This window comes from Nicotiana tabacum, chromosome 12 (genome assembly GCF_000715075.1).
Source record: "Nicotiana tabacum cultivar K326 chromosome 12, ASM71507v2, whole genome shotgun sequence".
Lineage (NCBI taxonomy): Eukaryota > Viridiplantae > Streptophyta > Magnoliopsida > Solanales > Solanaceae > Nicotiana > Nicotiana tabacum.
The window spans coordinates 6,889,878-6,961,966 of record NC_134091.1 but is presented as its reverse complement, the minus strand read 5'-3'; the positions used below and the strand labels follow the sequence as shown (position 1 = coordinate 6,961,966).

Here is a 72,089-nt window from a genome sequence, read left to right as displayed (position 1 = left end):
GCTACAATTTTTAAAGTTGTAGTAACTGTTGGGACATATGTGCTTAGGAAAAGCCTACACGAGACAACTCAACGAAAAATCTATTTTAGAAGCTTATTAAAAAATTTGACACGCAAAGAGCATCTAAAATTATAAAACTTCATAATAGATAATTTCTTAATTGAGTTTTTCCTTATCAAGAGACATAGATACATTTGTATCTATAAAAAGAGGACAAACATTTTACACGCCTTGCGACAATTATGAAACAAAATTATAAAGAGTAGGAAGACAAAGGTTTAGTCACTAATTCATTAGTTGGAATGAATGCAAGGGACTTTGGCTGAATTTGTTAGAGTTTATAAATTCAAGTGTGAAATTTATTAAAATTCTTATAATCACATAGCTATTCCTAAATCAAGTGTCATGCATCGAGAATCTATTTCTATAAACAACTATGCTATGTTTAACAATATTTATTTATTAATTTAGTAAAAAATTCGCCATAGTTTCCACTGAGAATCCATCAACATACACCTGGTAGAAAAGATCATTCAACTCAATCCAACACTATTGAATATTAACTCATATTCAATTAGAGTAATTCACTAATATAATAAAGTAATACATAAATTCTTTAAAATAATAAAGAACTAAACACCGTCTCTCAAATAAATAAGTAAAATTTTAACATTACTTGAGGATAAAAAATATGCAAATAAGACTTTTAAATATTTTACAGTAATAAATCTTCATCATCAGTTTCAGGTTCTGATTCGATGTCTTCAATAATATCATCATCTAAGGTAACATTAGTGCTAATAATATCAAGATCATTTCTTCTCCAGTTCATAAAGTCTTCATCTTCATCAGATGTACCTGAGAACTCTTGAGCATTTTGTTGAAAAGTTTCTTCACTGAGAGCACCACCAGTAAAATAAGTAGAATGACCATTCAAGACAATGGACCAATTGGGATGAGGATTATCCTTGACATAAAAAAACTTGTTCTGCTTGAGATGCAAGAACAAATGGTTCATTTGTTGCTAGCTTTCGTTTAGTATTGACACTAACAAAGCCATGTTTATCTATCTTCACTCCTTTTCCAATGTGATCAACATCCAACCAATCACATTTAAATAAAACAATCCGTTTACCTTCAAGATATTGAAGTTCTACTATTTCGGTCAGAGTACTATAATAATTTATATTTTGGCCATTCATTATTCCTCGTACTAAAACACAACTATTTTGCTTCACCCTATTTCCTTCGAGTTGTTTAGTATGAAATCTAAAATCATTTATCTCATACCCTTTGAATCTTTGGACTCCATCAAAAGGACCTCTAGCCAAAGAATACAACTTGCAACTTACTTGTGAATTTCCTTTCATGCGCATTTGTATAATCTGTATAATAATAAATAAATAAAATAATGATGTTAAAGAAGTATTACAAATAAAATTAACAATGTAATGAAAACTTACTCGATGGAAAAACCAATCATCGAAGTTCATGTTCCTATTATTCTGCTCATACTCACTCTCGTACTCACTGTTTAAAATAACCATAATAACTGAGAAAAGGCTAACAAAATCAAGCAGAAATGTACAATGGCATAAAGAAACATACCGTAAAAATGGTTGAACTTCTTCACAATTTCCCAAAACATAAAGATGAGCTTGCTTTTGTTCAAGCTCTTCAAGATTTCTGGATGTATCTCCTAATAAAGGGCAACCCTTTGTTCAAAAAATGATAATCTACTGAATGACTCAACCTGATCACCTTCACAAATTTTGTCCACTGGATTATTCTCTTTCCCACTTCCATGTAAATACCTTGAACAAAATATCACACTTTCTTCAACAATATATCATTCTGCAATAGTATATAAACTAATCAATACATACTCAAAATGCTCCCGGATCATCCAAAATCTGATCTGAGTATACGCCCAAGTCCGAAATCATCATGCGAACCTATTGGAACCGTTAAATCTCGATTCCTAGGTCGTTTACTCAAAATATTGACCAAAGTCAAACTTAGCCTTTTTAGCTAACCTTAAGGAACTACTTGTTCCGATTTCAACCCGTACCCTTCCAAATCCCGAACTAACTATCCCTACAAGTCATAAAAAAATAAAATCACATAGGGGAGTCTTATTTAGGAGATCGGAGTTCTAGAAAGCAAAAAGACCGGTCTGATCCCTAAATGAGAGTTTTAGTTTTAGAAATTGGACCGTAGTCGAAGCAGTGTGAAGACGACCTCGGGATGGAATTTCGTTAGTTCCGTTAGCTCCGCTGGGTGATTTTGAGGATACCGAGAGATCCCCAGCATAGATATCGAGAATACTAAGAGATTCTCAGGATACTGAGAGATCCCCGGCACACATATTGAGGATACTAAGAGATCCTCAGGATACTGAGAGATCCCCCGTACACATATTGAGGATACTAAGAGATCCTCGGGATACTAAGAGATCCCCGGTTGTTATCTCTATGTTGAATTGTACTCTTTTCCGTGATTATTTTGTGTCTGTTATAGTTGTTGTTGTTCTTTCTATTCTGTGTTATTTCTTACTATTGCACTTAATTATGTTGTCTTATTCTACATTGTTATACCTTATATATTATTTAATCTCAGTAGGGCCCTGACTTTTCTCGTCACTACCCGACCGAGGTTAGGCTTGGCACTTACTGAGTACCGCTGTGGTGTACTCATGCCCTTTCTGTGCATGTTTTTCATGTGCATATCCAGGTACTTCGACTCAGTCCTATCACCCTTGAGGTGAGGCGTTTTCATAGAGACTTCGAGGTATATCTGCCGCGTCTGCAGACTGAAGAGTCCCTTTCTATTCGCAGTATTAATATAGCCCTTCTGTATTTTCATTTGATAGACATTCTAGAGTTAGAGCTTTTATGTATCTCTTAGCTTGTGATTCATGGGGTTCCGTATTTTGGGAGTGTTAGGTTGATATTTTGTATTGTTAAATGTCAGGTGGCATCTTAAACACTGTTTCTTTTTGTCATATCAGATCTTAATTATTTTCCTTTCGCAATTGTTTTCTTTCCCGCATTTGTTAGGTTTATCTAGTCGTAGATACTAGGTGTCATTACGATAGTTCACGAAGGGCAAACCGGGGTAGTGACACTTTCACAATAGACAAAATTATAATTTAAGTTACTTTCCTAATATTTAGGACTTTGAAATTAATTTAAATTTTACATATTAAACATTATCTTATTAATCTACAATTAACTATATTTGTGTCTTCTTGAATGAACTTGAGAATAACTTTTGATTTTTTTTTTTTTAGAAAATTCTTAAATCATCAAGGGTTGTGTGTTTTTACTAATGTCATGACCCAAAATCCATTAAAAGGTCATGATGGCGCCGGACATCACTGTCAGGCAAGTCAATACATACTCAAAACGCTCCTCGGTCATTCAAAATCCGATCCGAACATACGCCCAAGTCTGAAATCATCATACGAACATGCTGGAACCTTCAAATCCTGATTCCGAAGTTGTTTACTCAAAAATCCAATCTTAGTCAATTCTTCCAACTTAAGGTTTCCGAAATGAGAATTCTCTTTCCAAATCGACTCCTAACTTCCCGAAATTCAATTCCGCCCACGCATACGAGTCATAATACCTGAAATGAAGTTGCTCATGGCCTCAAACCGCAGATCGACACGCTAGAGCTCAAAACGACCGATCGGGTCGTTACAACTAAAACTAAAAAGAAAGCACGATCACTTTTAAAGTTGAATTGATAAAATTATAATTATATAGTTGGAAATGTCGTTCAATTTTTTTACCGTTTAAAAATTATAATTGTAACTATATTAAAAGTACGAAGGCCCTTAGTGATATGTCGTTCGCCTTTTTTACTCTTTAAAAATATATTTTACTAGGATAATATTGTAATTTAACTATTCTCCTAATATTTAAAAAATTTAAATTAACTAAAATTTTGGTTATAATATTTTTTCATATTTGAACTATACAAAACTACTTATATTTAAAACTTTCAAAATTTATTATAAATACACCACTTCGACTCTTCTAGATCTTTTTACCTAACTAATAATCGTGCTCTAACATTTACAAAAAAACTAATATTTAAGAATTTGGATTTAACTATAATTCCTTTAAAATGGTAAGAAGGAAATTGTCCCAACTTTTGCCGTGAGATATTTTTTCCTAAAACTTTGCTGCTCAACAAATCAAAAAAGAAAAAAGGAAATCTTTCAATAATTTCACCTTCCTTTTTGACAACCAAACGGTACCAAAGGATTCTCCAACAAAATTTTATTGTTAATTTAATTCCTTTGAAATATGTTCATTAAGCTTAGGTTTATTTTTGCCAAAATATCAGAATAAATTTTTAGAAAAACAAAGTATCCTAAAAATAAATAAAAAAAGGAAACTATATTTCCAAAAGGAACAAAATTGCCATCAAATAATAATTTGTTATACTTACAAAAATATTGAGCTTCTTTTTTGTGGTTATTGATTATTAGGAGGGAAACATGAATTCTCTTTTTGAAATACGTGAATTAACAAAAACAAAAGAATTCCCTCCATATTATTTCCCTCTAAATATTTTGTGCCTAAATTAAAGCCTCCTAATTCTATTAGAGAGTAATATGGTGTTCCTTTTCTATAGAAAGATTAGACTACAAAAAAACCTTAAAACACTAAAAGCACAAAAGAAAGCCAAAAAGTGAGGTGTAGATTTTTTATTACTTCTCTGAATCAACTTGTCATCATTAGAAGCAAAGGTTCTAATTTCTTTCTATATATCTGTTCCAATTTATGTATTATACATTTAAATTTCTGTTATTTTGTTTAATTCTGCAGACTTAGGCAAATTTTCTTGTTCTTAGATTATCGGCACATATCCCTTTTTTTACTTTTTGGTTCAACTTTGTTAAGAAATGGAATCCTGGTGATTTCTTTTTGTGCTATCTTAAATATATGAAATTTACCTCTTCTTCTTTGTTACTTTTGAAATTTTGGGGCTGTAAGTGTGTGTTGATTGGTCTATATTTGTTTCCTCATGTCTGTTTGATTTTTTATTTTAAAGCACTGTGAAGAATTTGTCCGAAAATTCTGAACTCTTAAAGTTCACTGTTAGATACCGTATACTAATTAAAAAGATCTGGTTATACAATGGGGGTACAATATTTATGAAAGTTCAAATGATATATAAACTCTATTACTATAGTATTTATCATGTTATAAGTATACAGTTTGAGGTTTTATTCAATTCTTAAAGTTGGCTACTAAGTACTTATAGAAAATATCATTTATATTTGTATTTATGATAATTTATTTTAGTGTCTTACAAATTCTTATTTGTAACCAAACATGGGTAGGAATGATTTTTGGAAAAAAAACTAATCGCTTGACTGATAATCGTGACTCGGAACCTGTTAAGTGTTCTAAGAAGCCGTCTATTGACGAAAACTTGCTCACGCAATCTGTAGAAGAACTTGTTTATCCGGGTAATTGTAATATGATTATTGTGCAATATTGAATTTGCTATTAAATCTTTTTTCTCATTATATAAATTTGTGTCTTTGTTTATTCATATTTAGCTAATTCATCTTCAATAATTTTCTTGAAAGCGCGGACATGATAAGAGAGAAAGAAATTAGCTATCACTATGGTGGCCATTTTGTATTCTCCCCTTCTAGAAAATATGTAGGTGGTCATTTGAAGAAAACAAATATTGATGTTGTTTTTATATCTTTTTTTGACCTATTGGATGACTTAAAAGAGTATTGTAACTTCAATATTTGTGAGGGAGACAAGTTCTTTTATTTGAGAGGTGATAGAATTATTAGTGAGTATGATGGGCTAGTTGAATGTCATGACGATCAAGATATTAAAAACATGCTTGTTAGTTATAGAATGCATAAAGAAAGGCCTATTGAGATTTATACACTGCTGAAAAATGATATTTTTATGAGTACTTCTCTTGGAGAAGATAGTTCTAGGGGTAATGAGTCCGAAGAGATGACAAAATCAGTTGTAGGAGCATACGAATCAGCAAATTCAGTAGGTAATCACTATTTTTATTGATTTTAATTACTTCTATCGATATTTTTACTTGACGTTATTTATTTAACCTTCGTAGGTTCCAATGCTGTGAAAAGAAAAACTAGAGGTCCTACACGGTGTGTGAAAATAATTAACTTACAGGAGGGACAAAAATTACCGGTGGAATTTGATGAAGATCATCAAGCTATCGGTGAGAATGCAAGCAAATTAATTTAGTTTTTGGGACAAACAGTTAGAAGCCGAATTTGTTGCCCTTTAAAGGTAAATGGTTGGAAAGAGATTGAGCAAGATAAGATCGACCATATGTGGGAAATTGTCTTGGTAAGAAAAACTAACAAACTAATAATTTATAATATTTTATAATTTCTTATGGTTTAACAATTACTAGAATATATGATTATAAACTTTGATTGTATTTTTTTTATATGGGAAAAGTTTAATTTTGATGTGTCCGAGGGAAGAAAAAGCGCAATTCTTGGCAAAATGAGTGACCTCTATAGAGACTATAGGTACAAGTTGAAGAAGAAGTATTTTGATTCAAAAGCAAATTACCTACTTCGCTTACGAAACAAACCTAAACTTGTTGCCGCAGATGAATGGAAATATTTGGTCAATCTTTGGAGTGATGCCGACTTTCAGGTATTTAAATTGTAAATTAATTTGTTTCTGCCTTTTTATTATTATGTGTTTCATTGAGGATCTCAAGTTTATTTAAGAAAATTAATTATGGGCGTGTTTGAGATAACTAAAACTGTTTTACTCTGAATTATTATTTTTGTGATCCATGGTTTGGATTCCAAATAAAATTAAGCTCTCTTTTTATTACTAACATTTCCTTATATAAGAGCACGATATTTTTATTGTCTTTGTATTTCATATTCGATTTGCTAGTTTTTATGAGTCAATTCAAGGGCATATTAAGCTCTCTTTTATCACTGCCTTTTCTTTAGTAACTAATGTTCTTAATTTTTTTTTCAATTTTTATTTAGAAGAAGAGCATACAAAACAAGACAAATAGATCGAAACGTTCCTTGCCTCCATACATTGGGACCGAAAGTTATGCAAGACTTAGATACGAAATGGTATGAACGTTGTAATAATATTTTTAGAACAAATTTAGAAGAACTATATTCACATAGTTTATTCATTTAATGATAATGATTATTTTTTCGCAGGAGCAAAAAAATGGAAAAGCTCCTTCTCGTGTTGAAGTTTTTATGGAATCCCGCAAGAGAAAAAAAGGAAAACAAGTTGATGATTTTCAATAAGATGTTATTGTAATGTCAATGTGTTCTCTTTTCTTTTTATCTCCTTTTATATTACACATTTGTACTAATATTTGATTAATTTGCATTTTTTTGATTGTAGGACCAATTTTAACAATTTAAAAAGCAGCAAAAAGAAGGAGAAATTTCTTTAAATGATGATGATATCTTCGAAAAAGTACTCGGGGCCGAAAAAAATGGATATCTTCGTGCGTATGGCCCCGGAAAAAATATCAGTGAATATTTTGGTGGTAGACCAACAAAAGTACAACTTATAAAGCAACTAGAATTGACCAGAAACGAGGCAAATGAGCGTGTGGAAGAAGTTAAAAGGGAAGCTAAGGAACAAGTTGAAGAAATCAAGAAAGATATGAATAATCAACTAGTAGAGATGAATAAATAATGGGAAGAAAAATTTCAAATGATACTTGCAGTACCAGGTCTACAACAAAATGATATAGATCTAACGGTAAGTAACTTATTAGACTTTTATTACTATCTTTTTATATTAGTAATTTAGTATATGTGATTTCTTTTAGGTAATATTCATATTAAAAATAAAATTTAATTTTTTATATAAAAGATACTTCATTGTATCATTTAGTTATATGCTCTTTTTTTTCTATTGTTATTGCAGCCTGTGGAGGAATTATAAAAGCATCAAGGTCGACGGGCACGTGAATAATGTTTTTCCTCTTGTCAAAGCTTATTGATATGTTTCAAACGATGTTTTAATATTTAGAATGATATTGTTGAACCTTTGTTAAATTTTGTTTATTAATATATTGTGTTTATTACGTAATTGCAGATCTTATGCTACAGTTGCCTATGTGTTTCACTGTCAAAATTTGATTGTATTTCTAAATAGGCTTTATATGAATTATTATGACTAATAATGCTTGTGGCAATTTTTTAATTAGTAGCAATGAATTTTTAAATTTGTAACTAAACATATATATAATGCAACATATTAAAAATGTAGGTATATGTTTTTTTATTTTCATAGCAAAAATGAAGAAAATTTATTGCTACGATTTTATGTTTCATGGCAAAAGAGAATGGAATATTACCTATGAATTTTTCAATTTGTAGCTAAACATATACTCCTACAATAACCACGTATCAAGAACATGGCTATTCATTTTCACTTTTCGTAGCAAATGATGAAAATCATTTGCTATAGTTCTATATATTTCATGGTTAAAAGTATGGAATATTAGCTACAATATGAAAAGGTTTATGGCAAATACTTCAATTCATAGCTACGGAGTTTTTAAATTGTAGCTAAACATGAGTACTATTGCCACGAGACTAAGCTTTAGAAATAGCCACAAAATTTGAGTTTGCATAGCAAATAAATTAAATCTTTTGCTACAACACAACAATTCGTGGCTACAATATGAAGATAACTACAAATTTGTTCATCGTGGCAAAAGAATAAAATCACTTGCTATAAGTATATTTTTTGTAGCAAAAACCTTTTACCATCATCGCTACAACATAAAAAATTTCCATAGTAATAAGTATTAGTCCTTAGCCACAGATCATATAAAGCCTGTAGCTGAGTTTTAGCTACGCTACATTTTGCTATGAATGCTACGGAAAAAAATATTGTGGCTAAAGTGTTTTGCCATGAAAATTTTCATATTTAGCTACGATGCTTTTCATAGCTATAGATGTGTAATGTTGTAGTGTTTCTTCACGTACTACTCATACAATGCTATCCGTATATATGTCTTTTAATTTTTTTTCCAAATTCATTTTCGTCCTTTTTTCACTTGATCATAATGAAGTTATTATATATAAATATGTGCATGAAATACAATATCTAACATCGCATTCATCAGTTTAATTTAAACATCTAGTGCAGGTAAAGTTGTCGGTAAAGTTAGGTTGTTGCCATGTAACCAGGAGGTCACGGGTTCAAGACATGAAAACAGTCTCTTGCAGAACTATAGAGTAAGACTGCGTACTATAGACCCTTGTGGTCCAATCCTTTTCCGGACCCCGCGCATAACGAGAGCTTAGTGCACTGGACTACCCTTAGTGCGGGTAAATGTTGTTTTATACTTCAATACCACACAAGAGGGGGGATGATTTGTATGGTAAGCAATTTTTCGCTTAATCTAATTATGGAAGGACTTGGTTCTTCTAAGTGTTTCTTAACCTACTATTGCAGAAATAATAAATGCGGAAAGTAAAGAACACAAGTATTTAACGTGGAAAACACCTGACTCAAAAGGCGAAAAACCCGCGACCTACTTTCCAGTAGGATTTTCCCAAACTCTTCACTAAATCACTGAGCCAAAAACTGCATTTACAAAAATACTTTTGTAAACCTAGGACTAACTCTAATCTGGTTGTGGCAAACAGCCTCTAACCCTGCGACAACTTCAAGTTAACTCTAACTTGAAAACTCTGAGTACCTATTACAACTGCCTCTAGATAAAGCTGAAAGGTATAATATGAAAACACCTACTACAATTGAACTAGAATAAAAGACAGACACTTGGAACTGGTTCTTCTATCTGGTTCATGTAGCTTCAGGTTTGTACACTTGAATCACATACGAACTGCTTGCAAAATTGCCTTGCTATTTTGCTCTCAATTCACGTTTAACTTCTGCTTATGTGCGTACCTGTAAAATAAGAAATTCTGCCATATATAGAGTTAGTAGATGAAGAAATAATTAGAGTTCTAATACTACTCTTCCTTGGTGGAAGAGTTCTAATTAATCTCAACTATCAAATCCTTCCTTATCTTGGATAATATTCTCTTTGAGTAAGGAGTCCTAATCATTATTATTTATGCAATCTTTTCGATCAGGGAATATTCATTATGCCAGAATAATTTCTTCCCTGCATGTGCATCTCACGTGCCTTGAGTTTGTGTCTATGTCTACCAGTAATGGACCTAGATCATTTCTGAGTCCCTTTATCATTTTTCAAAACTATTCTTTTTCTTGGGCCAACAGTAAATTTTTAACAGACTATTTGACTACATGCAATCTCTCCATACGTCTGTTTCAAAACCATATGATTAGCTTCTGTTAGCACTGTTACAACTTGATCTAATTAATAAACTATAATGACTTCTCACCTAGAAAACTGATTAGGACTTAAGCGACAGGGGTGTAAAAGTGTCTAACCCTAAAGAATAATAATCCAACTTTCCCAATAAAAATCACGCTCGATACTTTTTGAACAACTACAACATGTTATTTACCCCCTTTTGATCACATGACTCACCCCAACTATATATAGTTACTTTATGAAATGATGAAAGTTCATTCGCCTTTAATTAAAAAATTTGGATTTTAATCCGAATTAGGCAGATTAATGGATTTCAAACACCGAATAATTATATATATATAGAAAAAATTAAGGCAACCTACCATGTTCCCAGGCTCAGAGAAAGCAATCATCTCTCTTGAAATAAATTTCTGGGTCTCTGGGGTTGTATTTATTTCCTTTTTTTCTTATGACCAAAAATAAAAAACAGAAATTTATTTCATACGGCTCTAGTCCGGCCATTTTGTCCTTGTGTACACCTTTTTCTGTCCTCTCTCTATCTCTTTAATTATCTGCCACTTTCATTTCCATTTATTTCGAACTAAATTATAAATATATGTACTACAATTACTATTACTCCAATTAACTTTTTTTGGAGAGTTGTATGATAGAGTAGGTATCTCATTGCCATGTGCACTAAATCCCTTGGAAATATTACTTGCCAACTAACGGTTATTTCTATTAATTATTTGGATGATAGAGTATCGTTCTCTACAGTATTATATTCACATATTTAGGTCGATTTGTATATCTCTTTGTGGAGGGTTTTCTCTATGTGTACACCAATTTAAGTGCAATTAGTTACGAACTTGAATGTTATGTCGCCTGTCTCATAAATCATAATTAAGGAGCTTAAACATCGGCTATACATTTATAAGTTATGTCTACATCATTGTGAACACCATTTTTTTTTTTCATTTTTATCTCTAAAAGAAAACATCCTAGTGCACAAAGCATTCGATATTCACACAGGTCAAGGGAAAGGCCGTACTTCAAAAGGTAGGATATAGACAGTCTACTCTGATGCAAGCATTAGTGGGTACTTCCACGATCGAACGTGTGACTTATAGGTTATGCGAAGACAATTTTATGGTTGTTCTCTAGCTCTTTTTTCTTTCTTCTCTTGCTCTTTTTTTTTTGGTTGCTAAATTTGCTAGCTCATACTTAGTTACTTAAAGTTCTAAGAGTAGTACTTTTTTTGTTTTTTTTTTTAATTTTCATTAGTAATATTTTGTCATTAACAATGTAAAGAAAGAAAGATTAGAAAAATAAATAGAAGTGGGCCAGGAAATGGCCTCTTTGTGGAAGGCAAGCCCATGTTCTGTGAAAGAAATTGGTTAGAGAATATGGGATATAAACATACAAGAAAATGAAAAAATAGGCCCCACTCTTCTCGCCGAAAGACAGTTAGCAGTTTAGCTCTTTGGCAATTTCCAGTTTCGAGTGAAATGACAAAGCTGCCACTGCTTAATGTTTTAGGCCTGCATTTGTGTTTATTAAGAGTTAGATACTTGCACTTGAATACATATTTGATTGTTAAGATGATATCTTTATATTAAAACACTAATATGGTGATGCTAAAACTATATGTTTGATTAAGGACGTTTGCTATCAATTGGCGGCAGTGGTGAATGAAGGAATTTTTTCAAGGGTGTTCAAATTTGAAAAAGTAAAAATAATTCTCCAACAAAGGATGTTCGATATATATTATACCTCTCAAACTAATATTTTAAGAAAGAATTACAAGAAAATACACATGAATTCACATCATAACAAAAAATGGCCCATGTTTTTAAGTTTTACCCGACCTAGCCCACATTGTACATATTTTGAAAGCACTAGCAAATTCAAAATCTGTGTTCTTACAACCATTGCTTCTAAAAGCTATGGAGTTAAATCTGCGCTCTCACAACCATTGATTTCATTCTCTCTTCTTCTCACATCTTCTACATATGCTTCAAGGGGCCGTGTATTTTCTGCTTCTCCTCTTGCGTCACCTGCTTACAATGTAAGAAAATTGAAGAGTAGAAGTCCACCATTGAAGACCATTGAAAGCTTTGCTTTCGAAAATGGATTTTTTTTGAATTTGCTAGTTGTCTGGATTGGGTGTTGTTCCAATTGATTGAAAATATCAAAAGGAGTTCAAGATTTAAATTTGAAGTGGTTTGGAGTAGATTTGAGCAATATTTGAGTTAAATTTCAGAAAAGACGCAAGGAAGAAGACGAAGTCATTTTTTTGTATAATCTTGTATAATAGTGTATATGAGCGTAGAAACACATCTTATACACTTTTATACACCTTTATACAAGCGTCTCTAGACGAACTTCTTCCACGATTTTCAGTTGCAGTTCTTGTTCAAAACCAGTCCAAATCTCCATTAAATGACTTCAAATTTTATATACAACCTTCTTATATTATTTCTAACAAGTCTAAATAGCACTCACTCCAAATTTCTCAGAAAATCAAATTCGAAATTTAAATCCACATATTTAAGCTTGTTAAAAATCTAATTTTCACCACCCAAACAAATTTGGTTTGTTGAACTAATATTTGAGTCACAGTTACTGATTCGAAAATTAATTTAAAAGCTTGAGGAATCTTTTTTAAAAATTAAATAGTAATTTTGAGAACCTATTGGAGTTGGATGTTGAATCTTAGCCTATTATTTGTGAGTTAGTTGGTTGTAAATTGAACTATCGGATATAAAATTGAGAAGTAGGGAGCCCACTTGTTCTAATGTGAATTTTTTTTTCTATATTTAACTATATACATAGTATGGTTTTTCGACGAAAGGTGACCAGATCTCTTAGGACAATGTAGCTTCACCCCTAAATGGTGGTTATCAGCGATGATTAGTTGTGAGGTGGTGGTTGTGGTGATTGCAGTTGGTGGAGGTGGTGGTTGTGCAACGAGATTTGGTGGTTATATGATGGTAACCAGTAGGAATGTTCATAAAAACCCGAAAAATCGAACCAAACCAACCCAAAAAATCAATACTTTTTTGGTTTGGTTTGGTTTTGATTTTAATCAAAAAATAACCGGAAAAAAAAAACCGACTATAAAAGTAGATATTCAAATTTATTATTACACCTATATATATGTATACTTTTATATAAAGTTTCTAAAATTTAATGCTTTGCTTTTACATTCTCGTTTGATTGGTAGTTTTCTTTTGCTAAATACAAGAATTTATTTCATGTAATAATAATCGATTTTTAATTTAGTACTTAAATTATTCATCACTATTTGATTCAATTATTATCAATATATCTTGGTAAATGATAGATTTCTCAAAGAGCAATTGATCTGATAGTGTTACATTGAAAATGTAGTCGCCGAAATATGTGTTTGGTAGTGTATGTCTCATATTTAAGAAAAAAACGAAAAACCGACAAAAACCAAATCGATAAAAAACCGACTTAATTGGTTTGGTTTGGTTCCAATGTCTGAAAAACCAACTTACTTGGTTTGGTTTCTTTTTAGGGAAAAACTGACCCAAACCGAACCATGAACACCCCTAGTAACCAGTTAGTGATGGTGGTTGATAATGATGGACATAACTAGTGCTTAATTGCGTGATGGCGACAGGGGCGGACCTAAACCATTAAATACGGGTTCCCGGGAACCCAGTAACTCTTGCGTAGGCCCTGTATTTGTATTAAGAAATTCACTAAATATTTGTAAATATCTAACTGTGAACCCAGTTATTATTGCATATTAATTTGAATTTACAGTAGGAACTCATAAACCTCAAATCCTGAATCCGCCTCTGGATGGCGACCAGGAGTGGTGATTATGCATGTACTTAATTAGTGGTGATTGGCGATGAAAATGGCTGCTGGTGGTGGTTGTGCATTGGAGATTAGTTAGTGGTTGTAGTTGTATGTTTTATATAATGGATAGATTAGTGGTAATAACCACCTCCATATGCATAAGATATAACCATTCAAACTTATTAAGTGTAAAATACTTGATTGTAAAGAAAATAATAAAGGTATTTAATTTATTTAAATTTGAATGATTTAGATTCAAACCTTCGTGGAAAGACGAAGGTTTTTTTTTTTTGATACACATGAAAGTCATGTTTTTTGCTAATGCCATGTTACTTTTGCCTACCTAGCTCTTTTAAAGACAACTTAACCATTTCTTCTTTAAAAGGATGTTTCTTTTAATCAGGTTTGTAGGGCACCTGTGCATGTGTTAAAGAAACTTTGGCTAGTATAAAAATGGTAAGGTAATGAAACCACATAGTAGATACTATGTTGCTTTTGTCGATGACATTTTCCTCTATCCCTCCAAGGAAATACTAAATGAAATCCCACGTTTACATCACATGGAGTTTTGGTAACATGTTTAATCAACATAAAGATTAACTAATAATGTTCTTCCAACACAAGAGAATTATAAGTTGTTTGATGTGTTTCAATTTTGCTAAAAAAGGGTAGCTTGGCACCGAACTCTTGAAATATCTTATAATAACCAAACTAAAAAAAAAAATATTCTTTTGGTGATGTAAATAGTTTTCTCTAAGTAGAGTTGCTTCACTGCACTAGGTTCTAGCACTATTCTTCATGTATCCTTGGGAAATTAGACCAGCTTGGAATTCAACATAGTTAATTAATTAATAGTGTGACAACCAACATGAACGTCACATTTCACTGTAACTATTAAGTTTTTTATTAAACTAATTTTTCATCTTATGTTATAGTACTATATACTACTATATGTTTTTCTATAAGAATATTATACTATAATAACCAAAAAAATATACGGACAAATGACGACATTATAGAAAGGTTAGAATCTATACCATCAGAATCGTTAAGAATAAGTAAGGCAGCAATTGGTAAGAAGTTTCATGGGATTATCACAATTGAAAAGCAACATGTGAAAAATACAAAAAATAGATAGCAAAAGTTTTTAAAAAAATGATAAAACAAAGAGACAAAGTAGTGAAGTGGAGAAAACTAATGATTCAAGAAAGGAGATAGAAAAGGAAGTAGGAAGTAGTAGTAAATAGGGCAATAGATCCAAAAACCAGCAAAGTCCTTGGAATACGGAGAACCAAAGGATTTCACGGACGTACTCCAACCTTATCATATACAAACTTTAATACTCTATAACAGCTATCATCATGTTGCAAAAATAAAAATGCAAAAAAAAAACAAAAAAAAACATTATGTTGCTACCTAATTAACAACTTTTTGGTACTCACAAATAGGTTGTCAAACGTGCCGGTAGAAAACGAGTAATGCAAAAACGGTTAAATTATTCGATCTCACTCATATTTAATACGGATAAAAAATAGGTTTACCGACGAATAATATGAATATTCATAGTGTCTATGACTTCTTGAATATGATTACTTTTGGGAGAATTTTCAATCTCTCAAACTTAGGAACTCCCGATTTGAGGTTTTACAAATGTAAAAGTTAAACTTATTAGTTATCCATTTTCTAAGTGGATATATGATTCTTATCCATATTTGACCCGTTTTTAAAATGTTCATTATCCAACTCATTTTTTAATGGATAATATGGATGGATAATATGGATGAATAACTGTTTTCTTTTAACCATTTTGTCACCACTACTCGGTTTGGTTGACGTAGTAATAATACAAAGTTATTTATATGATGAACAAAAATGTAGCGAGTTTTTACGATGAATAAAAATGTAGTGAGTTGTCATTCGATGAATAATAAATAATGTGGTGATGTTTATGTGGTAAATAAGAATGTGACGATAGTTATACAGTGAGGAATGCTATATTTTTTGTTTTCTAGTCTTCTGTTATTCTTGCCATGTATTGCAACAATACATGTATTAGCTAGTCTTATTTCACTTTTATCATGCATAGGAGTGGCAAATCGGCAGGTCGGGTCAGATATGGTTCGGGTTGAAAACGGGTAATAAAAAAGGATCAATTATTCGACCCGACCCATATTTAATACAGATAAAATACGGGTTAACCAGTGGATAATATGGGTTACCCATATTATCCAAGACTTCTTGTATATGATCACTTTTTGGAGAATTCTTAGTCTCTCTAACTTGAGGAACCCTAATTTGAGGCTTTACAAATGTAAAAATTAGATCCATTGGTTATCTATGGTTACTCATTGGTTATCCATTTTCTAAATGGATAATATTGTTCTTATCCATATTTGACCCGTTTTTATAAAATTCATTATCCAACCCATTTTTTAATGGATAATATGGGTGATTAACTGTTTTCTTTGAACCATTTTGCCACCCCTAATCATGCATAAAATAATACACAGACTATCACATAACTAATGTGGATATTAACATTGTAGGGCTTAAAGACCAACCAAGAGGTGCATTTATGAGTTACAATATATGCTGAATTTGATACAGAAATTATTTTTGTTAATGGTGTAAACCAAACAACAGTAGTCGGCAAAACAAAAGAATTTTGGATATGAGTCAACAAGCATTGCAACTCAAGAAAGTAAGAACGAGGAGCATGGTCTTGACAAACAAGGGCGGAGTAGGATTTAAAACTTATGGGTTCGAAACTCTAAATATTTTAAGTTATTGGGTTCTAAATTCGTAATTTATATTTATATAATAAATTTCTTAAGACAAATACATAATTTAGACCAAACTAAAGCTAATGAGTTCAGCCGAACACGTAGCTTCTACTCTCTTGCTGCCCCTGCCGACAGTGGCGGAGCTAAAGAAGTAAATGCGGGTTAGTACGAATTCAGTAGCTTTTGCTTAGATCTTGTATTTGTATTTAAAAGTTCATAAATATGTATCAACATTCAATTATGAACCTAGTAACTAAAACGAATTATGGATTTTATGACAAATTCAGAACCCATAAACTTCAAATCATGTGTTATAGTCTACTAAAATTGTAACAAATTCAGAACCCATAAACTTCAGAAAGCCAATAATACGGATCATATATAAATTTATGTGTTATAATCTACTAAAATTGTAACAAATAATAAATATGAGTCCATAACTTTAAAAATATAATCGGTTCAATATCAACAAGCTTAAGGATTGAACTCATAGAATTTAAATACTGGATCCGACTCTGCTCATCGACAAAAGGGTCCATGGCCAACTAGTGTTTCTGAATGCATAAATGTTTCTTGTTTTCTTCATATTAGTCACTGCATGTATAGGAACACAGCTAAATGTTCCTATCAAGGATCATGAAACAATATCAGCTACAAAAAACTTATTGCATGCATTAATATGGACTTATGGTGTCCACAATATTTTCATTTTATAAATGATTTCAATTTCTGCTGCTGGACTCTTTCTCTAGTTCTGACCCACGCATGAAAACTAAGTAAAACGTGAACAAATTCCTATACTCAATCCAATATATGATAACACTTATCTTGTAGTTGTATATATTTGGGATTACCTCCTCTTTGTATTATGCTTGTACAATTTTTTTCTAATGACTTGTGATTCCAATCCACAATAATTGAAATTTTTTTATTATATAAAATGAGCTGCATGGCGTCCACATTGACAACGGGCCAAGTTAACTTGTAAACAGTTATAAACGTAGGAAAAAACTCCTTTTTCATTCACTAACACTTATTATAACTTGTTATAATATGATGTTTAATGTATTTGATGTAAGCATAAACTTTAATTTATACCAGGATCTTGAACATGATAATCTTACATGTAATTGCCATAGAAAACATACCTGAAGCGGAATCCATTATCTTGAAGCGAAAGCATTAATTCAAAAACTGGTTTCTCGCCCCTTGCCCTAACTTTATGTTACCGTTGCCTTTAATGATGGAAGAAAGAAAGTAAAATCCGGTAACCCTAATGGGTGGGGAGAGGACCAATTTATAGAGGTTCTCACTTAATCCGGTACGTTCATCAAGTAACCGATCGGACGGATAAGATTTGCTCATTAATTAAATATTAATTATGGGTCTAATCTTATTGGGTCACATACACGTAAGAAAATAGTTTACATTTGAACCATGCAATTTACCCCTTTATGGCTAATGGTGTCCATCATTAGTTCTAAGTTCTAACAGTAAACTATTAATCCGAGTTTATTCTTGATTTATTTTGCTTGAAGCAATTATTAATTACCCAACAAAAACAGTTATTTCTACTAAGTATGCTACAATCAAACTTATCTATACTAGTCTCATTTGTTCTGGAATTTTTTTGTTATTATAGCAAAGTGTTGTTATAAAGAACACATATTATAACATAGCATAAAAATTGATTCCATAAACACTTGGCTTTTATAGTGAATGATTGTTATATAGCAATGCTTTTATACAAGGGCGGAGTCAGGATTTGAAGTTTATGGGCTCTGAACTGGCCACTAAACACATAGCTCATCTTAGTTACTGTGTTTGCAATTAGATATTATACTTATTTGATGAATTTTTTAATATAAATACAGAATTTAAACAAAAACTACTGGGTTTGGCCGAACCTATACTCAATACTCTATTTCCGTCTTTGTTGTTATACATAGGTCTGACTCTGTATACCATTAATTAGCAGTATCCCCCAACGTTTATAGTATTTTGGGCTGGACACTTAAAGGTAGCTTCTAAAGAACATTCGAAGTGACGTTTATGATGGTGGAACAGACCTATAAACTTGAAGCCCAACAAACATCTAAATTGTTGATGGGCCCTCGTGAGATCCAACGTCGAAAGGCTAATGGATCCCTCACTAGCAAATTTTTTCTTACAAAAATAGCCAGATGGATTTACTGTTTATTTTTTTAGCCGATATGCACAAAATATATATACTAATTATACATGATTATACATATTATATATATATATATAAGGGCTTTTGCTATTATTCGCTGGCTATTTTTAATTTAAGCGATTGAATAGACAACTATTTAGGTTAATATTTCAACCTATATGAAGGGCTCAAAATTGCTACACAATTCATTTGATCGTGGTTTTGACTTTTGACGTAAGTTTTTATTCTTGAATTGAACTTCAAATTTAGGTTTCAGTCTTCTTCCGAATAACAGAGGTACAAAAGCTATATATGCAGAAAAATGACATAGTAACTAATATAGAACATTCACTTGTAAAATGAATAATAAGTTATTTCATAAAACAACAAATCAACCAAATAACCTAGAAGAACATATGGAAAGATAGTTGAGCATTAAGTGATGTTTGGCTATAATTTCATATTTTTAATGCATTATTTACCTTACATTTTAGGGTTTTAATCTTAAACTATACTATATTTGTGCTTAATTGAGATTATTTTATGTGTAGGTACGTTGAAGACGAAACTGGGAGCAAAGTAGATATTTTATGCATATTTTATGCACTACAAGAATGACCCGTGATTATTTGATGATGAGAATAATTTTGATGTCATGATTGGCTTGTGATTATTTGATGATGGAGTGATGATTAATATTTGAAAAGCAAATTAAAGGAAGACAAAAAAAAAACAAGAAACAAGGCAAAAGAAGAGTTGAAAGAAGAAACGATAATGAGAAAGGGAGGAAAACAAAGTTAGGCAAAGAAACAATTCAAGACGGAAGCAACAGAATTGAAAAAGGAACAGCTCCAGGCTACGCGAGATTTATCGTTCGCTAGAAAGCATGCGACGCGAACTCTGTTGCTCGCTATTGAGCAGGCGGCGCAAGCTTTGTGGCTCGCTACAGAGCTGGCGAGGCAAGGCCTAAGACGAGGTGGAGCGCGCTACAGAGATTGCGAGGCACAGCCTATAGCGAGGATGTTCAGGGTTTTAAGACCTATTTTGTCTCCTATTTGGTTTTGGACTTGGTTATTTCGTATAGGTCTTTTCCTTACACGTACAAATAGTCATTAAACACCATTTTTAGAGGAGTTTTTGTGACCGGAGGCAAGAACATCACGTGGAACAATTTTTAGAGGAGAAAATCATCGAGTTCTTCATTCCTTTATCTTTTCTTTGTAATTTGTTTATGCAAAATACTTGAGAAATTGTTACTACAAACATGAGTGGCTAAGAACCCTAATATTCCGGGGTCATGGGTGCTACATGAATGTGCTATTTGAAGTTTAATTTGACGAGTTTGAGTTTATCATATTGAGTTGTTTATTTAATTCTGTTTTTAATTATTTTGTTGAGTAGCTAACAGTGAAATATTATCTATGAATCTAGAGTTGAACTCGAAAGTGGGAATTCTAGATTGCGTATAAAATTAAATAGAGCAAGTTCTTGAACCTGGGCATCCGGGAACGGATTCGCAATTAGGATAGACATATACCTAATTGTCTTGCTTGGTTGAAATACAGGAATTGTGAATGCATTCTTGTTAATATTAATTTCATAGACATATAGGTAAGTTAGCTTGAATAGGCAAGTAAGAACTCGACAGATTCTTATGAGTAATATCAACCATGTCAATCAACAATTCAAATAAATATATTAGTTATTTTAAGTCAAGAACGCAACATGATTGTTAGTTAACCTGTGACCTTGGAGTATCCTCTCCTCTTGATTGTTATCCGAAATTGCTTAAGTGTTGTGGTTGATTTCTAGTTATTTCATTGCTTGATAGTTTTAGGTAGTAAATTAGTCAAATATGTATTTTGTGAGAAATCTCTTGAATCGATAAGTTATTTGAGTTTGAATCAGTCAAAAGTTAATCATAAGTCTTCGTGGGAACTATTTACTCACTACTCACGTATACTTGCGTGAGTGAGTTTGGCAGCAACAAGTTTTTGGTGTCGTTGCCGGGATCTTAGAAATTAGCTACTTGACTGAGTTAAGCTTTTATTAGTTATTTGTTCAAGTTTTAATTTTCAATTTGCCTTGTTTATGTTAACGCAGGCTTTTCTCTTGAATGCGGAGGAGTAGAAGCGCAAACAACCTCCTTCCTCTTGATCCTGAAATTGAATGAACACTTCACAGAGTGAGGAAGGAAGTCGAAACTAGAACTAGAATAAAAAGAGAGTTAGACATCATAGTTCAACCGCAACCAATAGAAATGGTCGGTAATGAAGAGCGTGCAATGACAGAAGCCGCAAGGCCCAATCTTGCTAATATGACTCAGGCTATCATGAAGCCTGACATCACAGGGCATTTTGACCTCAAACAGTACATGGTAGAGCTGATTCAGTACACAGGGCAATATGTGGGTCTATCTCATAAAGACCTGCAGAGGCACATTCAGAATTTTCTGAAAATTACGGACACTTATAATTATCCGAATGTTTTCAAGGACTATGTCAGGTTGATACTATTTCCCTTTTCACTGCTGGGGGAAGCTAAGAAATGGTCGCAAAAGGAGCACGCGAACTCAATCCACACTTGGGATGATCTAGCAAGGAAATTCTTAATCAAGTTTTTCCCCATTAAGAAGACAAAGTCGCATAGGAGTCAGATTTTTGGGTTCTATCAACAGGATGGAGAGACACTTCGTCAAGCTTGGGAAATATACAAGAAGCTACTCAGAGACTGCCCGCATCATTGTCACACCGATGAGGTGTTGGGTCACACTAGGCATCAAAGATGAATCTTGATTTAGCTTGTGATGGTAGTTGCATGGTGAGGCCGTATAGTGAAATCCAACTCTTGCTAAATAACTTCACCGCTAATGATCACAATTGGCAAGGAGGTGGGGACTCACGAAGAACAATTAAACAGAAAGCAGTCGGGGTAATTGAGCTTGATGACTTCTCAGTCATACGAGCCGATATAACAAAATTGGCAAATTAGATGAATAGAATGACAATACAACAAACACAATAGATACAACATGTACAATAGATGTCTATTTGCTTCAAACTTCATGGCACAGTCATCTGAATGACATGTGCCCCACGAATCCTGAATCTATATACTATGTGGGGTAACAGAGCAGAGGTTCAATGAATCAGCATGCACAATATGGGAACACTTACAATCCAAATTGGATGAATCATCCTAATTTCTTATGAGGTGGAAACCAGCCGACTCAAAATCATTATAGGCCCCAAGAAAATATCAATCAACCTCAGAAGCCACCTCGACAAATAGAAGAGAGTACGAATGAATTGTTGAAAAGGTTATTGCTTGACAATCAACAACTCAAGACCGATTTCAGAAATCTTGAGAGGCAAATGGGGGAGTTAGCATCAAATCAAAATACTAGGCCCGCAGACGCTCTTCCTAGTGATACAGAGGAGAACCCTCAAGTTAATGTTACATTCAAAAACGGGAGGGAACTAGAGGGAGTGACAAAGAAGAGAAAGGACAAGCCTATACATGAGGGGGAGTTGATTACTAAAGCAACACATGAGTCAAAGAAAGATGATGCAAGTTCAAAGCCAGTGGAGGCTGCAAGGCCACCATCACCTTTCCCCCAAAGATTGCAAAAGAAAAATGACGATCACATGTTCAACAAATTTCTCTCTATGTTGAGCCAGGTTCAATTGAATATTCCATTGGTGGATATACTTCGTGAAATCCCAAAGTATGCTAAGTACATAAAAGATATAACGGCTCACAAGATGAGATTGACTGAATTCGAGACAGTTGCACTTACTGAGGATTTGCACTCCAAGGTTCCAAAACAAGCTTCCGCAAAAGCTTAAGGATCCTGGCAGTTTCACCATCCTTGTGCGAATTGGTAATATTGATGTGGGTCGTGCTCTTTGTAATTTGGGGGTGAGCATAAATCTGATGCCCTTGTCCTTGTTCAAGCAATTGGATCTGGGAGCTCCAAGACCAACCACTATGATGTTGCAGCTAACTGATAGGTCTATAGGATACCCTAAAGGAGTGATTGAAGATGTGTTGCTGCAAATTGGGAAATTCATCTTCCCTGCGGACTTCATTATCCTAGATTATGAGGCTGATGAACTGGTTCCAATCATATTAGGACAACCTCTCTTGGCTATTGGTGATGCAATTATTAAAGTGAAAGAGGAAAAATGATTATGAGGGTGGATAACGAGGAAACAGTCTTTAATGTCTACAAGGCAACCCAACTTCCCCGCCATTATGAGGAGCTCTCTATGATATCTGTTATGGAGGTGGATGAGAAACTTCTTGACATGAGTGTATATCTAGATGATTCTTTAGAGAAAACACTCATGTTGTTCGATATCTTGGAGATTGATGATGAGGTTGAGGAGATGATGCATATCCTTGATGCATCATGTGCTTACATATAGGGAACACCTCTTTGATCCCCTAAATAGGCCAAGTGGGCCTCCTCCAAAGCTGTCGATTGAACAAGCTCCAAAAATAGAGCTTAAACCCCTGCCCCCTCACCTTCAATATTCTTATTTGGTTGGTTCCGACACTTTACTTGTTATTGTTTCTTCTGACTTGTCTAAATTGTAGGAAGAAAAGTTGTTGAGAGTGCTACGTGAGCACAAGCGAGCAATTGGGTGGACGATATCTGACATTAAAGGCATTAGTCCAGCTTTCTGCATGCATAAAATCCTCATGGAGGACGGGCACAAGCCAAGTGTAGAGCAACAACGCCGTCTAAATCCAATTGTGAAAAAGGTGGTAAGAAAAGAAGTGATTAAGTGACTTGACGCAGGTATTATATTTCCAATCTTTGATAGCAAATGGGTAAGCCCTATCCAATGTGTGCCTAAGAAAGGGGGGATGATTGTAATGGTTAATGAAAATAATGACCTGATTCCCACAAGAACTATCACTGGGTGGAGAATTTGCATAGATTATAAAAAAATTAAACAATGCCACCCAAAAGACCACTTTTCCCTCCCCTTCATTGATCAAATGCTTGACAAATTAGTTGCACAGGAATACTATTGTTTCTTAGATGACTATTTGGGGTATAATTAGATTTCTATAGCCCTAAAGGACCAAGAGAAGATCACATTTACGTGTCCCTATGGCACGTATGCGTTCAAGAGAATGCCCTTTGGTCTCTGTAATGCACCTACGACTTTTTAAAGGTGTATGATGACTATTTTTACTTACATGGTTGAAAGATTTGTAGAGGTGTTCATGGATGATTTTTCTATGTTTGGATGTTCTTTTGATAATTGTTTAATGAACCTTGACAAAGTGCTTGCTAGGTGTGAAGAGACAACTTGGTGCTAAACTGGGAAAAGTGTCATTTCATGGTACGCGAAAGTATAGTCCTGGGACACAAGGTGTCCAAAAGTGGTTTGCAGGTGGACAAAGCAAAGGTGGAGGCAATTGAAAAATTGCCCCCACTGACATCCGTCCAAGGCATTCGCAACTTGTTGGGCCATGCAGGTTTTTGTCGTCGTTTCATTAAAGATTTTTCAAAAATTTCTTATCCTTTGTGCAGGCTTCTTGAGAAAGATACCTCATTCGAGTTAGATGATGTCTGTCTGAAAGCATTTGAGGAGCTGAAGGAAAGGTTGGTTACTGCACCAATTATCATTGCCCCGGATTAGGCGTAACACTTTGAGTTGATGTGCAATGCGAGTGACATAGATATCAAAGCTATTTTGGGGCAAAGGAGAAATAAAAACTTTCACTCCATTTATTATGCGAGCAAAGTTCTGAATCCAACCTAGATGAATTACACTGTTACTAAAAAAGAGTTGTTTGCAGTGGTGTGGGCGTTTGACAAGTTCAGATCCTATCTAGTGGGTACCAAAGTCATCGTCTACACAGATCATTCAGCTATCAGATACTTGTTTGAAAAGAAAGATGCCAAATCGAGGCTGATTCGTTGGGTCCTCCTCTTGTAAGAATTTGACTTAAAAACCCGAGATTGAAAAGGGACAGAGAATAAAGTGGTTGATCACTTGTCCAAATTAAAAAATCAGAACCATGTAGCTGAAGGAGGATCAATCAAAGAAAGATTTCCTGATGAGCAGTTATTAGCAATCACCTCGAGTGAAGCCCCGTGGTATGCAGATTATGTAAATTTTATTGCAAGTGGGTGATGCCACCAGAATTGACACTCGATAATAGAAGAAGATTTCTACATGATGTGGGGCTCTACATGTGGAATGAGCCATTCCTATATAAGCAGTGCGTAGATCAATTGGTACGAAGGTGTGTCCTTGAGGAGGAGATGAATGCAATATTGCATGACTGTCATGCTTCTCCACACGGAGGACACCATGGTGGGGACAGAACTGCCCAAAAAGTACTACAATCGGTTTTCTATTGGCCAAAATTGTTTAAGGATGCACACGCCTTTGTTAAAAAGTGTGATAGGTGCCAAAGAACCGGAACAATAACGAAGAAGCACGAGATGCCTTTGCAGAATATTCTGACAATGGAGCTCTTTGATGTTTAGGGGATTGATTTCATGGGACCGTTCCCATACTTTAATGGTCACAGATACATTTTGGTGGCAGTTTACTATGTGTTTAAGTGGGTGGAGGCCATTGCTCTTCCAACTAATGACGCAAAGGTAGTGGTAAACTTTGTAAAGAAGCACATCTTCACACGCTTTGGGAATCCAAGGGTGCTGATAAGTGACGGATGAACTCATTTTTGTAACAAATTATTGAATAATGTTCTTGAAAAGTATGGAGTTAAGCACAAGTTTTCCACTACCTATCACCCCCAAATGAGTGGTCAAGTGGAAGTTTCAAACATAGAGGTAAAGCAAATTCTGGAAAAAACAGTAAGAGGAAATAGAAAACACTGGGCCAGAAAGCTGGACGACGCATTATGGGCATATCAAACTACATACAAGACCCCCATATGTACTTCTCTATACAGGTTAGTTTATGGGAAGGTGTGCCACCTGCCCGTCGAGCTTGAACACAAAGCCTATTGGGCAATCAAAAAGATGAATATGGATATGGACTTAGCTGGTGAGAAGTGGTTGTTTCAACTCAGCGAACTTGATGAGTTTTGATTGCACGCATATGAAAATGCCAAATTGTATAAAGAAAAGACCAAGAGGTGGCATGACAAGCACATCCAACATCGTGAGTTTGAGTCAGGACAAGAAGTTCTCTTGTTTAATTCGAGGTTGAAGATTTTCCCCGGAAAGCTTAAGTCTCGATAGGCAGGTCCTTTTGTTGTGGTAAGTGTGAGGCCTCATGGAGCGGTGGAATTGCGTGATACGAGCTCAAGTGGTACCTTCTTAGTAAATGGGCAATGAGTAAAATATTATTGGGGTGGTGTGATGACTCGGCCAGTCGTCTCATGAGTTACCGCTCCATTTTTCCCATTTCTATATGCTCTGTTATCAGTGTTTTGTGGTATTGGGTTGGTCGAATCGAATCCGGAATGATTTTGGTAAGGTTTGAGACACTTAGTCTCTTTTAAGGAAACTTAAGTTGGAAAAGTCAAACAGATATTGACTTATGTGTTAGAGGGCTTGGATATGAGTTCTGATGGTTCGGTTAGCTTCGGGAGGTGATTTTTGACTTAGGAGCGTGATCAGAATGAATTTTGGAGGTTCGTAGTAGATTTAGGCTTGAATTGGCGAAGTTGATATTTTGGCAATTTTCGGTTGGTAGGCAAGATTTGATATGGGGGTCAGAATGGAATTCTGAGAGTTACAGTAGTTCCGTTGTGTCATTTGGGATGTGTCTGCAAAATTTCAGTTCATTCAAACGTGGTTTGGTTGGGTTTTTGATCAAAAGCGAAATTTGGAAGATCTTAGAAAAATTTGGCTTGAATCCAATGTGTTTTGGTTGATTTGATGTTATTTGAGGTGTTTTGAAGATTGGTACAAGTGCGAACAAGGTATTAGGGTATGTTTGTGCTTTTGGTTGAGGTCCCGGGGGGCCTCGGGGTGATTCCAGATGGTTAACGGAAAAGTTTGGACCTTATTGTTGCTGCTGAAGTTGCTGCTTATGGTATTTACACACCTGCGGATTGGGGACCGCAGGTGCATCGCCGCAGAAGCGGATAAAGGATCGCAAAAGCGGAAATGCCTGGAAAGGCAGTTACCACAGATGCGGTTAATGGACCGCACCTGTGGAGGCGCAGGTGCGGAAGATTGATCGCAGAAGTGGGTTTGGTCCATTAAGTGATTTTCGTAGAAGCGGAAGAGGAACCGCATATGCGGTACCGCAGAAGCGGGTATTGTGCTGCAGATGCAAAAATGACTAGGCAGAAGGTATAAATTGTAGCCTTCGCGAATTTTAGCTATTTTCACCATTTTTACCTCGGCTTTGGAGCTTTTTGGACGATTTGAGTGAGGGATTTCAAGGGAGCTTCATTGAGGTAAGGAATTTGGACTTGAAACTTGTTCCTATGCTATTATTTCACGGATTAGAGCTAGAAATTATGGAAATCAAGGGTGACAATTGGGGAGACTAAGGCTTGGGAACTTAGGCCTTTAATTGAGGATTTGGTGGACCATTTGAGGTCGGATTTCAGAACTTTTGATATGTATGAACTCGTGGGGAGATAAGGAATCTATTGATGAAAAAATTATTGAATTCCGAGATGCGGGCCCGGGGGGTCGCGTTTTGGTAATTTCGGGTTTCATGTCGTAGTTTGATTATTTTAGCTTGGGCTTCGTTCTCTTAGCATATTTTGACGTCTTCGTTCTGATTTTGGATAGATTCGATGCGAGTGGAGGCTGATTCGAGGGGCAAAGGCGTCGCGAGCTAGAGATTTGACCAGTTCGAGGTGAGTAATGATTGTAAATGATGTTCTAAGGGTTTGAAATCCCGGATTGCACATCGTAGTGCTATATTGAGGTGAGGCACATGCTTGATGACGAGCGTGGAGTCGTGCACTATTGGGGATTGTTATTTGGTCCATCTTGATTGATGATTTTACCGCATATTTGACTGAAATCTATTTGTTATCATCATTACGTGGGGTCGTGGCTTGATTGATATGAGGCTGAGGGCCTAGCAACGATGCCACGAGATGGCTTGATATTGCGCTTGGGTCGTAAGGGGCCCCTCAAGGAGTCTGTACACCCCAGTGAGCGCGGGTACCCATTGTGATATGAGATTGAGCCCGAGGGGCTAGTATTGTTCTATGTGATTGCCCGTGGGGCTGGTATTTTTGTAGTGTCTGTTTTTATTTTGTAGGATTTTAAGCATAGGGAGAAAGCCAAAAGAAGTGTGCTAAAGCGAGTTAGATGGTGAGAACTGAGTGTGAGGTGACCGCACAAAAGACCATGCCTAGGGGAAGTCTTAGTACCTCGTGAGTCGCTATTGCTTCGGCCTTTAGCCTTTCAGGGAGTTTCTTGTCCACCATCGTTATTGTTTTATTTTATTTGTGCATTAGGGACACTACACTCTTTTAAGTATGGGGTGAGAGAATTTCTCTAGATAATTAGTAGTAGTGTGTTTGAAAAATGTTAACTTCTTTTTTTTATTTTCGTAGTTGTCTAGTAATTTAGTAGTTATGAAAAACTTAGAAAAAAAGTAGAAAAAGTGGGCTTTTCCCGATGATGGATCTCCTAGATCGCTTTCTTGAGGGATTTAAGTCAAAAAAAAAGGACAAAAAAAATTTCTTTGTAGGTAGTATATTAACTCCCCCTTAGTTTTTCTTTATGCCGCGGTTCTTTTCTAAAGGTTTTGTTTGAACCGGGTATAGTTAGTTTTATTTTTTTATGAGTAGGAGACATTATGAGATGAATTGAATTGAAGCAATATCTTTTGACTTTGTTATGCCTTGAGAATTGTGAGTACTTTGATTGTGATACTTAGACTTAGTTTCTGACTCTTGTATAAGTACCTTAAATTGTATAATCTTAACTTTACTTATCTGCTTTGACTAGAGTGTCTTGATGAGTCTAATCCTGAGTGAGTTATGTGCCATGTGTATGAGTTTTGTGTGGTATTCTGTGCATTGCATTTGATATTTAGAACTTACCTTGTGTGTTTGTAAAGCAAAATAGCTATTTTATTCAGTCTTGGAAGTAATATAGGCATTTTTTTGTTGAGCCATATATATATATATATATATATATATTACCCGCTTAATTGTTATATATCGTAGTTAACCCCTTTGAGCATGTAATCTTGTTTCTTTGGCAACTGCGTTACAAGCCGTACCCATTTGTTTGAATTAACCATTTATATGAACCATTTAACCTCTTATGAGCACTTGAATTGTTATGAACTTTGTAAAAGTTAAAGTGTGGGGTGGTTGGTTTGGATTTTGAGTGGAACTAATGAAATAAGGAGAAAGGTGAACTGTTTTAAAAAAAAATAAGAGTCACTTGAATTGAAAAAGAAAGAAAAAATTGCTATGAAAAATATTCCTCGATAGTGGTGACTCTTGATGTAATTGTGCTTAAAGAAGTATGGAGTTAATATACATTGATGTAAATGTGGAGTTATAGGTTGACATTAGGGGTGTTCATAAAAATCCGAAAATCCGAACCAAACCGAAAACCAAACCAAACCAAACCGACCAAAAAAACCGATACTTTTTGGTTTGGTTTGGTTTTGGTTTTGAAATTTAAAAAACGATCAAATTTGGTTTGGTTTTGGTTCTAATTAAAAAAAACGAACCAAACCGAATATAGGAGTAGCTATTTTAAATTTATTATTATACCTATATATATGTATACTTTTATACAATGTTTTAAAATTTTTATAGTAAATATTAATCGTTTGCACTTTTAGTACAGTTCTTTACCTTTACATTCTAGTTTAATTTGTAGTTTTCTTTTGTTAAGTGTAAGAATCTATTTCATGTTAAAATAATATATTTTTAATTGAGTCCTTAAATTATTCATCACTATTTGATTCAATTATCATAAATATATCTTGGTAAATAATAGATTTCTCAAAGGACAATTGATTTGATAGTGTTACGTTGAAAATGTGGTCGCCGAAATGTGTGTTTGGTAGTGTATGTCTTATATTTAAGAAAAAACCGACAAATAACCGAAAAAATCGAAAAACCGACATAAACCGAATCGAGAAAAAATTGACTTAATTGGTTTGGTTTGGTTCTAATATTTGAAAAACCGACTTACTTGGTTTGGTTTCTTTTTAGGGAAAAATCGATCTAAACCGAACCATGAACACCTCTAGTTGACATAAGTATAAGGATTGAATGTTAAAGTATATGTATTAAAATGCTTAGAGAGGTGTAGTCACTCTTATATCCAAATATATCCTACCCGACCTGCAGCCTACATTACAACCAATTAAAGTCCTACTTGATCCTAGACTGAATGAACTCAATTAGTAGAGTAATACACTACGGGCAAGCCTATGGTGCATCTTTTGTAGCATATGAATGTTATTTATGAGAGTGAGTGAATTCTTTCTATCTTGAGTTCCTAATTGTTCTTCAAATTTTATTGTGTGAAACTACTCTCTTTTATAGTGTGAGGGCACTTGATTCATGAAGGAAAGGTAATGTCATTGACCTTTATGTTAGAGTAAGTGAGTGAGTTGTGAATAATGTGTGGTACTTGTGAGTCAAATCTTGAGACGAAAATGTTACACTCTTATGCTTAGTATATTTTAAAGACTCTTGGTGTGATGAGTTAGGAGACTTGTGTAAAAAGGCCGTGTCTATATAAAGTATAGTTTAATTGCTCAAGTACGAGCAACATTTAAGTGTGGGGTAGTGATGTTTGGCTATAATTTCATATTTTTAGTGCATTATTTACCTTACACTTTTGGGACTTTAATGCTAAACTATACTATATTTGTGCTTAATTGAGTTTATTTTATGTATAGGTACGTTGAAGACGAAACTGGGAGTAAAGTAGAGATTTTATGTGTATTTTATGCATTACAAGAATGATTGTGGTTATTTGATGATGAGAATAATTTTAATGTCACGATTGGCTCGTGATTATTTGTCATAATTATTTGATGATGGAGTGATGATTAATATTTGAAAAGCAAATTAAAGGAAGACAAAAAAAACAAGAAATAAGGCAAAAGAAGAGTTGAAAGAAGAACCGATAATGAGAAAGGGAGGAAAACAAAGTTAGGCAAAGAAACAATTCAAGACGGAAGCAACAGAATTGAAAGCGGAACAGCTCCAGGCTACGCGAGATTTATCGTTCGCTAGAAAGCATGCGACGCGAACTCTGTTGCTCGCTATTGAGCAGGCGGCGCAAGCTTTGTGGCTCGCTACAGAGCTGGCGAGGCAAGGCATGAGGCGAGGTGGAGCGCGCTATAGAGGTCGCGAGGCACAGCCTATAGCGAGGATGTTCAGGGTTTTAAGGCCTATTTTGTCTCCTATTTGGTTTTGGACTTGGTTATTTCGTATAGGTCTTTTCCTTACACGTACAAATAGTCATTAAACACCATTCTTAGAGGAGTTTTTGCGACCGGAGGCAAGAACATCACGTGAAACAACTTTTGAAGGAGAAAATCATCGAGTTCTTCGTTCCTTCATCTTTTCTTTGTAATTTGTTTATGCAAAATACTTGGGAAATTGTTACTACAAACATGAGTGGTTAAGAACCCTAATATTCTGGGGTTATGGGTGCTACATGAATGTGATGTTTGAAGTTTAATTTGATGAGTTTGAATTTATCATATTGGGTTGTTTATTTAATTCTGTTTAATTATTTTGATGAGTAGCTAACCGTGAAATACTATTTACGAATCTAGAGTTAAACTCGAAAGTGAGAATTCTAAATTGCGTATAGAATTAAATAGATCAAGTTCTTGAACCTAGGCATCAGGGAACGAATTCACAATTAGGATAGACATATACATAATTGTCTTGCTTGGTTGAAATACAGGAATTGTGAATGCATTCTTGTTAATCTTAATTCCATATACATATAGTTATTAAGTTAGCTTGAATAGGCGAGTAAGAACTCGACAGATTCTTATGAGTAATATCAACCCTGTCAATCAACAATCCAGATAAATCAATTAGTCATTTTAAGCCAAGAACGCAACATGATTGTTAGTTAACCTGTGACCCTGGAGTATCCTCTCCTCTTGATTGTTATCCGAAATTGCTTAAGTGTTGTGGTTGATTTCTAGTTATTTTATTGCTTGATAGTTTTAGGTAGTAAATTAGTCAATTATATATTTTGTGAGAAATCTCTTGAATCGATAAATTATTTGAGTTCGAATCAGTCTAAAGTTAATTATAAGTCTTCATAGGAACGATACTCTACTCACCACTCTATTACTTGACGGCCACGTACACTTGCGTAAGTGTGTTTGGCCGCAACATTAAGCCATATAAGAAACATACTATCTCTCATCCCAAAATTATGCAACCTTTTGCTTTTAGAAAAAAACTGCATAAGACTTTAGGAGTATATAAACCCATATTGAGTTTCGCTTGTAATTATTATAATTATCTTATATAAGAAGAGACAGTGAGGTGTCTGTCTCATGAGAGATGCATGCCTGGCATTCCATGTTAATTCTTGTAAAGAAAGAGCTTCTCATTTTAGCCGCAATTCTCAGAAAACATGAGCCCACTCAAATTTTCCTTTTTCTCAAGAGTATCATAGCCTAATCCAAAATTTTCACACACAACTCTTCAACTACATATGCAGCCTTTTACCAATGCATTATTATAGTTATGTTTTTTCCTTCAATTTTATCGTGGCTATTGGCTTTAAGAGCTTCTACCAAGTTTTTGACTTTGGTAGCAACGAGTGTTGCAATTTTGTTAGTATTAATTAATTTTTTTACTTGATTGATTAGTTATTATTATTCATGAATAACAAATTCACGAGATCCCATATTTATTATTTGTCAATAACAAATTCAAGAGACCACAATAATCTGACTATGTCAAAACACAATATCATTGTATTCTTCCAAATAATTCTCATTTAATACATGAACTGAAATTGATTTCTATCTATACCTCTTTAATTTTTAGCAGGAAAAAAGATGTTTAGCCAACTTAAAACAAACGATGTACCAAATAGTTGGGGTTCAACATAGATCTTAGTTAATATTGCGAAAGATAAGTTAATTGTATTCGAAGATTTTTAAAAATTTATAAAACAAAACTAACTTCTTTGAATTGCAGAGAAACTACCTTACCAGTAAAATTAATTTGATTGAAAAGGGATTGTATTCATATTTTCATATGAATGTATTCAAGTTGGTATAATCGAAGGGTATGTGACTGTATGTAAGTCGAACCCATTGTTTGGAAGGTGGATTTGTCCGGTGAATATAGAGTATAGCCTCTTCAATCAATAAATGCAACAGTAATATACAATCAGACCTCTCTAAAACAACATCATCATATAATAGTCATTCATTATAAGTTCTTCTCCAATAAAATTAATTTGATTGAAAATGGATTAGTGAGAATATTACATGTAAAACTGCGATTCCACAATGTTACTGTAAAACAACATATCGCAATTGAAGATAAAGGAATACAAAGGAAAAAATCTGACCGTCAACTTTAAAAATAATATTTACGGGTCCTACATAAATACATGCTATACAAACTACAAATGTAAAACAAAATTTTTGCAAGTCTTAAACGCTAATTTCTAAACCTCACATCCTAACTTGAAATTTTTTAATATTACATCATGATTTTAGACGTAAATCTTTATGAACTATATAAGACCAAATTCCAAAAACTATTTTTGGCACTATTTGTAAGTTAAATTGATTGGATAATCATACAAGTATTATGAATTTTTCTTAGGTCAAAAGTGGCCTTCAACATGCGCTTATATAATTATACATCACAAGTACGCTAATTTACTTTAGTTAAATGATAAACTAAAGCAAAAATATGTATTAATAAACTACATGTTGATAATAGTAATAATAATAGTGTACATTGAAACATGTTTCACATATTCATTGAATTGATACAAAAAACTTATGCCATAAATTTGTTAAAAATACAATCAAGGTGTTAAGGCCAAAGGATTTGAGCAGTTATGCTACCAGTTGCTATAGTTAGTTATCCTAAAGATATTGATCGCAGATGCACATTCAATATTAAGTTATTAACGAACATAAAGTATCCCCACACTCATTATCTTTCATTTTTTCCTTTTTGCAAATAGGTGCGCACTCAATGTAAATATATAATTTTGAAAAATTTCCAATCATGTAATACTCCTTTAGTTTCATTTTTATAACGATTTGATTAGACATGAGATTTAAACTTTCGACTTAACTTGTATATTTATGGAGTATTATAGAATATGGAAGAGACTATTATAAATTATGGCTGAAAAGCTTTTTTAATAGAATACATAACATAATCGTTTAAAATTCAGTATATATTAAGATATGGTATTCTTAAAGTTGTGAAAGTAATATAAGATAAAATAATATAAATTATTTTAATTAAAAATCTTTGAAAATAATATCATATAAATTGAACTGAATAAAGTAGTTTAATCGAAGGGTATGTGACTGTATGTAAGTCGAACCCATTGTTTGGGAGGTGGATTTGCCCGGTGAATATAGAGTATAGCCCCTTCAATCAATAAATGCAACAGTAATATACAATCACACCTCTTTAAAACAACATCATCATATAACAGTCATTCATTATAAGTTCTTCTCCAATAAATTAATTTGATTGAAAATGGATTGGTGAGAATATTAAATGTAAAACTGCGATGTGTCAAAGGAATTTGCATACAAATTAAGGGGGCAAAGTATGTATTAGACAAAATTATTTTACCTTCTAATCTATATTTAAGTTAAATAAAATGAGACAAAATACAAACTAAATATTAGCAACATTTATGAGTTTGTGATAAGGTTTGATTATATTATTGAGAGCTTTCATTCTTAATGTTGTGTATAGAGAATGATCGTTAATTAATAGGAATTCCATATATGCAACATATGAAAATATGAATAAATATTATTTGAAGTTTCGGTCAATTATCCGCTCGAATCTGAAGTAGTTCAATCTCTTTAATGCAACTTCAGAAATCAAATCTGAAGTTCATCTATCTTTCAAATGCAACTTCAGAAATTCAATTCTAAAGTAGTTTAATCTATTGAATGCAACTTCATATTTCGAATCTTAAAGTGAAACATAAACTTGTTTTTCGATTTTCAACAATCCAATACATGATTCAATGCCTAAATCTACCTTAAATGAGCTCAAATTTGAAATACATCTTTCAAAAGGAACAAATTTCAATCATCAAATTGTCGAAGCAACAATAAATTTAACAAATCCGTTTTGCAACTAAAAAAAAAGAAGAAGAAGCTAAGTATAAAGAAGAAAAAAATAACATTAAAGAAGAAAAGAAAAATGTATGTATCCGAAATTATCTAAAACTTGGGTATCAGTTAAACTTTTTCTAAAAAGTGGATATAAATTTAACGGGGGACGCAAAATTGAGCGCCACATAAAAAATTTGCCTTTGACTATGGTTATTGGGCCGGGGCATAGCCCGGGCTAACCGTAACTAGTCAAATATATAGAATGGAGTTTTGTGCATTGTTTTGGTCTGTATGTTTTATTTATGACTAGTCTTTATATTCATTTATTTGGACAAATAAAATTATGAAAAGTTTTGATACTATATTCCATTTGAATCGCTAGAAAATTTTCTTCTTTCGTTTAAACCAAGTGCAACTCGGCCAACAAATTACATAATCACACACCATAGCGGAACACAAAGCAATATCATGTACTTCTTAATATTACACTTATCAAATAATGAAAGAAAATGATGGAGCTTTAACACACTCACATACGTTAAACTCCTCAACTATCAACAAAAGGGCTTATATATATTCTTAACTTCTAGTCAAGTACGTTTCCATTTTAAGTAAGGAATACGAATGTATATCTATTGTACTAAAGCTGCACGAAAATATATTGGACTAGCAAACTATAAGACTCGTTTGGTACAAAGATATGAGATAATTAATTCCGAATTAAACTTGAGATTAGTTTATGTAACGTTTGATTGAGAATATACCTCTGGATCTATAACAAGCAATCACAGTCCGTAGCCGGAACAACCACGTACCGACCTACTGACTAGAGCTGGGCATATATCGGGTAAAACCGATAACCCGAACCGTTAATTATTTACTGGGTTATCGGTATCAGGTTATCGGGTTAATGATTCAATAACGGTTTAGAATTTTTTCACTATTGAGTTATCGGTTCGGGCCTCGGTTTGCCAATTTTGTTAATGAGTTAACCGATAATCCAATAAGAATTAATAAAATTATGACTTTACCCTTAAGTATATACATATGCTAGGGCTTCAGTCCATTCTCTCCTATTCTTTCTCAGTCGCACTCTTCAGTTGCTTCATCTTCAATCTTTATAGACCTTACTAGTTACTCCTAGCGTAAGTCTTTAGTATTATACATTAGGCTTTTAATTTCTATAACGAAATTAATCTTCAAATTGGTACTTTTGACTGTTAATGATTATTTATTTTTTTATTTTCGTTCCTTAATTTTGTGGGCTCACGTAGTGCAGCCTATACCTACTACCAATTTCTCTTCGCACTTATCAATTCTCAATCGACAATCTTCGTCAGTTTCAGGGATATTTTCGAACATTATTCTTTTGTATAGTGCTGAGCTTTGACAACAGGACAATATTTTCTTGCCTTTTAGGTGTTTTTCATTTCCGTGTTAGTATTGCCCATGCACAGATCAAGATTTTGCTTTATTGTTTCTTTTTTTAAGTTAGGCATTTGACAAACAATATCCAGTTTATCTTGGATTGTTAGTACTTTATGTTTGGACTTGTTAATTTTAAGGTGAAATGACTACTACTTTGTATTATTATTAATGTATTTGAACAACTGTTGTTGAAGAACTAATCCTATTCTAGTTGTGACCACGGGACATAACGCAGAAATTGGTAGTATACTATATGTGAATTCATCTCTTTTTTGCTTAACTCTAGTGAATTGTCTTCTCTTTTTTGTTTAACTCTAGATTGAGTTATCTTATCGGGTAAATCGATAACCGAATCGATAATGATCGATAACCGATTAACCGATAACCGATAACCGATATGCTAAACCGATAATATTGGACCCTCGCTTGTGTATAAGTACCAAACCCCCCCTCTTTCTCCTAATCTCTTATTTCCATAAAGAGTATTGTTGTCTTAATACCTCCATTCTGTGCCCTAAAAATCCATTTACTCTACTGGATCAGAAATCGGAGCCCGCCATCTTTATTCGCATATTCTTTTCCCTTAACGTCTCTCCTACTCCTATCTAGGGTTAGGGGTTTGGTTTCTAAAATTGCTCCTCCTTTCGTTCAGTTCTTGATTTTAGTTTCATTGAATATAGGACTTGTAATTGTGAAGTAAATTGAGGCGAATTTGAGATTCCCGTAGCGATGGGAGTTCCAGCATTTTACCGATGGTTAGCTGAGAAGTATCAAATGGTTATTGTGGATGTGATAGAAGAAGAGGCCGTTGTTATTGAAGGCGTGAAAATTCCAGTGGATACGAGTAAACCTAATCCGAACAAAATTGAATATGATAATCTGTACCTTGATATGAATGGTATCATCCATCCATGTTTTCACCCTGAAGACAGAGTACGTTTTTTTACTCTGATTTTGATTCAGTTATTTTTTCGTTAAATTCTGTAGCTAGTTTATTTGGGTTTAAAATTTCAGTACTAAAGTTGATAGTTTGCTTGTTATGCTTTCGAATTGTTTTTGAATTTTTGTACAATTGACCAGCAATGTACATTATGTATGGCTTGTTGTTTGTTCAATGTTAAATTTAAAAACAGGAAGAAATTTGGGAAATTTTGTTCCCAGGTGCACCCAAGGTTGTGGCCTAGCAGTCTATGAAGTGGGAGCAGAACCATGAGGACACTCAGGTTTGGATCCCAGCGGAGGCAAAAAACGCTACGCAATTTCTTCCCATCTGCATATGCTTGGTGGACAATTACCCAGAAACCACTTTCATAAAAAAAGCCAAAAAAATGTAGTTCCCGAGTGTAAGGAACAAGAAGGAAATTTTAAGCTTTTTGGTAGTTAATACGAAAATTTGCTTTTTTGTTATTTTTAACTTGGAGGCATGATGATGTCTGTCAACTTTTTCTGCTGTAATAAAATGCTAAAGAAGCGCCTCTTTAGCTGAGTCAAGAACTTTGGGACGAGCAATAATATGTCTGCCAAATCTATATATGCCTTTTAAATAAAATAAGCTGTTTATGTAGATATATTTTGTTGGTGGTGGAAAGTTGCATTGTTGGGAGTAGGTCGAGGCCACAGTAAAAATAGTCGCACTATGACGAACAAGATTTATATAGTGGACCCGAGATAATTTGGGATTGAGCCATATATTGATTGATTGTTTGAAAGGATCAATTTCATTTTACTTTAAAACATGCTTGTGTATTACTTTATAGAAAAAACATGCCCGCGTATTAATCTAGTAGATTCTATTTAAATTAAAAATGTCAAAATGGGGATTTCTCATTGCTTTGCTGCTATTTTCCTATCCATTTTATCATGGATCATATTAATTTTTGTAGCAAGAATGTATATAGAGAAAGAGTCTGGTGTTGCAAAAGGATGTGTACATTTTGGACTTCTTTTTTCCAGTCAGAGGCTAATAGAGTTGGCCAGTTTTTGTTCAAAAGAAACAAATGTTTTCATAGAAAATGAGTTTGGGCACACCTATCTTAGTTTTCTACTGCTTTAATGTTGCAGGTGAGGGCTTTTCTAGGGAGAAACCTATCTACTTTCACAATAGCTTTTAGATGTATAGAAATTGATAGAAGCTTTTCTTGTTGAACATGACTACGGCTTTTATTTTGTCAAAACTCTGTCTATATGTGTAATTATAGATTTCTGGACTGCCTGCATCAATTGGTTGGTTCCCCTTTGGATGCCATATTTGAACTACGGAATTCTAGATTTCATATTGTTCCTATTTTTCCTACAATTTATGTGGTGATACTAATATTGTCTCATTTTTGTCTTTTTGTTTTCTTGAGCCGAGGGTCTTCCGGAAACAGCCTCTCTACTCCTTCGGGGTAGAGGTAAGGTCTGCGTACACACTACCCTCCCCAGACCCCACTAGTGGGATTTTACTGGGTTGTTGTTGTTGTTTGTAATTTGTCCTAGTATCCATCTCTCTATCCTTTTTTAGTTGAAGGGGGAATATAAATAGAGCATGGGAAAGTTGTGCTCGTTTAGTGGCCAATTTTGAATCATATTGGATACTATTGGAGGATGCTGGCCTTTTGGTTTTTGTCTGTGTGATGACTGATGTGTATGCTATTTCCATCTCTTATGCATTGTCTTCTAGCTTACTATACTTTCTTATGCAGCCTTCTCCAACGACATTTGAGGAGGTCTTTCAGTGCATGTTTGACTACATAGACAGGCTTTTCTCTATGGTGCGTCCTCGAAAGCTGCTATATATGGCTATTGGTGGGTAATAAGGTCGAAATGCCTTTTAATGATAGTATGGATGATGTATTTAGGATAAAATGTATTTCAGAACAGGAAGTTGGATGATGGAAAAGAAAAATCTTTTCAAATTTTGTAAGTAGGAAATAAAGGAAAATGGTATTGCAAAAGGGATTTAACATGCATGTTAATTCACTCCTTAAAACCGATTTCCTACTTCTATGATCATTAACCCCTCTCTATTGGTTTGAATTATGTCTCATTTTCATTCATCATAAATTTATTTTATCAAATTATGTCTCATATTCATATCTTCAACATGTATATACGTGCACACATTTCCATTTCTGATATTTTGATATCCTTTACAGTTAATCGGCGTATTTAACATATTTATAAGTCGATTGTTCTATTTCAGTTCTAATTATTGATTGATATTTGTCGTAGATGGTGTTGCACCTAGGGCAAAAATGAATCAGCAGAGATCTAGACGTTTTAGAGCTGCAAAAGATGCAGCAGATGCGGTACATGCGCTATTGAATTTCTCTAGGGATATATTGTCAACTTCGAAATGTTTTAGGGTTCTATCTCATCGAATCTTTTTTAGGCAGCTGAGGAGGCAAAGCTGCGGGAGGAATTCGAGAGAGAGGGCAGGAAACTTCCCCCTAAACAAGAATCACAAGTTTTTGATTCAAATGTCATCACTCCTGGGACTCCATTCATGGGCACATTATCAATCGCTCTTCAGTACTACATTCATCTTAGACTAAACCATGATCCAGGATGGAAAAACGTTAAGGTATCCTTGATGCAAATCCTTTCTGTTTCTAGTTTTCATTGTCTTTTTGTTTTCTCTGAATACTCTTTTGTGTTTGCCCTGTCTATGATGTTGAACTTATTCCGTGCTTATTATTTCAACTACTGTTTGAAGGTTATACTTTCTGATGCAAATGTTCCTGGTGAAGGGGAGCATAAAATTATGTCCTATATTCGCCTTCAAAGAAATCTTCCTGGTTATGACCCAAATACACGCCATTGTCTTTATGGTTTGGTATGTCTTATACTTTGAATTACTTGCAATTTGCATTCAGAACACTTCTCTATGATTTCTTGAAGTTAATGTTAGACAACTTACATATCTGATTCTGGTTCCACATGACAGGATGCAGATCTAATCATGTTGGGTTTGGCTACTCATGAAGTTCACTTCTCGATACTCAGAGAGGTTTAAGTTCGACTTGTTTATGTTCTCTCGTTACACATGTGAACATTTTGGTTTTAAATGATTTTGAAAAGAAAACTGGAGTTTTTATGTTCACAAAGAACCCTATTTTTCTATAAGGGCTCACAAAGAACCCTCGCTTTCACTCATTGTTCTTAAAATTGTTGATATTGGTTCTGGTTCTTCTTCAGCATAACATTTTGTCATATTGTGTATCTCTTTTTAGAAGTCTTATGTTCTGTCTTTTACTTTGCCTCTTATTTTGACGAATCCTGCATCTCTACGTCAGGTTGTATTTACTCCAGGTCAGCAGGATAAGTGTTTCCTTTGTGGTCAAATGGGTCACTTAGCTGCAGATTGCGAAGGAAAGGCAAAACGAAAAGCAGGAGAATTTGATGAGAAAGGCGATGCTGAGGTCGTGGCAAAAAAACCTTTCCAGGTAACATTTGAGTTTTCTGTGTACGAAGCATAGATTTTTAAGATGTTATTCACAAGTAATATCTGGAATTCACTTTCCTAATCTTGTGCATCTGTTGCAGTTCCTCAACATATGGACTTTGCGGGAGTATTTAGAATATGATATGAGAATTCCGAATCCTCCATTTGAAATTGATCTCGAGCGGATCATTGATGACTTCATATTTATTTGTTTCTTTGTTGGCAATGATTTTCTCCCACATATGCCTACACTTGAGATCCGTGAGGTCTGTACTTTCTGGATTTGGTTTCCCTTGTTTTCTATATCATATAGCTGTGCCTTTGCCCCCGAACTGTACTTGTGAGTTGTGACTAGCTAAACAAAGAAGTAAAATAAAACCAAGTTTTATATTGTACACTTACCACGAATAAAGATTTGTATCATGCGGTGTTGTCTATCTCTTTTGTTGAGCCAATGATTTGTTACATTTTTAAAACTAAACTTAAGATTTAGATTCCAAGATTCCGAGTGCTAACTTTGATGGAAAGCTCAACTGGTGATATGTCAATAGGTAAGAGGTGGTCTGTGGTGAATACATTTTGGGGAAAAATGGTCACAGGAACTCCTCCATTATGCTTAGAGGGTGTTTGGCTAAGCTTATAACCTGGTCAAATTGGCTTATAAGCACCTTTTGACTTATTTACGCGTTTGGTAAACACCCAAAGTGCTTTTAAGCCAAGTGCTTATAAGCTAAAATCAGCCATAAGTCATAAGTTGGTCATCCTCAACGTATAGCTTTTCAGCTTATAAGCATTTTCAGTTTGACCATGACTTTTAGTAGTTTATCCTTGATAATATATTTTAATTCATAAAATATTTTTCCCAAAATAAATTTTCCAACTTTATCTTCATTCCATATTCATTTTTTATCTTTTTCTTTACAAAGAAATTTTTTAATTTAGATTCTTTTGTAAAGTTTTGAGGGTATTTTAGTCATTTTAACAATAAATAGTTTGTCTACACTTTTCTACCAAACACATCAACTGGTTATTGTCAATTTCAGCACGTCTATCCATAACACGTAAATGCTTATTTAAAAATTCAGTTTTTGCACTTAAAAATGCTTTTCACCACTTCAAACTTATCAACTATTTACAATAAGCTAATCCAAACTGGCTCTTAGTAGATCTTAATAGCCTACTGTTGCGATAATGATATGTTGATTGGCCTTGAAGGAGAAACTGTGAAAATGATAAAGAGGAATAGATGACATAACTGTTATTTATCATCACAAGTGTGGGTAACTGATTTATATGAAAGGAACACGTGTTAACCTTTTCAGTTAGATGAAAAGCTAGCTTAGGAGCATTTATGTATTAAATGGTGCTACATACCTCTAGAATAGGCAAAACATGGCGTTGTATAGTCGAAAGGGAACGAACAGCTGAAAGGTAAGAAAGATCAAAACAACTAATGATGATCTGGAGGTTTTAACTTGCCAGCTTGGAAAGATCTTTTCTCCCATGTTTTAGCTCATGGCTGGCTACTGATTAATCACTTCTCTTTCTGTTTCCCCTCTTCAGCTAGATAACATGAACTTATAAATTTTCTTGATGTTTTGGACAATCTGTTTGATGTTTGATGTATATTCTTACTGGAATGCAGTAATAAGGTCTCTACCCCCCTTAGAATCCTTAGAATCGTCTATTGGATTTTTTGGGAAGATTGTGCTATGATTTTCTTCATTTTTGTTTATATTCCTCCTGTTCAGGGTGCAATAAACTTGTTGCTGGCTGTTTATAAGAAGGAGTTTAAGTCTATGGGAGGGTATCTAACTGATGGTAGTCAGGTATATGGTTGTTTGCTAAAGGCTCATAGATCTAAATATTTCCTGGTTAAAATCCATATACCAAGTTATTCTTGGAACTTTTACTTATATCTGTGATTTGATTCATTTACTACTTTTCCAGCCAAATCTTAGCAGGGTGGAGCATTTTATTCAGGCTGTGGGATCGTATGAAGATAAGATATTCCAGAAAAGAGCTCGCTTACATCAGGTCTGTTCTTGTCTGATCATTCCTTGCATTTTCTTCTAAACTTAAAAAAAGAACCTACCTTCATTGCCTTTAGTTTATTGCAGAACATTTTCTTTTGATTTTGAACTTGAGTAGTATCTTAACATGAAAAGGTTAACTTGCTGCTCTGTCCTGTTTCCGTTCATCAATTAAGAAATTGATAACGAGAAGAGGACAAAAAAGAGGAAAGGAGAGTGGAATTCTTGGGACTCATGATCTGTGAAAAACCCTTGTAGCAGTGTTAGTGGCACTCATTTGTTTATCAAAATGTTGTTGTAAATTTAGTGGTGACTTTACTGCTAGCTTCAATACAGAGTTACCATTATTCAAAGTGTTATTCTACAATTAAACCTTTCTATTCTATTCTAGTGCAAAATCTTCTTTGAAATGATGCTTTCGATCATTTTTTGTTCTCAATGCTTTCGATCATTTTTTGTTCTATAGCTCTCTAAAGTATCCTTGCTTGGAGCTAGGGCTTTGCCCTTTTGATTGCTTGCTAGTCACATTATCTATTAAAATAGGTACTTTTGAGTGCCAGCCTCCTATTGCATGTAACTGGGACCTACAGTTCACTTTTATGTGGTTTTATTTCTTCCAGAGACAATCTGAGAGAATCAAGCGTGAAAAGGCCCAGTTAAAAAGAGGAGATGACTCCGCTCCTCAAGCTGAACCTGAATCTTTGGTTCCAGTTGCTCGGTTTGGTGGTTCACGGCTTGCTTCAGGTCCTTCGCCTTCTCCCTATCAACCGGGGGGAACTTCAAGACGTAACCAACTTCGGCATGGCACATCAAGTCTTTCCATCCTTGACATTCAGAGCGAGCACTCTGGGACTGTTGATGAAAAAGGATCTGTTGCTCGTGCCAAAAAAGTTGCACGTTTGAGTTCTGGGGCCACGATAGGAGCTGCAATTGTTGAAGCTGAGAATAGCCTTGAAATAGAAGTATGTTTTCCTTCTTAGGCAGGGGCATTTTCAATGTAATTCTTAGTCCAGCCATTCTTTAGGACTAACTAGTATCTGATGGACTTAGCTTTGTTTAGCTGTCCTATAGGAGTGTATAATGTTATACTGTTATTTAACCTTTTGTTCTTGATTTTCTGCATGTATTGCTTTCATTCCTTTGACATTTTTGAATATCATCTAACACAATTCTGTTGGTTGTGACATCAGGTATTAGAAAACAAAGAAGAGCTGAAAACAAAACTAAACAAGTTGATCCGCGAGAAGAATGACGTTTTTAATTCAGAGCATCCTGAGGAAGACAAGGTGCGAAAATAGCATATTTCCCATAAGCTTTTATGGACTTCAAGGTCAAATTGGTAGTAGCATAAGGGCTGGAAGTGATCCAAGAGTTTAGGAAAAGAAATTTTACTGAAAGCTGCTATTTGGTCACATTATAATATATATGGCTCTTGGAAAATGCTACTCCATGCATCATTTTCAAAATCCACTTACTATTTATGTAGTCAAACAACTGGAATTTTTGAGTTTTGGAGTTGATAATTTATGACATTTGTGATGTATTTCAAAACCAATTATTCTGATTTTATGAGAATGATGTTAATCATCATTCCATTCTTATACTGAATTTTTATAAGTAAACTTACATCAAGTTAATGCAGCATAGAGGGAATAGCAGGTTTAATTGCAAAGTCTCACTAGTCAAGGCTTTCTAGTCAAGTTTTACATGTCTATTCGTGAGATTTCCAGTCAAAGCCTATACCAATTGTCAAATTCTTAGCTATAATATACAAGTCAGAAAGTGATGCATTTGGCACATGTAGGGCCCGAAAAACCAAAACTAACCAAGCATCAGCATGAGCTTTTCAACTTTGTCTGGAAGTTGATCTGCAGAATAAGCCTTAGAATCAGTTTAGTGTAGAAAATCGTTAAAATGTCTGTGTTGGTGAATTAATATGGTAAATGCAAGGTATGCTTGATTCACTGTTAGACATCATGCAGTCCTTGTCAGAAAAACAAGGACGTACTTGTGTCTTTTGAAATTGTAATATGGCTATAAATCCCAAAAAAATGAAATTGTAATATGGCTATTACACACCCTTTTTGCTAAAAACACATATATGAGATAGTTACTTCTCTAAAAATGCAAGATATGCTGGAGTGATCTAGCTAAACCTATTTCCATAGGAATACATGATGGTTATCACTTTTGCCTTATTGTTAAATTTAAAAGCACTGCTGCGAAATGCTCTGAGAGTATGACTATTATCAACAATACATGAAAGTGGATGTGTTCCACCTAAGTACCTGAGTTTGTGATCACGGAATGCTTGGGAGGCATTTTAACGGTTATTAAAATTCAGCGCCCCAATGGGCTGTTTTTTTTTTCCTTTCTATTTTAATCTTTGGGAACTTATAATTCTTAATATTTATCAAAATGACAACAAGTCAAATGGTGCAATTTGATATTGTTGTCGTTTACAGATTTATATTGAACTGCAATCTGATTTGTATTTACAGATCAAACTGGGAGTGCCAGGGTGGAAGGAAAGGTATTATGAGGAAAAATTTTCTGCGAGGACACCTGAGGAAATGGAAGAAGTACGAAAGGACGTTGTAAGTTATCTAAAACTTGAGTAGCATCTTTACTGATGAAGGTAAAACGTTTGGATGGTTGGAACTTTAGAACTCGACATCTTCGATTTGATAATCTGGCGCATCTGAGTTAAACATGGTGCATATGTAGTTCAATTTACTTTTAGATATCAGAATATCCGATATTTTTGAGCTATTTTTCCACGTGAGAGGCGCACTCTGATGGCTTTTATAGTATCAGATGGGTCTCGAATAGATCAATGCCTTGTAGTTTCTAGATTCCCCGATGCTATATTTGGACTCAACCATGATAGGGGGCCTAAAATGACTGCACGCTTCAGCTCTTGAGGCTAAAATCCATGGATTGTTTTCCCGATGAGTTGTTGGCCGTCTTAGGCAATTGAGCAAGATTTAGTTTTGTTTATACATCTGCATCCATAAGAAAGTGATTTCAGTCTCATCTTAACTTGGTTTTTATCTTATTAGGTCCTGAAATACACAGAAGGGCTGTGCTGGGTTATGCACTATTATTATGAAGGTGTTTGTTCCTGGCAGTGGTAAATTCTACCTTTGTGATGCTGGAATTTTTTCGTGCGTGCATGTGGATCTATGATATCACATGAATGATGTGCTAACTAATATCAGTGTGCATAGGTCTTTGCATAATATGTTAAGTTCTGTCCACATTTGCTGGTCATATTTTCTTATAATTGATAATTTTATCTTTTACTTAACATGCTATATTTTGTGCTTCATGTTTCCATGGAGAATGTTTTTTCTTATTCTTCTTCTACTTTAAACACTGGAACGATCATTGTGCTAGAGATGAAAAATGATCTGGACATTGATAAGATCAAATGTGCTGTGCAAAACACTTGTTGTGTTCCCGGTTTCATTGCTTAAGTTTTTCCGCTGCAGGTTTTATCCTTATCATTATGCTCCTTTTGCTTCTGACCTCAAGGATCTTGGGGAGTTGAATATCACCTTTGAACTAGGTTCTCCATTCAAACCATTCAATCAGCTGTTAGGAGTTTTTCCTGCTGCCAGGTTTATACCTCACTTTTTGTGTTTCTCAAACTAGATGTCTTCCTTGAGGGTGCTGACTAGTTTTATATGCAGTGCACATGCTCTTCCTTTACAGTACAGGCAATTGATGACAGACCCAAACTCGCCCATTATTGATTTCTATCCTACTGGTAAGGCATTTTGTTTTTCATTTTGAAGTAACTGATTGTAAATCTGTTAAACTACTTAATTATATAGGATGACATGTATCTCATTTGCTGGTATAGTGTCTTGCTTAAATCTCTAATTGAAATCTCATACCTTAATGTTGTTGACAGATTTTGAGGTGGACATGAATGGGAAGCGCTTTTCATGGCAGGTACTTGTTAAATTAATTTTCTTAAGTACAGTATTCTCATATTTTTGTACTGACATCTTTCTTAATGTGAAGGGTATTGCCAAGCTACCTTTCATTGATGAAGCCCGGCTTCTTGCAGAGGTTGCAAAAGTCGAACATACCTTGACGGAGGAAGAAGCACGAAGAAATAGTGTGATGAATGATATGCTTTTTGTATCACTATCTCACCCTTTATCTCCATACATTTTTTCTCTTGATGATCGTTGTAAGCAGCTGACAGACTATGAACGTGTTGAAGTCAAGGAGCGCTTGGACCCAAAATCAAGGTTTGTTTTGCTACATGACCTGTGTAAATGAACTGCCTTTTAATTTGGACTTTGAAGGACATTAACTAAAGTTGAAAAGAAAATGTTACTGAAAATGAAAATTCAGAGCATTTCTTGTTGAAATTTGGCATCTCATTTTTCAATTTTCTGTGGAGGTGTATTGATATCCAAATTCTGCTCATCTTGTCCTGCTCATCCCATTACCTGGATTATCTACGAAATCCATCTGTTCCTTGCTACCGTGTTTAGAAAATTTGTGAATTTAGAATCTTAAATCATCTACCAGGATATTTGGAAACAATTGCTGCTTCCCCTCCTCATACACAGGAACATGTATTGAATAATTCCGTAAATTTACTCACCCTTTATGCTGTTGTTCAACTCTTTATCTGGATACTATGTGAAGCTATCTATTCCTTATGGTATTCTTAAATTTTTTTAAACTTGAATCTTTTTTCATCTACCGGTATATGTGAATCTTGTTTCATCTACTGGTATATGTGAAGACAATTGATCTTGCTCAAATCACACACATGCAGGTGCATGTGAATATAAAAATGGAAACTACGTATTGCTGTTGCTAATGGTGTAGATATATTATCAGTCTGAGCATAGGAGAGGTTTTTTTGGTTGGGGGGGGGGGGGTTAATCATGTCAAAGACAGATGGTCGTATCTCTAGTTTTCTCAGAGGTTTACTATGGAGCTTCTTGTTATGTTTGTCATTTGTTATCCAAGTTTTTACTAGTTACTCATCCCGGACACCTTTTATCGTAATTTGAAGTCTAAGTCTAGTTCTCTCTCTATTTTCTCTCTCTATTTTCTTGAGCTCTCAGACACACTCCCCGAGGAGCCTGAGAACAAGGAGTCTTGAGGATCCATAAACACCATGAGCATGCTCATTCAATTCCGACCAAACCCCTGAAAACAGTTCCGACAAAAAGCCTCTCACGCGCCGCCACGCGCGGCACTTTCCGGCGAGCCAAACGCCACGCGCCGGCGCGTGAGCTCAATCCCGGCCACTTTTCAAAATTTTTGTTTTGGACAGCATGATCGTTGGGAAATTCCGAGCACACCCATACAACTTTTTCTGAATTTCGACAACTTTTAGTTTTTCCGGTGGCGGGGAATCTATCGCTGTCCAGAATTCTGGTTTCTCTGTTTCTTTTTTTTTTTTCAAGCTCTATAGCTCAAGGTGATAACGTCCAAACAACTCCTAAAATTCCATAACCTGAGCAGCTGTTTAGTACAATATGGGAGACAACAGGATATATTTCAACGCAGGATTCAAATCTTTTGACATCACCAGATGGAACTCCAACAAAGATACTTGGTTTGAATGGGTGGAGAGAAGCCGCAACATGATGAGAAGATCATCCATGGGTAGTAAGGCAATGGAATGGATATGCTTTGCACTTAAAGAAGCGTCGACTGTTCAAAACAATCGAGTGATGCGATGGAAGTACAAGGAGCAAATGACAGAACATTTCTGTACTAGGAAATTTAACGCACATGGAAGATATATGAGTATTCTGTCACTGAAGAGAGAAGGGAGGTCAGTGATTATAATCCCAGAGTTAACTTTGAATTCTGGCTGGAAAGACATAGCAGCTAAGATAGAGAGATTCATATCCACCAAGTTGAATCCCATAGTACCACCCAGAAATACTGTGGAAAATTTCTCTTATGCCCAAGCAGTTAAGGAGAGTAAATGGCAATCCAATACTCTTCGAGAGGCAAGGGTCAGCACGAACAATGGCGATATCACTGTTTTGGAACCTATTGGAGGAGAGGACACATGCCTATTAAAAAGATGCATTATCGGGTCTTTAGGGAAAGAAATCAATGAGAGACCCACTTTAGCAGATATAAGGCGATGGGCTAGTGCTTCATGGAACAAAGCATCCGGAGTAAACATATATGAAATGACAGGAAACATGTTTCTTTTTGAGTTCCCAAACAGATTCATGGCAGAGCAGATTGTGCAAGGAGAATGGAGATGGAAAAAATACAAGCTTCATCTGGATTGGTGGAATCATACAGCTGGTTGCATTCCAAACTCACAAATTGAGGAAACATGCTGGATTAGAGCCATGGGGATTCCTTTACATCTATGGTCACAAAAGATCTTCAAAGAAATAGGAGATCTCTGTGGGGGTTGTTTAGCTACAGAAGAAGAAACTGATCTCAAAAACCATCTTAAGTGGGCGAGAATCAAAATTGTTGGTGATGGCAGAAAGACTCCCAATGAGGTGGGGATTGAAAAAGATGGTACCAAATTCTTCATCCCAATCTGGGCTGAAAGAAACACAAGGTATGAGCTAAACACTGGTAAAGGAAAAGCAAGTGGACAATTTACACAAGGTTCAACCTCGATGAATCAAAGCAGTAAAGTGTCAAAAGTCAAGCTGAGATCCTATGGCCCCGATATGGCTGCACAAGTCATTTTTAATGACCTCTCGTGTGAGATCTCTGATGATTCTGGGCTGAAGCCTTATATCGAGGAAATGGGAGGCCATTCGCAATCGGGGGCAAAAGAGTCACATCCAGGGGTTCAAACTTTTAATGTGAATTGTGAAAGTATGCAAAAGGAAACAATTACCAGTTGCAGTCAGCCAGAAGGTGGAGTAGATTTAGCAAGATTGGAACAGAAGGAAGGGGAACAAAGCATAAACTCAAAGATGGGGAATGATCACGTGGGAAGTACTTTGGAACATCTAAAGCGATTTAGCCATATTCAAGAGTTGGAAATTGAGGAGGTGAATCCTTTAGCAGTTCAGCAACACAACCCACTATTGGATAAAGACATGGATGCAACAATATGGGTCCATCAAAATATGATCAAATTGGGGAAAATGTTTGGAGTAGATTTCCAAGGACATGAAGAAGAAGCACTGGAATTGTTAATGCAAATTGACAGCTGCAGACAGGTTAGAAGGGTGGAGACAGAGTTGGAGGTGAAGAAACAAAGATTCAAAGGATCACTGGAATTAAAAGGTTTGACTTCTTTCGATGTCAAATTCAAGAGTGACGGGAAAAGGAGTAGGGGAAGAGATCTATCAATTATTTCTATATGAGGATCAAAGTAATTTCCTGGAATGTAAGGGGTCTAAATGATAAGAAGAAAAGGGAGATAATAAAAAGTCAAGTGCAGAATTGGAGGGCAGACATTATTTGCATGCAAGAAACAAAAGTCGAGGGGGATATCGAGGAAATAGTCAGGCAAATATGGGGTGGTAGATGGGTTAGGTATGCAAGTTTAGAAGCTAGCGGCACGAGAGGGGGGATTTTGATGTTATGGGATTGCAGAGTATGGAAAGGGGAGGTGTTACAGACTGGTGCATACACTTTGACGTGCAAGTTTGACGCTCTTCTACAGAATTTTCAATGTCACATAACAGGAGTGTATGCTCCAAATTGTAGAATAGAAAGGAATAAAGTATGGAATGAAATTGGTGCAGTGAGGGGACTGATGGAAGGTCCTTGGGCGGTTTGTGGCGATTTTAACGTTACAAGGTACCCTTCTGAAAAACGGGAATGTTCAAGGAGGTCCAGAGCGATGGTGGAGTTTTCGGATTTTATAGAAGATATGGAGCTCATAGATCTTCGACTTGAAGGAGGAAACTATACTTGGTTCAAAGGGGACAATCATACAGCGGCTTCAAGAATTGATAGATTTCTCATTTCAGAAGAATGGGATGTAAGGTTCAGAAACATCAAGCAAACTATCCAACAAAGGCTGATTTCGGACCATTCACCTGTGGCTCTAGACTGCGGTGCGTGGGAACAAGCTAAATCATACTTTAAGTTTGAAAATTGGTGGCTGAATGTGGAAGGCTTTGAGGACAGAATTAGAGAGTGGTGGAGATCTTTTGAATTCTCAGGAAGACCTGATTACATTTTAGCTTGCAAGTTAAAAGCTCTCAAGGGCAAGCTAAAAGGTTGGAGCAGAAGTTACGAAGGCAATTTGGGACTGCAGAAATCGAATTTGCTAAGTCAACTAGCAGATTTTGAGACAACGCAACAACTAAGAGCGTTGACAGAGGAGGAATCAGTCAGGAAAGCAGCCACTCTAATGGAGATTGAGGTGCAACTCAAGAATGAAGAATTTGCATGGAGACAAAAATCAAGAGCTTTGTGGCTCAAAGAAGGGGATAGGAATACAAAATTTTTCCATCGGACTGCAAATGCACGCAAGAGAAACAACAACATTGACCAAATAATGATTCGACATGAAGTAATTGAGGATCCAGAAAGAATAGAGAACGAGATTATTGATTTCTACAAGGAGCTATACACAGAACCTGAACAGTGGAGACCAACAGTCAATTTCGAAAATAGTCCAAGCATTTCTGAATCGGAAAGGGAGTCTTTACAAAGTAACTTTGAGGAACAAGAAGTGCTGAGCAGTTTGAAGAAGTGTGCAAGTGACAAGGCTCCAGGTCCAGATGGATACACAATGAGTTTTTTCAGAAAGTGTTGGGTCATTTTGAAGGAAGATATAATGGCGGCTTTTAACAACTTCCATTCACAGGAGATGTTCGAGAAAAGCTTCAATGCAACATATATAGCATTGATTCCAAAGAAGACAGGTGCGAAAGAATTGAGAGATTTCAGACCGATCAGTCTGATAGGGAGCTTCTACAAACTGCTCTCAAAAGTTTTAACTGAAAGACTTAAGAGGGTGGTTGGAAAACTTGTTGATGCTCAACAAATGGCGTTCATAAAAGGAAGACAAATAATTGATGCAGTCATGATTGCCAATGAAGCTGTGGATTCAAGAATAAAAAAGAAAGAACCTGGAATCTTATGCAAATTGGATATCGAGAAGGCCTATGATCATGTGAACTGGAGATTCTTACTAAGAATGTTAGAACAAATGGGTTTTGGGCAAAAATGGATTAGATGGATGAAATTTTGCATATCTACCGTGAAATTCTCCATTCTTATAAATGGAAGTCCTAAAGGTTATTTTCACTCACACAGAGGTCTCAGACAAGGTGATCCTTTATCTCTATTTCTATTCATCATAGCCATGGAAGGATTGAACAACATGATCAAAACGGCTAAAGTCAATGGATGGATTAAAGGCTTTGAGGTAAATAGGAGTGGGGCTAATAATCTAGAGATCACACATCTCCAATATGCTGATGATACTCTAGTCTTCTGTGATGCTGGAAAAGACCAACTTAGATTCTTAAGGATCATTTTGGTTTTATTTGAAGGAGTATCAGGTTTACACATTAACTGGAGAAAGAGCAATATTTTTCCCATTAATGAAGTTAATAACATGTGGCAACTGACTCAGATATTGGGAGGAGAAGTTGGGTCCCTACCAACTGTTTACCTTGGGATGCCTCTTGGTGCAAGATCCAAATCAAAAGAAATCTGGAATTCAGTCATAGAAAAATGTGAGAGGAAGTTGTCAAGATGGAAATCGCAGTACCTATCACTGGGGGGTAGGCTAGTTCTAATCAACTCAGTATTAGACTCTCTCCCTACCTACATGATGTCTTTGTTCCCAATTCCAGCAGTCATTTTACAGAGATTGGACAAACTCCGAAGAACATTCCTCTGGCAAGGCAATAAGGAGAAAAAGGTCTTCCATTTAGTCAAGTGGAAGACACTAACAATGGATAAAAAACAAGGTGGATTAGGGATAAGGAATTTGAAGAACCAAAGCAAGGCTCTTAGAATTAAATGGTTATGGAAGTACTCTAAAGAACCCCAATCTTTATGGGCCAAAGTGATCAAAGCAAAGTATGGTGAAGAAAACAACTGGGTGTCAAAAAAAGTTAGTACATCATATGGAGTAAGTGTGTGGAAATCCATCAGAGAACTTTGGCCAATAATGAAGAACCACTCCTTTATAAGAGTGAACAACGGAAGGAACACATCTTTTTGGAATGATAACTGGCTAGGAATGGGAAGCTTAAAGGAAAGATACCCAGATATTTTCGGTTTAGCTCAAAACCAGCATAAGACAGTCGCGGATATGAGGAGTTGTCAAGGATGGGAAATAGCTCTAAGAAGACAGCTGAATGACTGGGAGATAACAAGATTAACTGATCTCTACAAAGAGCTGGAAGCATTCACAGGACTACAGGAAGGTTTGGATTCAATATGGTGGAAGAGGCACAACAAAGGGATTTACCGTGTGAAGGATGCATATAAGATTTTGAATTATGATAATCAACAGGTAGACACATGGCCTTGGAAACATATATGGAAAACAAAGATTCCATACAAGGTAGCCTGCTTCACTTGGCTACTAGCAAAGGAGGCGGTTTTAACTCAGGATAATCTCATAAAAAGGGGAATTTCTCTGTGTTCAAGATGTTTTCTGTGTGGGGAAAATGCAGAAACTGTTAACCATATGTTTCTACACTGCAAGATTACAGACCAACTATGGAAAATCTTTATTAGTCTCAGGGGTATTTCTTGGTCAATGCCATACAGGATTAAAGATGTCATTTATAGCTGGGAGGAAGCAGGAGCTGAAGCAACGAGCAGAGATAGATGGAGAACCGTTCCGGCATGTATTTGGTGGACAGTCTGGAGGGAAAGGAATACTAGATGTTTTGAAGACAGAAGAAATTCACTACAGAAGATCAAACTCAATTGTATTCTTCTATTTTGTTTTTGGTGCAAACAGATGTACACGGAAGATACATTGACAATCATAGACATACTAGGATCCTGCTAGGTCTCAAATTAGAATATCTATAAATTCTCCCTATGTAAATTTGGTTTTCAGTGCAACCTATGTACTGATTTTTATTATATATACAATAGTTACCAATTCAAAAAAAAAAAGTCTAAGTCTCCTATTTCTGATCTAGGTCCTGGCTTTTCCTTTTTCTAAATGATTCTTCTGTTTTTAGTCTTTTTCTGCACACTAAATCGACATTGCCACTATTGTCTATTGTGATAAAACCTAGCTCGATTCTCAATTGTTGAAGTCCTTGGTGGACTCTTCTGATTTTTTCTGGTGGTGCATGCAGTGGTGGGATGAATGGCTACATATCCCTTTGCATGGGAGATCCTTGTCCTCCAATATTTAGATCACCTATTGATGGGCTGGAAGATATTATGGACAATCAAGTCATGTAAGAAACCTAGCTATTGACTGCAGCATTTGTATACCAATTGACGGTACTGACCAGCTGTTAGTGTTTTTAAAAATAATAATTTCTGATCAGCTTTCTGGGTCTTGCATTTTCAGATGTGCAATATACAGACTCCCGGACCCCCATAAGCATATCACACGGCCACCTAAAGGGGTTATTTTCCCAAAGAAGGTAATCCGATGCGAGAGAACCACACTTTATACCCTGCCCTGACTAAAAGGATATCGTAAGATTTTCTTTGTGAATGCTTCCGATGTCACATATTCTTTTTTCCCTTGTTAATTTTTCAATAATCAAACCAGCTATTGGTCAAATGCCTTTTTTGATTTATTTATTACAGTATCCAAATTTCTAATTCCTTTGCATGTTAGTACATATCCCATCATTTATAATTGCTTCTATTTCATAGTATGTAAAAAATTGAGTCCTAAAATGACTTCGACTAAATTCTAGTGTGATCTTTGAAACTCAAATCTGGGAAAATTATGGGCAGAAGGAGTCCATGAAAGTGATTTTCCTGAAGCATAATCTAATAAAGGACTGGTATGTTGAGGACAACCTAAAGATGTGTATTCCTGTGCTTTTTTTTCTTCACGAAAGAGAATCTCATTTCATTATGTAAGGGTAGACAATGGTGGTTGTAAGTATCCTAATGTTCCTAATCATATGACTTTTATTGAATTTAAAAAAAAACAGTTGTTTTTTATGTGCCCGTTGTTAGGCCTATTGAAGTAAAAAATATCTCCTCCCGAGCGTATAAGTTGCCCTTTTCGTTTCCTCACTAATGCTGCTTTGTTACCATGCAGTTGGTCACATTTGGTGATATAAAACCTGATCCCGTGTTGTGGCATGAGGATTCTGGGAGGAAACCTTGGGAAAATGGAAGGTATGTTGCTATATGTTGATTGGATGAAGATGTCGAATAATGCAATCAGTTAGTATGTCTATTTTGTCCATTCGATTTTATGTTGCTGTGTACTTCGTTTCAGGAACCAACACCCAGGTGGAAACTCTGGTCGTCACGTTGGAGAGGCAGCACACAGGCTGGTGGCTAATAGTTTGCAGATGGGGAGCGGTCATGGTGATTATGCACATGCTCAACCTGCAGCATATCCTGCTACACATGGTCCTTTTCCTTCCTCTCACAGATACAATGGTCAGGAACATGATCGGTCTAGTTTTAAGTATGCCGCTCGAGATGGCACAGCTGTGCCGTATCACTATGATCATAGTTATAACCAATCATATGTCCCAGCTGCTGTTGATCCTTATAGTAGGCCGCCTCCTCTGTATGAGAGAGGTGGCCGACCTGTCCCTCCCAGCAGGGATTATCATAGACATGGACATCACAGTGCTGTGGTCCCGCAAAATGTTGGATATGGTTATTCCTCTCATGCCACTCGTGCACAGCATGTCAGCCAAACACCAATACCACCCGATGCTCATTTTCACCAGCAGCAGAGTGGATATGACAATTACACGAGTTATCAACCTTATGTGGCAGGAAGCTATAACCAACAGGGTGGTGGATGGACTCCTCAAGTTAGCCAAAACGTTGCTCGAGGGTATAGTAATCCACGTCCTTCCAGTAATCACTTCTCGGCGTTGGGAAGAGGAAGAGATAGACGGCCCCCATCTTCAGGCCATAACCGTTAGAGGTCATCATCTTACCCACGTCGACACAGGACAGAAGAGTCGCTGCTGCAAAGAAGTTAGAAATCTTGCAAGTAATAGGCATGTAGATCGAACAAGAAAAAGAAAAAGAAAAAGAAAAAGCAGTTAGAGAACAAACAGATGTTGCTTGTCAACGTGCAAGTTCAGGCGACTTTCTGGTGCTTGTCATTATGGTAATGTTGTACAATATAGGTCTCTAGCACAGAACTTTACTGGTATTCTTTTTCCTTTCTTCCAATACTAGATGTACTTAAGCTTCATTTATTTGAAAAATTACATTGTATTCCATAAAGGTCAATGTTGGATGAATAAAGGTGATGTAATTTTCTCATGAACTATGAGCTTTATTTGTAATGTCCTTTCTATTTTGGTTTATTCGGAGGAACTTTTATGTAATATTCTACGGTCATGCTGAAGTCATAACTATTGTTTATTAGGTCATTTCAGATGGTGTCGCAAAATTTTAGGTGATTTTGATCTAGTAATCCGGATTCATGTAAGTGGCATGGATTATAGCACACGAAAATTTGAAAATTGATTCGAATTTTAGTTTTTTGGCCAAAATGCCAAAAAACCGGAAACGATTATGTCGAAACCACAACTGTTGTTCATTAAGTCATTTTTTATAGTCTCCCCAAATTTTAAAAGATTCGGATCCGATAACCCAGATTCATGAAGACTGCGTGGGAATTCGGCAAAAATTTTATTTTTTTAGCCTTAAAATACCAAAAACAAAGAATGGTCATGCTGAAGCCATAACTATTGTTCATAAGGTTAATTTTTATGAACTCGCAAAATTTTGGAAGATTTCGATCCGGCAGCCCGGATTCATGCAATATCACACGAAAAATTAGAAATCGGCTCGAATTCCAATTTTTTTGGCCCTAAAATGCCAAAACAAGGAACGATCATGTCGAAACCATGACTATTGTTCATAAGGCAATTTTTGATGGTCTCATAAAATTTTAGAAGATTCGGATCCGATTGCAAGGATTTATGCAAATTGTATGGCTATAGCATATGAAAAATTGAAAATCGTCCCGAATTCTAATTTTTTGGCCCTCAAATGCCAAAAAACGAGGAACGGTTAAGCTGAAGCCATGACTATTATTTATTAGGTCATTTCTGATGGCCCCACAAAATTTTTGGCGATTCCGATCCTATATAGCATACGAAAATTTTGAATTTTTTGACACTAAAATGCCAAAAAAGAGGAACGCTTATGCCGAAACCATGGCTATTGTTCATTATGTCATCTTTGATGGACCTGCAAAATTTTAGGCAACTCGCATCCGATAGCCTGAATTTATGCAAATAGCGATGAATATAATACACAAAAACTTGAAAATCGGTCCGAATTTCAGTTTTTTGGTCCTAAAATGCCAAAAGATAATGAATGGTCATGCCAAAGCCATGATTATTGTTCAATAGTCATTTATGTAGCCCCGCAAAATTTTAGACTATTCAGATCTGATAGCCCAGATTCATGCAAATGACGCGGACTATGACCTACGAAAAATTTGAAAATCGTCTCGGTGATGCTATGACTATTGTTCATTACGTCATTTTTGAGGGCCCACAATATTTTTGGCGATTCCGATCCAGTTGCCCGGATTCAAGTAGACGGAGGAGCCTAGCACACGAAAATTTAGAAATCGGCCCGAATTCTAATTTTTTGGCCTCAAAATTCCAAAAGATGAGGAATGGTCATGTCGAAACCATAACTATTATTCATTAGGTCATTTTTATGGCATTATAATATTTTAGGCAATTCAGATTTGGTAGCCTGAATTCATGCAGATGGCGTGTACTATAACACATAAAATTTGGAAATGGGAGTGAATTCTAGTTTATTTGCCCTAAAATGCAAAAAATGAGGAACGATCATGCCGAAGCCATGAATTTGATTCATTAGGTCATTTTTGATGGCCATATGAAATTTTAGGCAATTCAGATCCGGTAGCCCGGATTCATGCAAATGGCGTGAACAATGCACATGAAAATTTTGAAATGAGCCCGAATTCAAGTTTTGTTTTTTGCGATAAAATGCCAAAAAACGAGGAACGGTCATGAATAAGTCATGAATATTATCATTAGGTCATTTTTTATGGCCCCGAAATTTTTTAGGCGATACAGATCTAGTTCCCGGATTCATATAGATGGTGTATTATAGCACATGAAAATATGAAAATCGGCCCAAACTTTAATTTTTTAATCCTAAAATGCTAAAAAATGAGGAACGGTCGTGACGAAGCCATGACTATTGTTTATTGGGTCATTTTTATGGCTCGCAAAATTTTAGGCGATTCGGATCTGGTAGCCCGGATTCATGCAGATGTAGTAGACTACAACACACGAAAATTTAGAAATCAACCTGAATTCTAGTTTTTTGCCTTTAAATGCCAAAAAAGAGGAACGCTCAAGTCAAAGCCATGACTATTGTTCATTAGGTCATTTGTATGGCCTTGCACAATTTTAGGCGATTTGGTAGCCCGGATTCATGTAGTATAACATAACATACAAAAATTTAGGAATCAATCTAAATTCTAATTTTTTGGCCCTTAACCGTGGGACGGTCATGCCGAAGTCATGACTATTGTTCATTAAGTCATTTTGTATGGCCCTACAAATTTTTGGCGATTCAGATTCGGTAGCCCGGATTCAAGCAGATGGCGTGGACTATTGAATATGAAAATTTAAAAATCGGCTCGAATTCTAGTTTTCGGCCCTTAGATGCTAAAAAACGAGGAACAGTCATGCTGAATCCATGACTATTGTTTATTAGGTCATTTCTGATGGCCCAGAAATTTTTAGGCAAGTCGGATCTGGTAGCCCAGATTCATGCAAATGGTGTGGACTATAGCATACGAAAATTTCAAAATCGGCCCGAATTCTAGTTTTTTGATTCTAAAATGCCAAAATTAGGAACAATAATGCCGAAACCATGGCTATTGTTCATTATGTCATTTTTGATGGCCCTGCAAAGTTTTAGGCGATTCGAATCTGGTAGCCCAGATTTATGCAAATAGTGTTGACTATAGCACACGAAAACTTGCAAATCGGCCCGAATTTCAGTTTTTAGCCCTGAAATACCAAGAAATAATGAACGGTCGTGCCGAAGCCATGATTATTGTTCAATAGGTTATTTATGATAGCACTGAAATTTTTTAGGCTATTCAGATCTGGTAGCCCAGATTCATGCAAATGACGCGGACTATAGCATACGAAAAATTTAGAAATCGGCTCAAATTCTATTTTTTTAACCATAAAATACCAAAAAGAAGGAACGGTCATGCTGACGCTATGACTATTGTTCATTAGGTCATTTTTGATGGCCCCATAAATATTTTGTGATTCAGATCCGGTAGCTTGGATTCATGTAGATGCCGTGAACTATAACACACAAAAATTTGAAAATCGTCGTGAATTATAGTTTTTTGTCCTAAAATGCTAAAAAAAAATGAGGAACGGTCTGCCGAATCCATGACTATTGTTTATTAAGTCATTTTTTATGGCTTCATAAAATTTTAGGCAATTCGGATATGGTAGTTCGGATTCATCCAGAGCACGTGGACTACATAACATACAAAAATTTGGAAATCGACCCAAATTCTAGTTCTTTTTGCCCTAAAATGCTAGAAAACGAGGAACGTTCATGCCGGAGCCATGACTATTGTTCATTATGTCATTTTTGATGACCCTGCAAAATTATAGGAGATTCAGATATGATAGGCCGTATTCATAAAGATGATGTAGATTATAGTACACAAAAATTTGGAGTTCGGTCTGAATTCCAGTTTTTGGCCCTAAAATGCTAAAAAACCATGAACGGTCATGCCGAAACCATGACTATTGTTCATTAGGTAATTTTTGATGGCCCCAAAATATTTTAGGCGATTCGGATCTGATATCCCGGATTCATGTAGATGGTGTAGTCTATAGCGCGCAAAAATTTAGAAAGTGGCTGGAACTTTAGTTTTTTGGCCCTAAAATTTCAAAAAATGATGAACGGTCATGCCGAAACCATGACTAATGTTCATTAGCTAATTTTTGATGGCTCTACAAAATTTTAGGTGATTCGGATATGGTATCCAGAATTCATGCAGATGTCGTGCATTATCGTATATGAAAATTTAGAAATCGGCTCGATTTCCAGTTTGTTATCCCTAAAATGCTAATAAAACGAGGAATAGTCATGTCGAATCCATGATTATTGTTTATTAGGTTATTTTTTATGGCCCCACAAATAGGCGATTCGGATCCGGTAGCCTGGATTCATGCAGATGGCGTGAATAATAGTACACAAAAATTTAGAAATCAGCCCGAATGTTAGTGTTTTTGCCCTATAATGCCAAAAAACTAGGAACGGTTATGCCGAAACCGTGACTAACTTCATTAGGTCATTTTTGATGGCCCGACATAATTTGGATATCGACCCGAATTCTGGTGTTTTGGCTAAAAAATGTCAAAAAATGAGGAACGATCATGCCAAAACCATGACAATTGTTCATTAGGTCACTTTTGATGCCCGCCAATATTTTAGGCGATTTGTATCCGGTAGCCTGGATTCAAGCAGATGGCATTCCCTTTTTTTTTGGCAATGAAATGCCAAAAAACGAGAAACAGTCACGCCAAAGCCATGACTATTGTTCATCAGGTTAGTTGTTATGGCCGTAGAAAAGTATAGCCGAATCAGATCCGGTAGCCCGGATTCATGCAGATGGCGTGGACTATCTAAAACACAAGAAAATTTAGAAATCAGCTATAATTCTAGTTTTTTGGCACTGTCATACCAAAAAACGAGGAACGATCATGCCGAAGCCTTAACTATTATTCATTAGGTGATTTTTTACGGCCCCAAAAGTTTTTAGGTGATTCAGATCCGGTAGCCCAGATTCATGCAGATGGCGTGGACTATAGCATACGAAAATTTAGAAATTGGCCTGAATTATAGTTTTTCGGCCCTAAAATGTCAAAAATAAGGAATGGTAATGAGGAAACGTTGACTATTATTCATTAGGTCATTTTTATGGCCCCACAAAATATTAGAAGATTCGGATCCATTAGCCCGGATTCATGCAGATGGCCTGGACTATATAGCACACGATTTGAAAAACGGCCTGAATTTTAATTTTTAGCCCTAAAATACCGAAAAGAGAAACGGTTATGCTGGAGCCTTGACTATTGTTCATCAAATTACTTTTTATGGCCCCATAAAATATTATGCGATTCGAATTCGATACCCCGGATTCATGTAGATGGCGTGGATTATAATCTAAAAAAATTTGGAAAGCGGCCCGAGTTCCAATTTTTTCCCTATAGTACCAAAAATGAGGAAAGGTCATGACAAAGCCATGACTATTCTTCATTAGGTCATTTCTTATGGCCCTTCAAAACTTTTATATGATTTGGATCCGTTAGCCCAGATTCATAAAGATGGCGTTGATTATAGCATACAAAAATTTGAAAATCGGTCTGAATTTCAATGTTTTGGTCCTAAATTGTGAAAAATCGAGGAACGGTCTTGCCGAAGCCATGACTATATTCATTAGATTATTTTTATGGATACGCATAATTTTAGGTGATTTGGATCTGGTAGCCTAGATTCATGCAGATGGAGTGTACTATAACACACAGAAATTTGGAAATTAGTCTGAATTCTAGTTTTTAGGCCCTAAAATGCCAGATAAAGAGTAATGGTAATGCCGAAGCCATGACTATTATTAACTAGGTCATATTTTTATGGCCCCATAAAATTTTAGGCGATTCGGATCCCGTAGCCCAGATTCATGCATATGGTGTAGATTATATAGCATACGAAAATTTAAAAATCTCCCCGAATTCTAATTTATTTGCCCTAAAATGCTAGTAAAAGAGGAATGGTCATGCTGAAGCCATGAATATAGTTTATTAGGTCATCTTTTATGGCCACACAAAATTTTAGGCGATTCGAATGCGGAAGTTTGGATTCATGCAGATGGCGTGGACTATATAGCACACAAAGATTTGGAAATTGATCCGAATTTTAGGTTTTTGGCCCTTACATAAGAAAAATGACAAACAGTCATGCCAAAGCCATAACTATTGTTCATTAGGTCATTTTTAATCGTCCCACAAAATTTTAGACGATTCGGATCTGATAGCCCGAATTCATACAGATGGCGTGGATTATAGCACACATAACTTTAACGATCATGCCGAAACCATGTCTATTGTTTATTGTTCATTAGGATTCATCAGATGACATGGACTATAACCCAAAAATATTTGGAAATCGGCTCGTATTACAGTTTTTTTGGCCCTAACATACCAAATAAACAAGGAACAATGATGTCAAAGCCACGACAATTGTTCATTACGTCATTTTTATGGCCCCACAAAATTTTATCCGATTCAGATCTGGTAGCCTGGATTTATGCAGATGGTGTGGACTATTATAACACATGAAAATTTCAAAATCGCCTGAATTCTAGTTTTTGGTCCTAAAATACAAAAAAATGAAGAATGGTCATGCCGAAGTCATGGCTATTCTTCATTAGGTCATTTATAATATCATAACAAAATTTAGGAGATTCAGATCCGGTAATTCAGATTCATGCAGATGGCGTGAATTATAGCACACAAAAAATTGAAAACTGACCTGAATTATGATTTTTTCCCTAAAATTCCAAAAACGAGGAACGATCATGTTGAATCCATGAGTATTGTTCATTAGCTCATTTTTATGGCCTCATAAAAGTTTAGGCAATTCTGATCCGGTAGCTCGGATTCATTCAGATGGCATTGACTATAGCACAATTTTTTTTGAATATCAACTTGAAATTTAGTTTTTGGCCCTAAAATACCAAAAAAAAGAGGAATGGTCATGCCAAGGTCATGACTATTATTCATTAGGTCATGTTTGACGGACCCAAAAAATTTAGGCGATTCGAATCCGATAGCCTGGATTCATTTGCATGAACTATAACACACAAAATTTGAAAATCTGAATGCCATTTTGGCCCTAAAAATTCCAAATAATGAGGAACATCATGTCGAAGCCATGACTACTATTCATTAGGTCATTTTTGATAGTCTCGCAAAATTTTAGGCAATTCAGATTCGATAGCTTGATTCATGCAGATAGCGTGGACTATACAACACATGAAAATTGTAAAATCGGCCTGAATTCTAGTTTTTAGGCCCTAAAAACTAAAATTCCAGAAAAAGAGGAACGGTGATGCCGAAGTCGTGATTATTCTTCACTAGGTAATATTTCTATGGCCCCACAAAACTTTTAGGCAATACGGATTGCATAACCCGAACTCATGCAAATGGTGTAGATTATATAGCACACGAAAATTTGAAAATCTGCAAAAATACTAATTTTTTGCCCCAAAATGATTGAAAATAAGAGAAATGGTCATGTCGAAGCCATGAATATTGTTCATTAGGTCATATTTTATGGTCCCATAAAATTTTAGGCAATTTGGATCCGGAAGTCTGGATTTATGCAGATGGCATGGACTATGTAGCACACAAAGATGTGAAAATCGATCAGAATTCTAGTTTTTTGGCCCTAATCTGCCAAAAATAGGGAACAATCATGCCGAAACCATGTCTATTGTTCATTAATATTTTTTTATGGACCAACAAAATTTTAGATGATTCAGATTCAATAGCCCGGATTCATCATATGGCATGGACAATAGCACAAAAATATTTGGAAATCGGCTCGTATTTCAGTTTTTTGGGCCCTAAAATACCAAATAAACGAGGAACGGTCATGCTGAAGCCATGACTATTGTTCATTACATCAGTTTTTATGGTCCTACAAAATTTTAGGTGATTCAGATTCAGTAGTCCAAATTTATGCAGATGAAGTGGACTATAACATGCGAAAATTTTGAAATTGCCAGTATTCTAGTTTTTTGGCCCTAAAATACCAAAAAATGAGGAATGGTTTGTAACGACCCGGCTGGTCGTTTTTCTTTTAGAACTCCATTCCCCTAAATAAGACTTCCCGTAGTTGCATTTACTGATTTATGACTTGGGGGATGGTTGGTTCGGGATTTGGAAGAGTTTGGGTTGAAATTGGAACACTTGGTTCCTTAAGGTTGGCTTAAAAGGCCAAGTTTGACTTCGGTCAATATTTTGAGTAAACGACCTTGAAATCGAGATTTGAAGGTTCCAACAGGTTCTTATGATGATTTCAGACTTGGGCATATGTCCGGATCGGGTTTTGGATGACCAGAAAACGTTTTGACGCCTAATAATGAAAGTTAAATCCTTAAAGATTTTGAAGTTCTTTAAATTTGGTTTGGAGAAGGTTCTTGTGATATCGAGGTCTGAGCAGATTTTCGAGACCGAGAATAGTTCCATAATGTCATTCAAGACTTGCACGCAAAATTTGGTGTCAATCCGAGTAGTATAAGTACAATTCGGCACATTGGAAGTAGATTGAAGAACTTGAAGTTCATAAGTTTGATTCAATTGGTTTTAGGGTGTGATTCTTAGATTTATCATTGTTTCAGGCATTTCGAGGGTTCGAGTGAGTCCGTCTTATGATTTCAAACTTGTCGGTATGTTCGGGCCGGGCCTCGGGTCCCCGAGAGTCAATCGGACGAAGCTCATGCTAAGTTAGAAACTTTAGAGGGAGCTGAAGCTGCAGTTCTATCATAATCGCACTTGTGTTTGTCCAGCCGCAGGTGCGAGACCGCAGAAGCGGCTTACCCATCGCATATGTGGCTCAAGGAGAGGAGCCCAGGTTCCGTAGATGCGGCTCCTCTTCCGCAGAAGCGGCCCTGATATCGCAGATGCGGCTCCAGCTGGCCTGGCTCAAAACCACAGAAGTGGTAAATCCCATGCAGAAGCGAGACCGCAGATGCAGTCCCCTAACCGCAAATGCGGAAATCGCTGAAGGCAGTAACCTTCATGTAATATGGGAATGTGTCATTTTTGACACATTTCACTCATTTCTTGGGCGATTTGGGAGCTTTAAAAGAGGAGATTTGGGCCTAGCATTGTGAGGTAAGTTATTTCTACTTAATGCGAGTTTAATACATAGTTTAGAGGTAGATATACACCATGTAAATTAGTGAAAATTATGGGTTGAGAATAAAACCTAGGGTTTTGATAAAAATAAAATTTAACCACGAAATTCGTTATGGAATGAAGTAAAAACAATATATTCTTTATCCTTAGGTTATGGGTAACCACTTTCTTCGAAAATCTTCGGAATCCGAGCACGTGGGTCCGGGGATGAATTTTAGGAACCTTGCATTTAGGATTGGGAAATTACTTTAATAGTTAGAATATGAACTCTTGAGCATGTATTGACTAGTTCTTATCCCATTTTAATAGTTTTGGATCGTTCGGCTCCGATTTGAGGGCTTGAGCGCATTCTTGAATTCGGAAGTAAGCTTTGGAGTAAGGTGAGTCTCCTTTCTAATCTTGTAAGAGGGAATTAACCCCATAGGTGAATTAAATGAATGTATCTGACTATCTGTAGGGGCTACGTATGTGCGTAGTGATGAGTGTCCGTACGTAGCTACTATCATGCTAATTTTCCGGGTAGTTTAGGACCCGTATCAGGCTATACTTGCAAATGCTTGCATCCTTTATTGCTACTAAGATCACTTAGGACATGCTATAAATTGGTAAATAAATATAGACGATTATACTCACTTACTTGAGAACTTGTATGAATTATTTGACTATAGATGAGCAATGTGTGTTTAATTGATGATAAATTGCTATTATGGATCGGTCCGATCGCCTCGGTAGATTATAGATGCATCTATGTTTCGCGCCATTCGACTCTCTGAACGTGCACAATTTAATATTAAATTAGATCAGGCCGTATAACCTCGGCATAATGTGCGCATGTTATATATATTTGGAATTTTCTGTGATTTACACTGCCTAAATGCTTGAAATGTAAGTATTACATGATATGACTGAAACTTGACATGTTATTTATGAAAGAATATTTTACTTCTCCATGATCTTAAACTGTCAATATTATTCATGCTATCTTTGCTTAACGAAACACTTAAATTATATTATTATTGACCCTAGTAAGTGTCAAGTCGACCCCTTGTCACTAGGTTAGACTGGATACTTACTGGGTACATATTATTTATGTAATCATACTACGATTATGTACTTAACTGTATAGGATCTGAGGCAGGTGCATCCAGCTACCCAGCCGGTGCGCATCCCTGATACTTGATTGAGATTTCACGGTGAGCTGCCCCTTCTGAGCCGTTCAGCAGCATGCTGGTGTCTCCCCTTTTGTTATTATTGTCTATTCTATTTTAGGTAGTAGGATAGTTATATTCTTTTGTACATTCTATTAGTTACCCTCGTACTTGTGATAGTAGTTCCTGGCACACACATTAGTAGACTATTATTTTTGGGTTGTAGTCATATTGTTATGATCCCCTTTAGTCTTTCTTTCTATTTAGTCACCTTACAATTTGTTAATTATCGATTGTATCTAAGTTAAGTAAATGTCGAGAATGATTATTTAAAAGAATGAGAACTCACTAGTTGATTAGGGTTGACTTGCCTAACAATGGTGTTGGGTGCTATCATGACCTAAAATGGAAATTGGGTCGTGACAACATGGTATTAGAGCACTAGGTTCACGTAGGTCTCACAAGTCATGGGCAAACCTAATAGAGTCTTGCGGATCGGTACGGAAACGTCCCTACTTATCTTCGAGAGGCTATAGGGTGTTAGGAAACTACTCTTATTCATCTTATATCGTGCAGTTGATAGTATAGTAAATTTCCTTCTTCTATTCTCTCACAGATGGTGAGGAGCACACGACAGACGTTCCAGACCCAGGGGGGAGCTGCTCCTCCCCATTGCTAGAGGCCGAGGCTGGAGGAGGGCGCTGGCCCGAGGTAGGGGACAAGGGCATCCCAGATATGCCCAGTTGCACCACCGACGGATCCTGCGGGGGACCCTATTATTGAGGAGCAGGGCGAGGTACGCGCTGCAGGGCCTAACCTATCAGATTTCATGACAACACTGGGATTCCAGGAGGTCATGGGCCGTATGCTGCGGTTCGTAGATTCTACGACTCAGGCTAGTTAATTTCCAACAGACCCAACCACATCTCAGGCGGGAAGGGGAGCACAGACCCCTACTACTTAGGCTCCTGGTTATGCAGCTGCAGTGTATCAGACTCCAGGTGCACTACCCGTAGATGGGGCTCAACCAGTTGCCGCAGTGGTACCTGAGCCCAAACCAGCTGCGGACGGTGATCCGCAAAAGTTATTGGACAGATGGACTAGACTACAGTCTAATGCTGTATTCTGGCCCGGGCCTAACGAGCCTGGGCTCTGGCAGTCCCGGGCCTCACGGTCCCGGGCTTCGTGGGCTCAAGTGGTGGAACAGGCCCGTGACGGGCCTAAGCCCATATGATCCTGGGCTAAACGGGCTGGGCTCGTGGGCTTAGCGGGCCTAATGGGCTTTTGTATTTCCGGGCTTTTTTTAATTTTTTTTTGTTTAAGGCAATTTCTTGTTTTGTAGTATATATAGTATACTAGTATAGTATATATATATATATATATATATATATATATATATATATATATATATATATATATAGTATACCCGTATAATATACTATATATAGTATGTTATGTATATATATTTCCAAATATAATTTCTTATAATGTTTTGTAGTATATATATATATATATATATATATATTTTCATGTAGTTGTTTTGTAGTATATATAGTATACTAGTATAGTATATAATATATATACTATATATAAAAATCTTGTTTTGTAGTATATATAGTATACTATATATAGTATGTTATGTATATATATTTCCAAATATAATTTCTTATAATGTTTTGTAGTATATATATATATATATATATATATATATATTCCCTTATATATTTTCTAATAGTATGTATTGTATGTTACGTATATATATTACCTTATATATTTTCTTGTAGTATATATTGTATGTTATGTATATATATTATCTTATAAATTTTCTTGTAGTATATATTGTATGTTATGTGTGTGTATATATATATATATATACATAACATACAATATATACTATTAGAAAATATATAAGGGAATATATATACATAACATACAATATATACTACAAGAAAATATATAAGGTAATATATATACATAACATACAATATATACTACAAGAAAATCTATATATATATACTACAAAACATTATAAGAAATTATATTTGGAAATATATATACATAACATACTATATATATATATATATATATATATATATATATACTACAAAACATTATAAGAAATTATATTTGGAAATATATATACATAACATACTATACTAGTATACTATATATACTACAAAATTATATATTTTCTTGTAGTATATATTGTATGTTATGTATATATATTCCCTTATATATTTTCTTGTAGTATATATTGTATGTTATGTATATATATTCCCTTATATATTTTCTTGTAGTATATATTGTATGTTATGTATATATATTATAGCTTATAAATAATTGCAAGTTAAAGACAAAAAAATATTGCAAAAAGATATTCAAGGGCATGTCTTATAATTTTTATTACCAAAATGGTATATCTTTCTTAGTCTTCCTCCCCCCAATGGAATGAACACAACAAGGTACTAATACCACCATTAAAAGGGAAAAAAACTAAAAGAAGATATGCCAAAATGCGGGATTTAGTGTTGTTGTAAGTATGCCTATAGCACTAGTATTACTAGAAGCATTCCATAGAAATTGCCATTATTTTATCTCTAAAGCAAAAATATCTACAAATATCTGCAACAGTGTTAGCTATAAACTTACCTGTGTGACATGAATTAATTATTCTATACGCAATAATGCGTTTTTGCATTGTCCACTCCTCATCTATCCAATGACTTGTAACAGTTAGATAATCACAATAATTACCACTTCTACCAATATCAGTAGTAATAGAAATTCGATTACTTATATGAGTAAATAAATACCGCAAATATTGTTCATATTCATGTTTATATTTATAAATATCGCTCTTAACTGTTGCGCGAGGCCAACCATTATAAGTAGGATTAAAAACTCTTCTAATATAATGCACCCAATTAGGATTAGAGGGAAAAGAATAGGGTAAGCACATAACGGTAACCATCTTTGCTAATTCTTCACGATCTCTATTTGGATCGTAATATAAAATACCTTCGGTCACAGTGTTAATTCCTGGTTGAACTAGATTTGAACCTGTACTAGGGTTAACATCAGAATCTACATGTGTTCCCTCTAGCTGCGCTTTCATTTGTAAATATCTAGTTTTATCTCTAGAGTGTGTTTTTATGTGCCTAGTCAAACTACCCGTGCCGCTACGGTCTCCAGTTTATTTATGCGCCAGTAATTTCCCACATGTTTTACACTTAGCCTTATTTTGTTCTCTTACTTGAGTAAAAAATTCCAAACTAATGATGTTTCTAGGCGTTTAGGAGGTTGTCTATTAAAACTAGGGGTTTCTACAGGTGGGTCGGGCATTACATCAGTTGGGTTATTAAAAGGACTAGTAGGTGTATCATCTAAATCCGGTTGGGTTTCATCTTCATCCTCATTTTCAAAGATAGTTTCATTAGGATAAAGAGCATTCATAGTTTCATCATCTAAATTTTCACCTGGTGCAACATTATGACAAAATTGACTATCGGAAAATTGAAAACAGGGGCTATCACTATCAAGAATAATAGGAGCAGCAGGACGTCTACCAGGTCTGGGTCGGGGAGCCGGGGGAAGGGTAGTAGGTTGGCTACTACTTTCACCAATTTTAGCTTTACCCTTACCACCAAAAATATTTTTCAAAGAAAATGCCATATTAATTATAATTATACTAAATAAAACTAACAAAACTATAATATTAAAACTTAAGAGTTGGAACGCGTTTACCGAATTGCCGAACAACTTCTTGAAAATTAAAAATCGTTGAAGACTTGAATACTTTAATTCACCAACTCCACAATTTTTCACGAAATTTCAACAATAAAATAAGCAATTCTAGTAGAGAGATTGATGAATTGGTGAGTAAAAATGAAAGAATGAGGGGGTATTTATAGTTGAGAATTGGGAAAAAGTGTAATTATATAAAGTTTGGGGTTAAAATAAAGTTTGGGGGCCAAATGGCTATTTTCTAAACATCCAAACAGTCAAAATTGCAGCCCAAACGACTACTTTTTAAATTTTGACCGTTGGAATTTTTTTAATGTTTTAATTTTTTTTAAAAAAATATCCGTTAGGCCCGGCCCAGGCCAGCCATCCGGTCCCGGGCTCGTGGGCTTTCTAGGAAGAACCGGCCGGCCACGGGCTTTAAAGACCCGTTAAGACCGGCCCACCAGGCCCGTTAGGACCGCGGGCCTGGTCCGGTCCGGTTCAGGCCCGGCCCACCATACAGTCTTAGGCTACACCCTCCTATCTTCGGAGGTGAAAGTCATGAGGATGCCCAGGATTTCATTGATAGGTGCAGGGATAGACTGCACAACATGAGGATATTGGAGTCTCATGGGGTTGACTTCACTACCTTCTAGCTGGAAGGTAGGGCCCGTAGATGGTGGCAGTCTTATGTTCTTGGCAGGCCAGCGGGTACTCCTCCCATTACTTGGGGTCCGTTCATGTAACTTTTCCTGGATAGGTATATTCCACCCTCTGAGAGGGAAGAGTTGCGGTATCAGTTTGATTAGGGTCAGATGTCAGTGACCGACTTTGAGGCGAGGTTTTCTGAGTTGTCCCCCCATCCATTGATGACACTTCCTACTGACGCAGAGAGAGTGCAGAGGTTTGTTGTAGGGTTGCATTCTGGTATTAGGGCCAACATGGCCCGGGAGGTTGAGATGGGGATTCCTTATCAGCTGGTAGTAGAGATTGCTCGGAGGATTGAGGGCTACCATCTGAGAGGTAGAGAGCAGATGCAGCAGAACAAGAGGGCTCGATTTTCTGGAGAGTTTAGAGGTGCCCCGGCTAGGGCAGAGGTCAGTTTTTGAGGGGTCAGCCCAGTAGGCCCCCATATTTAGCACTACCTCCTCCTCGAGGTGCTCCAGCACGCCCCTATTTAAGCGCCATACCAGAGAGTTATTACCGCGTGCTAGCCATCCAGGGTTCTTCTAGTGGGTTTTCAGGTCCTAAGTTTCTTCTAGCTCCTACTTCAGTGCTATACCCGAGAGTTCATACCGCCCACCGGCTATTCAAGCTTCTTCTAGTGGGTCTACAGGCCATCAGGGTCATACATTAGGTAGCATGTCACCACACCGAGGGGTTGTTTCGAGTGTGGAGATCTCGATTATATGAGGAGATACTACCCCAAACTTTGGGGCAAGGCAGTACAGCAGGGTCAACAACCCATGATTACAGCACCAGCTGCCTAGAGGCGGAGGTTAGGACGGTATGGGCCGTCCTAGAGGTGGAGGCCAGGCAGGGAGATGTTAGCCAGCTACTGCTTAGTTAGGTGGAGGCCAGCCAGCCGACGCTCCAGCTAGATTCTATGCTTTTTCGGCCAGACCAGATGCATTGGCCTCATATGCCGTTATCACAAGTATTATTTCCGTCCGATAGGGATGCTTCAGTGCTATTTGATCCAGGGTCTACCTATTCATATGTGTCATCTTTGTTTGCTCATTTTTTGGATATTCCTCACGAGTACTTGGGTACTCCTATTGATGTGTCCACTCCTGTAGGCGATTCTGTGGTTGTGGATCGGATCTATCGGTCCTGTGTGGTCATAT

General features: G+C 35.7%; 2 protein-coding genes across 5 annotated transcripts; both read left to right on the top strand.

Moving 5' to 3' along the window:
- The first annotated feature begins 21,373 nt into the window (after nt 1-21,373).
- Nucleotides 21,374-23,304, top strand: LOC142166995 (uncharacterized). The gene is made up of 3 exons (XM_075227142.1): nt 21,374-21,613; nt 22,794-22,931; nt 23,071-23,304. The coding sequence occupies exons 1-3, from the start codon at nt 21,374-21,376 to the stop codon at nt 23,302-23,304; spliced, it is 612 nt and encodes a 203-aa protein (XP_075083243.1).
- Nucleotides 23,305-37,273: 13,969 nt separating this feature from the next.
- Nucleotides 37,274-56,692, top strand: LOC107817672 (5'-3' exoribonuclease 3). 4 transcript variants are annotated; one of them, XM_075226100.1, is made up of 22 exons: nt 37,274-37,745; nt 39,497-39,599; nt 40,026-40,102; nt 40,190-40,377; nt 40,510-40,629; nt 40,741-40,803; nt 41,090-41,239; nt 41,340-41,504; nt 42,990-43,067; nt 43,189-43,275; nt 43,892-44,233; nt 44,462-44,557; nt 45,773-45,868; nt 46,334-46,404; nt 46,766-46,894; nt 46,967-47,043; nt 47,191-47,231; nt 47,304-47,536; nt 54,539-54,643; nt 54,760-54,835; nt 55,471-55,550; nt 55,654-56,692. In XM_075226100.1, exons 4-22 carry the CDS (start codon nt 40,300-40,302, stop codon nt 56,318-56,320), a joined length of 2,754 nt encoding a protein of 917 aa, XP_075082201.1. In that variant the 5' UTR covers nt 37,274-37,745; nt 39,497-39,599; nt 40,026-40,102; nt 40,190-40,299; the 3' UTR covers nt 56,321-56,692. The 4 variants fall into 4 exon arrangements, with proteins under 4 accessions (XP_075082201.1, XP_075082199.1, XP_075082202.1 ...); XM_075226098.1 differs by having other exon boundaries at nt 40,186-40,377; XM_075226101.1 differs by having other exon boundaries at nt 37,282-37,745; nt 39,497-39,565.
- Nucleotides 56,693-72,089: the final 15,397 nt, after the last annotated feature.

Excerpts from the sequence above, each read along its gene's own strand:
- LOC142166995 (XM_075227142.1), top strand. The coding sequence starts at position 21,374 with ATGGTCGGTAATGAAGAGCGTGCAATGACAGAAGCCGCAAGGCCCAAT. Across the intron at positions 21,614-22,793 it reads CGAATGTTTTCAAGGACTAT|GTTCAATTGAATATTCCATT; the intron begins GTCAGGTTGATA and ends ATGTTGAGCCAG. Across the intron at positions 22,932-23,070 it reads CTGAGGATTTGCACTCCAAG|CAATTGGATCTGGGAGCTCC; the intron begins GTTCCAAAACAA and ends TCCTTGTTCAAG.
- LOC107817672 (XM_075226098.1), top strand. The coding sequence starts at position 37,542 with ATGGGAGTTCCAGCATTTTACCGATGGTTAGCTGAGAAGTATCAAATG. Across the intron at positions 41,505-42,989 it reads CTACACTTGAGATCCGTGAG|GGTGCAATAAACTTGTTGCT; the intron begins GTCTGTACTTTC and ends CCTCCTGTTCAG. Across the intron at positions 55,551-55,653 it reads AAACCTTGGGAAAATGGAAG|GAACCAACACCCAGGTGGAA; the intron begins GTATGTTGCTAT and ends ACTTCGTTTCAG.